At 51.3% G+C, this 71358-nt stretch overlaps 2 protein-coding genes across 4 annotated transcripts; both read right to left on the bottom strand.

Moving 5' to 3' along the window:
• Positions 1-31637: 31637 nt before the first annotated feature.
• Positions 31638-33587, bottom strand: LOC123160313 (L-gulonolactone oxidase 2). The gene has a single exon (XM_044578118.1). The coding sequence runs from the start codon at positions 33575-33577 to the stop codon at positions 31814-31816; it is 1764 nt and encodes a 587-aa protein (XP_044434053.1). The 5' UTR covers positions 33578-33587; the 3' UTR covers positions 31638-31813.
• Positions 33588-37192: 3605 nt separating this feature from the next.
• Positions 37193-46997, bottom strand: LOC123155993 (serine/threonine-protein kinase BLUS1). 3 transcript variants are annotated; one of them, XM_044574168.1, is made up of 21 exons: positions 46660-46994; positions 45560-46011; positions 44333-44587; positions 43029-43153; positions 42886-42930; positions 42708-42789; positions 42541-42609; positions 42292-42462; positions 42154-42219; positions 41578-41646; positions 41299-41436; positions 41140-41216; positions 40391-40660; positions 39402-39493; positions 39082-39164; positions 38204-38329; positions 38089-38131; positions 37957-37991; positions 37767-37828; positions 37646-37697; positions 37193-37498 (listed from the first exon to the last, which is right to left on the bottom strand). In XM_044574168.1, the coding sequence occupies exons 2-21, from the start codon at positions 45728-45730 to the stop codon at positions 37427-37429; spliced, it is 2103 nt and encodes a 700-aa protein (XP_044430103.1). In that variant the 5' UTR covers positions 45731-46011; positions 46660-46994; the 3' UTR covers positions 37193-37426. The 3 variants fall into 3 exon arrangements, with proteins under 3 accessions (XP_044430103.1, XP_044430102.1, XP_044430101.1); XM_044574167.1 differs by having other exon boundaries at positions 37767-37991; positions 46660-46997; XM_044574166.1 differs by having other exon boundaries at positions 37646-37828; positions 46660-46996.
• Positions 46998-71358: the final 24361 nt, after the last annotated feature.

Here is a 71358-nt window from a genome sequence, read left to right as displayed (position 1 = left end):
ATCCGGTGGTCGCACGTAAGTGCCTTGGAAGTTGTCGACGAATGCATCTGTCGGATGTTGGGTTCCGGCAGACCCTTGAGGTTCGAACTCTGGGATGCGCACGAAGATCTCTCCTCTACCAACTCACATCCCAAAGCCTCGCAAAGAATCTAGGCTAGAAAGATGAACACACAAGGGACACGAGGTTTATACTTGTTCAGGCCACCATTTTGGTGCAATACCCTACTCTAGTGTGTGATGTGATGGATTGCCTCAGGGGCTGATGATGAACAATACAAGGGAAGAACAGCCTCGCGAGGGGTGTTCTTGTGGTGGTGTGGATGAACTGAATCCAAGCTGCCCTATCCTTTGGTGGCTAGCCCTATATATAGAGAGGCCCTGGTCCTCTTCCCAAATACTAAGCGGGAAGGGCGCCAACAATTGGCCATTTTGAAGGGGAACATCTAGTACACTTATCCTGACTAAAGTTGGTCTTCGACTACCAAAGACTCTGACGATGACGCCGTCTTGGGCTCCACGGTGACCTCCATCCTGCCGCTCTGCTCGTCTTGGTCTTGTTGCACCAAAACGGTAGCCTTTTCCTGATGCCTTGGCCTGTGCTTGCTCCCTTTGCACCAAAGAGGAAACAAGGACACTATGCAGGCCTCCAGCTTCTTCTTGAAGGTCCTGGTTTTGAGGCCCTTCAGGTCCTCCGCGTTGGGTCGCTCGGCCTGACCGTTGCTCCGAGGGTGTGCTACTGAAGCGTAGCATATCTGCGTTCCAAGATTAGCACAGTACGTTTTAAAGAGATTGTTGGTGAACTGCAAACCATTGTCGGTGATGATGCGGTTAGGCACCCCGAATCGGTTCACGAGGCCCTTGATGAACTTGACTGCGGAGCCTGCTGGGATGGTGCGGACAGCTTCCACCTCAGCCCACTTGGTGAACTTGTGACGGCAACGTAGAGGTAGCGGTAGCCCCCTGGAGCCCGAGGAAACGGGCCCAAGATGTCCAGCCCCCAAACCACGAACGGCCATGAGAGGGGTATGGTCTGCAGGCCCTGAGCTGGCTGATGGATCTGCTTGGCGTGGAATTGGCAGGCTTCGCAAGCCTTCACCAGCTCGACGGTGTCATTGAGTGTTGTGGGCCAGTAGAACCCGCTGCGGAACGCCTTGCCAACGAGGGTTCGTGATGATGAGTGGTGCCCATAGTCTCCACCGTGTATGTCTGCCAACAGCTCCTTCCCATGTTCCCTGGAAATGCAACGTAGGGATACCTCCTTCGGTCGCTTCTGGTAAAGCTCTTCATCTTGAATGCAGTATGACGTGGCTTGTCGCGCTACGCGTTCTGCGTCTTCATCCTTTTCCGGCAAGTCCCTTGCGCCAAGTAGCTCTTGAGTTCCACGGTCCAACATACCTCCTGAGGCTCCAGTGCCAGGAGCAAGCATGCTCCTGAGGTTGGTCCACAGGCCGGAGCTCCCGAGGCAGTCGGCTGAGGGAGCTCCTCCTAGGGTTGAGCTGCTCCTGATGGTGGTGGCACTGCTGAGGGTTTAAAGAGCCTCTCTTCGAAGACTCCGGGTTCCTGAGGCAGCCACCTGGATGCCCTTTTCGCGATGTCGTCAGCTTCCTAATTGGTGCCGCGGGGCACATGCTGCAACTCGAAACCCCAAAACTGCTTCTCAATTTTGCGAACCTCTGTTAGATAAGCCTCCATGTGCTCATCCTTCGGCTCATACACCTTGTTGGAGAAGTTGACGAGGTGTTGTGAATCGCCTTTGATGACGAGGCGCTTTACCCCCAAGGCCACCGCAGCTTTCAGGCCCGCTATCAGCCTCTCGTATTCTGCTATATTGTTGGAAACCTTTTCTCCATGCTGGAAACAAAGTTGCACGGTGTAGTAGAGCCTGTCCTGAGTGGGGGATATGAGCACCGCACCATCCCCCACGCCATGTCGCGAGAAAGCTCCGTCAAAGTACATAACCCAACCGTCCGGTGCCTCACTTCCTGGAGAGAGCGACCGGTCCTCGCCTGCCTCAAGTCCTGGCGCCTCTGTCCATTCTACCACAAAATATGCAAGTGCAGCTCCCTTAACGATCCTAGTCGTGCTGAACTCCAACTGAAACACTTACAGTTCGATGTTCCATTCAGCGACCCTTCCCACTGAGTTGGGACTCCTGAGCACCCTTTCCAACGGGTATGCTGAGATGAACTTGATTGGATGACCCTGGAAGTAGTGTCGCAGCTTCTGTGAGGCCACTAACAGCGCGAGCAGGAGCTTCTGAGGCATGGGGTACAGCGCCCTTGCGTCCCTCAGCATTGTGCTGACGAAGTACACGGGATGCTCGACGAGGCCGGGCGCAGCGAGGGAGTCCGCACCCTTCGAGGAGTCAGGCGTCTCCTGAAGCGCAAGAGTCCCCAGCTCTTGACAAACTAATGGAGCCCCCTCAGCCGCGAGGATGCCTCCTTGCTGAGGCTGACTTGTATCTGCTGAGGGCGTGACCCTTGAGGGGACTTCCAGCCCTGGGGTTGCCGCAACTGGTGCGGTCTTGGTCCAGCGCTCCTCCCGGACGGCCACCAGAGCTGCGCTGGCGGAGTATGGTGTGGCGGCGAGATAAAGCACCAGGGGCTCCTGTGAGCGTGGCGCTACCATCACTTGAGGGCTGGTCAGGTATTTCTTGAGATCTTGAAACGCTTCGTCAGCCTCTTGAGTCCATTCGAACGGGCCCTTCCTCTTCATTAGCTTGAAGAAGGGAAAAGCGTGTTCCCCTAGCTTGGAGATGAAGCGACCTAGCGCAGTTACCCGCCCGGTAAGCTTCTGCATTTCCCTGAGGGTTTGCGGCGGACTCATGTCTTCAATTGCCTTGACCTTCTCCGGGTTAGCCTCGATCCCTCTGTGGGACACGAGGAAACCCAGAAGCTTGCCAGAGGGAATACTGAACACACACTTCTCTTGGTTGAGCCGCAAGTCCACTTCACGCTGGCTCGCGAAGGTTTCTTCCAGGTCCTGTATCAGGGTCTTCGCATCCCGAGACTTTACCACTATGTCATCGACATAAGCCTCAGTGTTCCTCCCGAGCTGTCGGCCTAATGCAATGTGCATCAGCCGTTGGAAGGTTGCGCCCGCGTTACGCAATCCGAACGGCATGCAAGTGTAGCAGTACACCCCAAACGGGGTCGGGAAAGCCGTCTTCTCCACATCTTCGACCGCCATCTTGATTTGGTGATAGCCTGAGAAGGCATCCAAGAAGCACAGCAGGTCGCACTCAGCAGTAGAGTCGGCGATCTAGTTGATCCGGGGGAGCGGGAAGGGATCCTGTGGGCAGGCCTTGTTGAGGTTGGAAAAATTGACGCACATACGCTCCTCCCCCCCCCTTCTTCGGCACAACGACAGGGTTCACCAGCCACTCCGGATAGCGAACCTCGCGAATGACTCCCACGGCCTCCAACTTGCGGGTTTCTCGGATGATGAAAGTTTGCTTCTCGGTGGACTGTCGCCTTGCCTTCTGCTTCACTAGGTCTACGCTGGGACAGACGTTCAGGTGATGCTCGATCACCTGCCTGGGGACTCCTGCCAGTTGTTTGGGTTCCTACGTGAACACCTCCTTGTTCACGCGCAGGAACTTCACCAGGGCCTCCTCTTGCTCGGGATCTAGATTGGCGCCTATGGTGAAGATGGCGCCGGAGGACCCATCCTCGTTGACTGGTACTTGCTTGGTCTCTGCTTTGTCTTGGGTGAATAGCTGCTTCTTCTTGGTGGGTGCAGCCCCCTTAGCCTTGAGGGGATCGGCATTGGCGGGCTGCACTGCTGCGGCTGCCTTGAAAGCAAGCTTGAGCGCCTGCAGGGCATCTTTTACATCTCCGGCTATGGTGAGGACACCACTGCCCCCGGGCATTTTCATTAGGTTGTAAGCCAGGTGGGTTGCTGCCATGAACTGGGCCAAAGCCGGGTAGCCGAGGATGGCGTTGTACGGGAGGCTGATGTGGGCGACGTCGAAGTCGACCAGCTCCGTGCGGAAGTTGGCTTGGGTCCCGAATGTCACCGGGAGGCGGATCTGCCCCAGAGAGCCGGTGGGGCTTCCCCCTACGCCCCAGAAGGGCTGGCTGCGTCGGAGTCGCTCTAGCGGCACGTGGAGGAGGCTGAAGGCCTCGATCGAGAGCACATTGAGGCCAGCTCCACCGTCGACGAGGGTCCTGGCGACGGCCACCTGGCAGATGGTAGGAGTACACAGCATCGGGAGTGCGCCCGAGCAGGCAGTGTTGGCGGGGTAATCATCCAAGCTGAAGGTCAAGTCGGCCTTGGGTGACGCCCAACCCGGAGGAGCTAGGTGGCGAGTCAGGGCAGCATCGACCTGGTGGACGAACAGCTTGATGTGGCGACTCGTGGGTGGGGCTTGCGAGCCACCAAGGAGTGCCGCGATGACCGAGAACGCCGGTGCTGCGTGATGGGCGAGGAAGAGGCCGCACAGCTCCTCCCATGAGTCCACTGAAGACGTTGGCAAGTGGAGCAACCACATGCGCGGGACGCCGGTGAGCGCCATGGGCAGCTAGTTGGCCATGACCCGGTCATCGCCCCTGGCCTTGAGGATGGCCTCCTCATATGCTAGTAGGAAAGCTAGCGGATCTGTTGCACCGTCGTAGTGCGGCGGCATCTCTGGCTTGAACTTGTTCGGCCACCGCACCTGTCGCAAGGCGGGGGTTAGAGCTTGGAGCCCCCAGGGCCCAGCGCCATCTCCTGTGGCCGGAGCGGGCGACGCGTTGCCTGCCATGAGGGCGAAGCGCAAGGTTGATGGAGAATGGGCCGTTGACAGGGAGAGCTCCGGCGCACCCCTACCTGGCGCGCCAAATGTCGGATTTCGGGTTCCGGTAGACCCTTGAGGTTCGAACACTGGGGTGTGCACGAAGATCTCTCCTCTACCAACTCAGGTCCCAAAGCCTTGCAAAGAATCTAGGCTAGAAAGATGAACACACAAGGGACATGAGGTTTATACTGGTTCATGCCACTATTGTGGTGTAATACCCTACTCTAGTGTGGTGTGGTGGATTTCCTCAGGGGCTGATAATGAACAATACAAGGGAAGAAGAGCCTCGCGAGGGGTGTTCTTCTGGTGGTGTGGATGAACTGAATCCAAGCTGCCCTATCCTTTGGTGGCTAGCCCTATATATAGAGAGGCCCTGGTCCTCTTCCCAAATACTGAGCGGGAAGGGCGCCAACAATTGGCCATCTTGAAGGGGAAAATCTAGTACACTTATCCTGACTGAAGTTGGTCTTCGACTGCCAAAGGCTCTAACGATGACACCATCTTGGGCTCCACGGTGACCTCCATCCTGCCACTCTGCTGGTCTTGGTCTTGTTGCACCGAAATGGTAGCCTTTGCTTGATGCCTTGGCCTGTGCTTGCTCCCTTTGCACCAAAGAGAAACAAGGACACTGCGCAGGCCGGCGCCCGCCTGGCCTCGATCGTCATGGCTTGCATCACGGGCACCTCGCGAGGTACCCTTGCCTTGATCTCTCCGCCTCCTCGCGAGCTTGCCTGGCGAGGCCGCTCCTGGAGAAGCTTCCTGTCGTCCGCCCCACGAGGCTTGGCCCCTCGCGAGGGTCTTGAGCTTGAGTCGATGAAGATGGGCCATACTGGGCCACTGCTCGAGCCACGCCGCAGGCCGTAGGCAAGCAAATCTAGGGACCCCCGTTCTAAGAATGCCGACAGTAGCCCCCGGGCCCAAGGCGCGCCCAGACTTGGCTTAGCAGTGAAGCGAAGGGGCAAGCGCGAAGCACCGCGGGCCCCAACAGCCTGCGGCCTTGGGCGCCGCGTGGCGGTTGATTGGACGTGGGCGTCTCTGCTTCCCCACGATGCCTCGGCAACCGTTCGACATGACAAGTCCCTGCATGCGAAGTGAGTCATGATTACCTGCGATCGTGGAGGCCGACGGTTTGCCTCCTTCGGCTATAAGTACGGAATGGCGCGAGCCCTTCCAGTTCGTCCCTCCTTGCTCCGCCTCTTCTTATTTGCTTCTCCCCCTTGGCTCGTCGCGTCCCATGGCGCCCACGAAGAGGTTTTTGGCCGCGGAGAAGGGGAAGGCCCGCCGGGAGGGGCCTGACTCCCCTCCAGCCAAGCGTGGACGGGGCCGCCCCCGCAAGCATCCCGTGACTCCTGCGAAGACTGCCCGAGGCCTCGGCGGAGGCCCTCGCTCGGTGTAGGCCACTTGATTGGCGGGGGGAGACGCGTCATGCCTGCGCGGCCTCTCCGCCCTCGATTTCATTCGGCGGAGGTGTTGCCAGAGTTCGTCGTTTGGTCGGAGGATCCGGCCGGTACTTGGCTTCAGCTCCCTCGCTTCTTCGCTGGCGAGCTGCTAGCTGGTGCCACGGGCGGGCTCTGGCTCCATGCGGACGGCTGCTGTAGCTGGGCCTCTTGGGTGGCGGTGGAGGTTTCCGTTGCCGGTAACATGGCACCGACTCATGGCTGGCAGACGTTTGCCCGCGCGCGTGGCCTAGGCCAGCGATGCACTTTCCACTTCAAGTTCGACGGCGACGCCAACCTCTTCGTGAGGGTGTTCGGAGGAGATGGCCGCGCTGCCGGGTGCTGCCCCGAAGGCGACGACGATGGCTGAATGCTCAGCCTTGGCAACAGCAGCAGCGAAGACGAGGGCGGGCATGCGCCTGGCAGCGCTCGCAGCTCGACAAGCTTCGATGACTCCCCTTCCGACGGCATCTCCTCCAGCAACGGCCATGACCAGCCACCGTGTCGTCACGCTCGCTTCGAGGGGGGAGGCGGATCGTCTCACCACCGCGCCCTGGTGAAGCGTGAGAAGGGGACTGCTTGAGCTCTGGAGGGTGATGCAGATCTTCTCCCTCGGGCTGGCGCTGGGCGAGCCGCGCCCATTTTGTTTTATCTACATAGAGAGAGAAGTATGGAGCCCTGCGGGGGCTTGCTAGACTGTTGCTTTTAATTATCATGTTGTTTCTATCATTTCTGTGCCGTGCTATGGCGTTGCGTGCTTATGCGTAGGAACAACTTAGCTTGGTGGGAGGGGTTTGTTGCGGCGCCAGCCTCGGGAGGCTCCGGCCAGAGGCCTTGTCATGGGTCTCGAGCCCTGCAAAAAGAAACTTGCTGTAGGGTTAGGCTTAAGCCCCCGGTTGCCGGGGTGGTCTGCTCGGGCCCAGCGTTCGCGTCGTGATGCCCATGGAGCATTGACCGGGAGGAGTGCTCCCGCTGCAAACTTAGGTCGAGGAACTTCACGAAATTAAACCGGGAGACGCTCGCGAGGGTGCCCATGCAGCCTCCCTCGTGAGGGTTGCGAAAGGAACGAAGGTTCGGACGAACGACAAAGACGGAAAACAGAGGTCGGGGGCCGCACAACACCGAAGGCAACTCCAACTAAAATTTCAAACAAAGAAGAACTAGGCAACTGCAAAAAGCAAATGAAAAGTCGCGTCCGGCACCTAATCTAGTCTTCGACGTCTTCTCACCAGCGCGGAGCTAAGTGCTGCCACTGGGCGTGGGCGGGAGCCCCGAGGCCCAGGGGCGGCACTCAGGAGACTCCGGGGCGTGTACAGCCCCAACTCATTATTATGTGAGACTGTCACGGGCGGCGAGCTTCACAGGCATTGGCCTTCTTCACAGGCACTGGGTCTTTTCTTGAGGGGGGCGCGATCTTCACAGCCATTGGCCTTCTTCACAGGCACCGGGCCTTTTCCCAAAGCGACAAGCTTCACAGGCATTGGCCTTCTTCATAGGCTCCGGGCCTTTTCCAAAGGCACTGGGCCTCGCTCAAGGGTAGAACCTCCAGAGGTGTTGAATGTTCCACGCGTTCGGGATGGGCACCCCCTCCTGGGTCTCCAAGCACGTGGAGCCGGGCCTGGAAACATGAACAACCTTGAACGGGCCCTCCCACATAGGAGAGAGCTTGTGCAGCCCCTCCCTGGAGAGGACCCATCTGAGCACAAGGTCTCCTACCTCAAGAGTCCTGGGGCGGATGTTGTGGCAGTGGTATCGTCGCAGCGCCTGTTGGTATCTTGCCGCCCGCAGCGAGGCCTACCGATGGCGTTCCTCCCCCAGCACGAGATCCATCCCCCGCATGGCGTCCTACTGCGCCTCGTTGAACGCCAGGACCCACGCGGAGCAATGCCTCACCTCAAGAGGGAGGGCGGCCTCAGCTCCATAGACGAGGAAGAATGGGGTTTCGCCAGTTGACTTGATCGCGGTCATGCGGATAGACCATAGCACAGACTGGAGCTTGTCGTACCAGCCCATGCCGCAGGCCTCTAGCTTCTTCTTGAAGGTCCTGGTTTTGAGGCCCTTCAGGACCTCCGCGTTGGCTCGCTCGTCCTGGCCCTTGCTCTGAGGGTGTGCTACTGAAGCGTAGCATATCTGCGTTCCAAGATTAGCACAGTACATTTTAAAGAAATTGCTGGTGAACTGCGAACCGTTGTCGGTGATGATGCGGTTAGGCACCCCAAATCGGCTCACGAGGCCCTTGATGAACTTGACTGCGGAACCTGCTGGGATGGTGCGGACATCTTCCACCTCAGCCCACTTGGTGAACTTGTCGACGGCAACATAGAGGTAGCGATAGCCCCCTGGCGCCCGAGGAAACGGGCCCAAGATGTCCAGCCCCCAAACCGCGAATGGCCATGAGAGGGGTATGGTTGGCAGGCCCTGAGCCAGCTGATGCATCTACTTGGCGTGGAATTGGCAGGCTTCGCAAGCCTTCACCAGCTCTACGGCGACGTTGAGTGTTGTGGGCCAGTAGAACCCGCTGCGGAACGCCTTGCCAACAAGGGTTCGTGATGATGAGTGTTGCCCACAGTCTCAACCGTGTATGTCTGCCAACAGCTCCTTCCCCTGTTCCCTGGAAATGCAGCGTAGGGATACGTCATTCGGTCGCTTCCAGTAAAGCTCTCCGTCTTGAATGCAGTATGCCGTGGCTTGCCGCACTACATGTTCTGCGTCTTCCTCCTTTTCTGGCAAAGTCCCTTGCGCCAAGTAGCTCTTGAGTTCCACGGTCCAACATCCCTCCTGAGGCTCCAGCGCCAGGAGCAAGCGTGCTCCTGAGGTCGGTCCACAGGCCGGAGCTCCCGAGGCAGGCGGCTGAGGGAGCTCCGCCCGAGGTTGAGCTGCTCCTGATGGTGGTGGCACCGCTGAGGGTTTAAAGAGCCTCTCTTTGAAGACTCCGGGCTCCTGAGGCAGCCGCCTGGATGCCCTTTTCGCGATGTCGTCAGCTTCCTGATTGGTGCCGCGGGGCACATGCTGCAACTCCAAACCCCAAAATTGCTTCTCATTTTTGCAAACCTCTGCTAGATAAGCCTCCATGTGCTCGTCCTTCGGCTCATACACCTTGTTGGAGAAGTTGACGAGGAGTTGTGAATCGCCTTTGATGACGAGGCGCTTTACCCCCAAGGCCACCGCAGCTTTCAGGCCCGCTATCAGCCCCTCGTATTCTGCTATATTCTTGGAAACCTTTTCTCCATGCTGGAAAGAGAGTTGCACGGTGTAGTAGAGCATGTCCTGAGTGGGGGATATGAGCACCACACCAGCCCCCCGCCATGTCGCGAGAAAGCTCCGTCGAAGTACATAACCCAGCCGTCCGGCGCCTCACTTCTTGGAGAGAGCGACCGGTCCTCGCCTGCCTCAAGTCCTGGCGCCTATGTCCATTCTGCCACAAAATCTGCAAGTGCAGCTCCCTTAACGACCCTAGTCGTGCTGAACTCCAACTGAAACGCTTACAGTTTGATGTTCCATTCAGCGACCCTTCCTACTGAGTTGGGACTCCTAAGCACCCTTTCCAATGGGTATGCTGAGACGACCTTGATTGGATGACCCTGGAAGTAGTGTTGCAGCTTCTGTGAGGCCACTAACGGTGTGCAGGAGCTTCTGAGGCATGGGGTACCGCGCCCTTGCATCCCTCAGCGCTGTGCTGACAAAGTACACGGGATACTCGACGAGGGCGGGCGCAGCAATGGAGTCAGCACCCTCCGGGGAGTCGGGCATCTCCTGAGGCACAAGAGTCCCAGCTCTTGACAAACTGATGGAGCCCCCTCAGCCACGAGGACGCCTCCTTGCTGAGGCTGACTTGTATCTGCTAAGGGTGTGACCCTTGAGGGGCCTTCCAGCCCTGGGGTTACCCCAACTGGTGCGGTCTTGGTCCGGCGCTCCTCCCGGAGGGCCACCAGAGCTGTGCTGGTGGAGTATGGTGTGGCGGCAAGATAAAGCACCAAGGCTCCTGTGAGCGCGGTACTACCATCACTAGAGGGCTGGTCAGGTATTTCTTTAGATCTTGAAATGCTTCGTCAGCCTCTTGAGTCGATTTGAACGGGCCCTTCCTCTTCATTAGCTTGAAGAAGGGCAAAGCGTGTTCCCCTAGCTTGGAGATGAAGCGCCATAGCGTAGTTACCTGCCTGGTAAGCTTCTGCATTTCCCTGAGGGTTTGCGGCGGACTCATGTCTTCAATTGCCTTGACCTTCTCCGGGTTAGCCTCGATCCCTTTGTGGGACATGAGGAAACCCAGAAGGTTGCCAGAGGGAACACCGAACACACACTTCTCTGGGTTGAGCCGCAAGTCCGCTTCACACAGGCTCGCGAAGGTTTCTTCCAGGTCCTGTATCAGGGTCTTCACCTCCCGACACTTTACCACTATGTCATCGACATAAGCCTCAGTGTTCCTCCCGACCTGCCGGCCGAATGTGATGTGCATCAGCCGCTGGAAGGTTGCGCCTGCGTTGCGCAATCCGAACGGCATGTAAGTGTACTAGTACACCCCACACGGGGTCAGGAAAGCTATCTTCTCCACATCTTCGACCGCCATCTTGATTTGGTGATAGCCTGAGAAGGCATCCAAGAAGCACAGCAGGTCGCACTCAGAAGTAGAGTCGACGATCTGGTCGATGCGGGGGAGCGGGAACGGATCCTGTGGGCAGGCCTTGTTGAGGTTGGTAAAATCGATGCACGTGCGCTCATTCCCCCCCTTCTTCGGCACAATGATAGGGTTCGCCAGCCACTCCGGATAGCAAACCTCGCGAATGACTCCCGCGGCCTCCAACTTGCAGGTTTCTTGGACGATGAAAGCTTGCTTCTCGGTGGACTGCCGCCTTGCCTTCTGCTTCACTGGGCGTACGTTGGGACAGACATTCAGTTGATGCTCGATCACCTGCCTGGGGACCCCTGCAAGTTGTTTGGGTTCCCACGTGAACACCTCCTTGTTCGCGCGGAGGAACTTCACCAGGGCCTCCTCTTGCTCGGGATCTAAATTGGCGCCTATGGTGAAGGTGGCGCCGGAGGACCCATCCTCGTTGACTGGTACTTGCTTGGTCTCTGCTTTGTCTTGGGTGAACAACTGCTTCTTCTTGGTGGGCGCAGCCCCCTTAGCCTTGAGGGGATCGGCATTGGCGGGTTGCGCTGCTGCGGCTGCCTTGAAAGCGAGCTTGAGCACCTGCAGGGCATCTTTTGCATCTCCGGCTATGGTGAGGACACCCCTGCTCCCGGGCATTTTCATCAGGTTGTAAGCCGGGTGGGTTGCTGCCATGAACTAGGCCAAAGCCGGGTAGCCGAGGATGGCATTGTACGGGAGGCCGATGTGGGCGACGTCGAAGTCGACCAGCTCCGTGCGGAAGTTGGCTTGGGTTCCGAATGTCACCGGGAGGCGGATCTGCCCAGAGAGCCAGTGGGGCTACCCCCTACACCCCAGAAGGGCTGGCTGGGTCGGAGTCGCTCCAGCGGCACGTGGAGGAGGCTGAAGGCCTCGATCGAGAGCACATTGAGGCTGGCCCCGCCATCGACGAGGGTCCTGGTGATGGCCACCTGGCAGATGGTAGGAGCACATAGCATCGGGAGTGCACCCGAGCAGGCAGTGTTGGCGGGGTGATCATCCAAGCTGAAGGTCAAGTCGGCCTTGGGTGACGCCCAACCCGGAGGAGCTGGGCGGCGAGTCAGGGCAGCGCCGACCTGGCGGATGAACGACTTGATGTGGCGACTCGTGGGTGGGGCTTGCGAGCCACCAAGGAGTGCCGCGACGACCGGGAACGCCAGTGTTGCGTGATGGGCGAGGAAGAGGCCGTGTAGCTCCTCCCAGGAGTCCACTCAAGACGCTGGCAAGTGGAGCAACCACATGCGCGGGACGCCGGTGAGCACCATGGGCAGCCAGTTGGCAATGACCTGGTCATCGCCCCCGGCCTTGCGGATGCCCTCCTCATATGCTAGCAGGAAAGCTAGCGGATCTGCCACGCCGTCGTAGCGCGGCGGCATCTCTGGCTTGAACTTGTTCGGCCACCACACCTGTCGCAAGGCGGGGGTCAGAGCTCGGAGCCCCCAGGGCCCAGCGTCGGCTCCTGTGGCCAGAGCGGGCAACGCGTTGCCTGCCATGAGGGCGAAGCGCAAGGTTGATGGAGAACGGGACGTTGACAGGGAGAGCTCCAGCGCACTCCTACGCTTGCACGCCAAATGTTGAATTTCGGGTTCTAGCAGACCCTTGAGGTTCGAACGCTGGGGTGCGCGTGAAGATCTCTCCTCTACCAACTCACGTCCCAAAGCCTCGCAAAGAATCTAGGCTAGAAAGATGAACACACAAGGGACACGAGGTTTATACTGGTTCGGGCCACCATTGTGGTGTAATGCCCTACTCCAGTGTGTGGTGTGGTGGATTGCCTCAGGGGCTGATGATGAACAATACAAGGGAAGAACAGCCTCGCGAGGGGTGTTCTTGTGGTGGTGTGAATGAACTGAATCCAAGGTGCCCTATCCTTTGGTGGCTAGCCCTATATATAGAGAGGCCCTAGTCCTCTTCCCAAATACTGAGCAGGAAGGGCGCAAACAATTGGCTGTTTTGAAGGGGAACATCTAGTACACTTATCCTGACTAAAGTTGGTCTTCTACTGCCAAAGACTCTGACGATGACGCCGTCTTGGGCTCTAGGTGACCTCCATCCTGCCGCTCTGCTGGTCTTGGTCTTGTTGCACCAAAACAGTAGCCTTTGCCTGATGCCTTGGCCTATGCTTACTCCCTTTGCACCAAAGAGGAAACAAGGACACTATGCAGGTCGGCACCCGCCTGGCGCCCACCTGGCCTCGATCGTCATGGCTTGCGTCACGGGCACCTCGTGAGGTACCCTTGCCTTGATCTCTCCGCCTCCTCGAGAGCTTGCCTGGCGAGGCCGCTCCTGGAGAAGCTTCCTGTCATCCGCCCTGTGAGGCTTGGCCCCTCATGAGGGTCTTGAGCTTGAGTCGATGAAGATGGGCCGTACTGGGCCGCTGCTCGAGCCACGCCGCCGGCCGCAGGAAGGCAAGTCTGGGGACCCCCGCTCCCAGAACACCGACAATGTCCTCAAGATTTTCCCAACTACCGATGGAGTTCGCCGGCAGGCTATTCAGCCAATGTCTGGCTGGTCCTTTGAGCTTATGGGGGAGATACTTGATGGCATGTAGATCATCACCGCGAGCCATGTGAATGTGGAGAAGGAAATCTTCGATCCATACCGCGGGGTCTGTTGTGCCATCGTATTATTTGATGTTGACGGGTTTAAACCCTTCTGGGAATTCATGATCCATTACTTCATCAGTGAAGCAGAGGGGGTGTGCGGCGCCTCTGTGCCGGGCTATGTCACGACGCAGTCCGACTAAGTCTGGTCAGTTATGTTCGGCCCGGACGGACTTATTATTAGTGTATCCGGCATGACGGTCATCGTCATGTGCTGTGGCGCGCCCCCGTGATCCGTAGATCGATCTTGGTTGTCCTGCGTTGTTTTCGAATATGTCTTGCAGGTCCTGCGTATTGCCCCGGGCCGTAGTGAACTGGCGTGGGGGTGCGGGCTGGTATTCGGTCTGATACGCTGTTTTATCCCGGCCATGAGGTGGCCGGTCAGCCTCGTCTTGTGCTGGTAGTGTAGGCTCTACAGCCTCCTCCTCTAGCTGAGGTAGCAACTTGTGCTTTGCGTAACCCTTGGTGGGGGGCTCGAGTCCGTATTCCTCGGCCGCCAGGACCTCGGTCCATCTGTCTGCGAGCAGATCTTGATCAGCTTGGAGCTATTGCTGCTTCTTTTTCAGGCTTCTTGCAGTGGCTGGAAGCCGGCGCTTAAAGTGCTCCTGCTCTATTGGATCTTCGGGTACGTCGAATTCATCATCGCCGAGGCTCACCTCGTCTTTGGAGGGAGGCATATAGTTGTCCTCCTCCACGTATCCGTCCGTCGCCTGTTCCTCGGGGCTGACCTGCCCGTGTTCCTGTTCGGCCTATTCAAAGGTAGGCTGATCAGGATTGTATTCCTCTTCGGCACCATCTGGGTTGTTTTCTTCTCCTGTGCCGGAATTGCTATGGTGGGGCTTAGAGCGGCGCCGATGACGCCCATGCTTTGGTTTCTTCCCTAAGGGGCTATCTTTTGTTGCCTCATCGCCATTGTTTTCTTTGGGGGTGTCCACCATATATATATATCATACGAAGAGGTGGTTGTCCAGCGCCCTGTGGGCAGTGGTTCCTGTTCTTCTCCCGCATCATCGTCTATACCGTCAATGTCTTCAGAGTCGAAGTCAAGCACGTCGGTCAAATTATCGATAGTGGCTATTAAGTGGGTGGTGGGTGGGTAACAAATTTCTTTGTCACCTGCTTCCCACTCGAGCCAGACATAGTTCAGCCAGGAATCTCCTGACAGAGAGAGAGACCTTAATGAATTTAGCACATCGCCAAAGGGGGAGTGCTGAAAGATATCCGCGGCGGTGAACTCCATTACTGGAGCCCAATCGGACTCGCTGGGCCCGGGAGCGCGCGGTTTGGAACCAACATCCGGACACAGGTCCGGGGGTCTAGTGACGCAGATTCCCTTAACGGCAGAGTCTATGTTCGGCTCTACCACCGAAGAGCATGCGGCCTCCATGGCCGGGTCCATCCACCCGTCCTCGGACAACACGATCTGTCCCGGATTTAGGTCCGGAGCAGCTGCAGGGGCGATATCCCGAATACTGTCCGACAGCAGATTTAAGTCATGCTCGTCGTGACTGTTCGGCGCTCCTGATATGGGCCCGAATCCATCGAAGATCAAGTCTCCGCGGATATCGGCCGTGTAATTCAAGTTGCCGAACCTGACCTGATGGCCAGGGGTGTAGCTGTCGACCTGCTCCAGATGGCCAAGCGAGTTGACCCACAGTGCGAAGCCGCCGAACACGAAGATATGTCCGGGGAGCAAAGTCTCGCCCTGGACTGCGTTGTTGAAGGTTGAGGGATCCATCGAGCCTTACAGCGACGACACAGAGGAACTCTCAATGAAAGCACCAATGTCGGTGTCAAAACCGGCGGATCTTGGGTAGGGGGTCCTGAACTGTGCATCTAAGGCTGATGGTAACAGGAGACTGGGGACACGATCTTTACCCAGGTTCGGGCCCTCTCGATGGAGGTAATACCCTACTTCCTGCTTGATTGATCTTGATGATATGAGTATTACAAGAGTTGATCTACCATGAGATCTTAGAGGCTAAACCCTAGAAGCTAGCCTATGGTATGATTGTTGTTGTCCTATGGACTAAACCCTCCAGTTTATATAGACACCGGAGGGGGCTAGGGTTACACAGAGTCGGTTACAGAGAAGGAGATCTAACATCCGAATCACCAAGCTTGTCTTCCACACAAAGGAGAGTCCCATCCGGACACGGGATGAAGTCTTCAATCTTGTATCTTTATAGTCCAACAGTCCGGCCAAAGTATATAGTCCGGTTGTCTGGATACCCCCTTATCCAGGACTCCCTCAGTGGGTATTCATGGACGTCGGCGTGCTCAGCCCCCTGCTCTCGCTTCCATCGGCACCTGTCGTTCCCAGCTCTGGCTGGGGCCACAAGAGGCTTGCTGACCCATGTCTTGCCTACGTCTGGCTCCGGTTGAAGAGGTTGAAGGATCTTGGCATGACTGCACCCATGGTGGTGAAGGAGTTCATCCGGCGTCGTGTTGCCCTGCTCCAGCGCCACTCTCGTCCAATGTGGACCTTGTTTGGCAGCAAGGACCGCATGAGGCTTCACGAGTCGGGGCTTCCTCTTGAGGCGCAACGAACTGTGCTTGAGATCCTGACGGGCGACCCATCACCAGACAACATGCCGGTGGAGGGTTGTCTCTTGTACTGCTTCTTGAACAAGGTGGATTTCGCGAGGCAGATGCCCCCTTTCGATGAGTGGGGCTACGTCCGGTCGGTCTTGAAGGGCCTCGCGAGAACCATGTCCCCATGGTTCCCTTGCCCGTCGTCAGCACGGCGACCTCCCCAGAAGTGGGCACAGGGGGGCGACCACCGTCGGCTGCTGATGACGCGGCTGCCAAGGAATCGGCATCGCTCAGGGCTCCCTAAAGGGCGTCCCATGGGCCTCCGGAGAGCTGTCGTAAGGAAGTGGCCAGAGGGGCGTCGCTGCCCGATACTCTTGAGGGCACAACCCCTGAGGCCCCGGCGGGTCACCACAAGGCGGAGGCCAAGGTCTCCACACATTTTGGCGCCCCTGGGGTCGCCTCCCCAGGGGCTACCCCAGCCGCGTCCAGAGCCAGTGACTGTATCCTGGGCTTCGACCGGCTCCGACTAAACTTCGATGTGCTCCAGAAGAGGAAAGGGTCTCCAAGCTGCAGCGGTGATGCCTTCCGGCCATTGAAAAAGAGGAAGTATATCGCCATAGACGAGTGAGTACCTCATCTTTGTAATTTCTTGAGTGTTGCTTTCCCTCCTAACCATGGCTCCTCAGGGTCCCTCCGGTTAAGACGGCGAGATCTCACGAGAAGCAACCTCCTCCTGCCTCGAGTCCCCTGCTGGCCTTAAGCGCCCCAAGCCCGCCTGTTGCGCTCGATGCGAGGTCGGTCGGAGAGGCAAGCGCGCCAGCCTGGTGCCTCGAACCCATGTTCTTGCCGTCTTTCCTCCGTGGCCTTGCTTGGGGTGCGGCAGGCATGCCAAGGGCTCCTCCTCGGGTTGTCAACCGCGGCTGGGTGGCCTCAGCCCTGGCCTCTCCTTCATGCGACGAGCCGCCTCCTCCCTGGGCCCCTGACAGGCATCTGGCAAGGCGCCAGCCCCCAGTTGGGAGGAGGCTCACCATCTTGGACCTCTTCAACGACCTCCAGCACGAGGGACGGGCCCGGCCATGCATTCGAGCTCACGCGCGAGCGGGGTGCCGTCCGCCACGAGCTCTTCCGGGAGGCGATGAGTGTGTTGAGCCGGCTTGGGGAAGAGCTCGCGGACATCCACGCCCGCCTTGACGCCGAGGGTCTCCGGCTAGTGGACGAATGGCATCAGCTGAAGGTGGCCATCAACTTCGGGCACCTCCAGCGCGAGCATGCCAACACGAAGGCCGAGGCATCCCTCGCAACCTCACGCGAGGCCAGCGCCCGGGCCTTGGAGGAGGCCAGGGAGGCAGACCACTGCCGCGAGGTCGCGGAGAAGCATAGGCAGGAGCTCCTGGCCTTGAATGCCTCCCTCGAGCAACAAGTGGAGGCGCGCAGAGCTGCCTTGGCGTTGATGAAGGGGGTGCCATCCGATGAGGAGGAGATCTTGAGACGCGAAGAAGTGCTGATGCTGGAGTCCATGGAGCGTAGCCTCGAGCTTGATCGGTTGGAGACGAGGCAGTGTCAGGTTGCCGAAGTGGAAGATGCCACCAGCGCACAGGAGGCCAGGATCCAGGGGAAGTTGACCGCAGGGTGGTCGAGGCTCATGCTGATCTTGCCAACAGGTGCGACCTGAAGCTGAAGCTCGTGCAAGCCGAAGCTAAGGGCAGGACCGCCACCCTGAGGTCAAGGTTGGCCGAGGCGGAGCAGCGCGAGAAGGCTGCAGCAGCTGCCTTGGTCTCTATGCAGGCTGAGCTGGCCTCTGCCCGCACTGACCTGCTCCCGCTTCAGCAGCGGGTTACCAACGCCGAGTCCTCCATGCAGCAGAGCAGGGAGGAGGCGCTCCACTGGCAGACATTACTGCGTGAGCATACCCCCATGCTTCGGGACCTCAGGACGAGGGCCAATCAGGCGCTTGGCGCCATCTGTGACGAACGCGCCCCTCATCCCCATGTCGAGGATTACGCCAGCCATCTTCGCCTCTTCACCGATGTCGTGACGCACCTGGAGAACCGGGCCGAGAGGGCTCGCGAGCTTGTCGACGAAAAGAGCCGAGGCCTCCTTGGGCGCGCGTTCTATCGCGTCTTCAGCTATCTCCTGAACATCAATCCTGACTTTAACTTTGACGCCGCCATCGCCCCGGTGCCTGAGGTCATCCAGGACAACCTAGCGCACTGGGTGGATGATAATGTGGATGATATGGTCAGGGCCTTTGGTTCTGATGATAACGCTGTGGTGGTCGTGGCAGATGAGGGCGGCGCAGTTGATGACGGTGAAGATAGCGCCAGCAACGGCGTCGGGAGCATGTCTGGGAGTGATTCAGAACAAGCGGCGAGCGACGTGTCCGCCTGAGCCCGCGCTCCTTTATTTTGAACCTGCATGCAAAAGCTTGGGCATGGCCCCTCGTGATGTAAGAGCATTTTGGGGAGGGGGAGCCCCTCATGTAAACGGACTACCATTTCACTTCTTAGGCTAGGCTTTGAAAACACGCTTTTGTAAGCTTACGAGCCCCTTGCGGGCTTGTTGCCGTAACTTACCTTAGTCCAGTCAGGCTTCAAACTAATTTGGCAGCTGCGGATGTGCATTTCTTCCGAGGGGAGTCCCTAGCAGTCTCATGAGGTTTTGGTCTCCTGAGGGGGCTGCTGGTCCACCCGAGAGGGCCTCGCGAGAAGCGAGCGCCAATCATGGCGGGGTACGCACGTGGTGCGTGCATGCCACAGCCAGCCCCCGCTCGCGAGGTGCTCGAAAGGGAGGAGGCAGCAGAGGCAAATCTCAAAACAAGGCACGAATCCAGAAACTCATGAAATCAACAAGAACGAGAAAGGATGCCCCACATGCTTGCCAACAAAAATACAATCTCGAGTTCAAATCCAAAAAGGCGGCAAAACAAGCTACAGAAAGAGGTGTTGAAAGCAAATGGTCGCGTCCGGCACCTAGCTAATCTTCTTGTCTTCCCACCAGCGCGGAGCTAAGTGCTTTCACAGGCCGTGAGCATAGTCATTGGGGGACAGTGTCGACGGCCAGCGTGGAGCATGGTGCTTCCACTAGGACGTGGGCGGGAGCCCCTGAGGCCTAAGGGCGGCTCTCCGGAGACTCCGGGGCGTGTACAGCCCCACTCATTATTATGTAAGGGTGTCACGGGCGGAGACCTTCACAGGCATTAGCCTTGCTTCATATCACCAGACGAGGGCCCCACCTTGCGCCGCCCTCGACCACCGTTGGGGCGTCCAGAAACCAGGACGATGCCAAGGGGCAAAGGGGACGCTAGCGGCGCCCTCGGCGACCACGAGTCCTCTGCCGGGGGGAAGGCTCGCCAGTGCCTCCCCGACAGAGGACCTACCTCCGGGGAATGCCTTGCTACATGTGATGCAGAGAGGGGCCTTGCTCCAGGCCCCTCCCACGCAGCCCCCGGCATGTTTCCCCTAGTGGAAGTGAGGCTGTCGGACCGGGGCCGTCGTCCACCGCTGCGACCTGATCCACCTGTGACCCATGGTTAGCGTAAGCCTGCTCCTGAGAGATTAGTGGTACCTTGCGGTCGTTGTCGTCGGAGGGCTCGGCGAGGCTTCTGGGTGGCCCCGGGAAGGCCTCAACTTCCAGCATCTCCTCTTCCCACCCCGGCTCGAGGAGAGCCAGGGTCATCCTTGTTGGGGAACGTAGTAATTTCAAAAAAAAATCCTACGCACACGCAAGATCATGGTGATGCATAGCAACGAGAGGGGAGAGTGTTGTCCACGTACCCTAGTAGACCGAAAGCGAAAGCGTTAGCACAACGCGGTTGATGTAGTCGTACGTCTTCACGATCCGGCCGATCCAAGTACCGAACATACGGCACCTCCGAGTTCAGCCAACGTTCAGCTCGATGACGTCCCGTGAACTCCGATCCAGCAGAGCTTCATGGGAGAGTTTCGTCAGCACGATGGCATGATGCCGGTGATGATGTTGCTACCGACGCAGGGCTTCACCTAAGAATCGCTACGATATGACCGAGGTGGAATATGGTGGAGGGGGCACCGCACACGGCTGGGAAAGATCAACAGATCAACTTGTGTGTCATGGGGTGCCCCTAGCCTCAGTATATAAAGGAGGAGAGGAGGGGAGGCGTCAGCCCTCTCTATGGCGCACCCTGGGGAGTCCTACTCCCACCGGGAGTAGGATTCCCCCCTTCCATGTAGTAGGAGTAAGAGTCAAGGAAAGGGAAAAGAGAAGAGAAGGAAGGAGGGGGCGCAACCCTTCCCCCTAGTCCAATTCGGACTAGGCCTTGGGGGGGTGCGGCCTGCCTCTCTCTCTTTCCCTTAAAGCCCAATAAGGCCCATATACTCCCCGGCGAATTCCCGTAACTCTCTCGTACTCCGATAAATACCCGAATCACTCGGAACCTTTCCAATGTCCGAATATAGTCGTCCAATATATCGATCTTTACGTCTCGACCATTTTATGACTCCTCGTCATGTCCCCAATATCATCCAGGACTCAGAACTATCTTCGGTACATCAAAACACATAACTCATAATATAAATCGTCACCGAACTTTAAGCGTGCGGACCCTACGGGTTCGAGAACTATGTAGACATGATGAGACACGTCTCCGGCCAATAACCAATAGCGGAACCTGGATGCTCATATTGACTCCTACATATTCTACGAAGATCTTTATCGGTCAAACCGCATAACAACATACGCTGTTCCCTTTGTCATCGGTATGTTACTTGTCCGAGATTCGATCGTTGGTATCTCAATACCAAGTTCAATATCGTTACCAACAAGTCTCTTTACTCGTTATGTAATGGATCATCCCGCAACTAACTCATTAGTCACATTGCTTGCAAGGCTTATAGTGATGTGCATTACCGAGAGGGCCCAGAGATACCTCTTCGACAATCGGAGTGACAAATCCTAATCTCGAAATGCGCCAACTCAACAAGTACCATCGGAGACACCTGTAGAGCACCTTTATAATCACCCAGTTACGTTGTGACGTTTGGTTGCACACAAAGTGTTCCTCCGGTAAACGGGAGTTGCATAATCTCATAGTCATAGGAACATGTATAAGTCATGAAGAAAGCAATAGTAACATACTAAATGATCAAGTGCTAAGCTAACGGAATGGGTCAAGTCAATCACATCATTCTCTAATGATGTGATCATGTTAATCAAATGACAACTCATGTCTATGGCTAGGAAACTTAACCATCTTTGATTCAACGAGCTAGTCAAGTAGAGGCATACTAGTGACACTTTGTTTGTCTATGTATTCACACATGTACTAAGTTTCCGGTTAATACAATTCTAGCATGAATAATAAACATTTATCATGAATTAAGGAAATAAATAATAATTTTATTATTGCCTCTAGGGCATATTTCCTTCAATCCTCCCGCGTGTACTCTCGGTCCACCATGCGGGGCACATAGGCCCCCGGAGCCGCCGCCCCGGGACCTCCGCCGAGACGCCCCGCGCTCCATGCTGCCAGGCCTGGCGCGCCGCCCTAAGGATGGTAGGATGGCATCCTACTAGGCCGTGGGTGGCAATGTCCATGACTGTGCCCGCCGCGAGAGGCACAGGTGTGGCTGGGTGTCCGGCACCACTGGCCGCGCCGATGCTGATGAACCCTCCTGGTGCGCCTAGGAGCACGCAGGCACGGCGAGGCCCACCATGCGATCTGGCCACAACTTGAGGTGTAGGCAGGGAGCAGAAAGGTGGCGTACCCCTAGTTGCGGCGTCCAACAGCTCAGCAACGCGCTCCAGCAATGCATCGCGGCCGCTCTCTGCCAGTCGGCACCGCAGCAGCTCTCGCGCCACTATGAGCGCGGCTCTCATGTTTGCTTGTTCCCGTCAGGTGTGCGGCGTTGTTGCCGCGGCGTAGCTCGAGGCCCTTGTGGCGGCCTGTGCGTGCCGCAGGGTAAGGGCAGAGGGTGCCGGACCGCGCCGCCCGCGCCCCGCGGTGTTCGGTGGTGTGCAGGCCGCTTGCAGCACGGAGTTGAGGTCTTCTTGGCAGACTGTGCCGCCCTGGCTGGCCAAGTTGCCCAGCGGTCGATGTTGGTCCTCGGATCATCGAACATCGGCATCGCGGGGAGTTGGCGAGTCGTCTGACGGAAGAGAGGCTTCATGCACCCCCTACCTGGTGCGCCAAATGTCAGATTACGGGTTCCGGCAAAACCCTTGAGGTTCGAACTCTGGGGTATGCACGAAGATCTCTCTCCCACTAGCTCACGCTCTCATCGCAATCCCAAAGCTCAGCTCGCCGAGCCCGAAGAACAAGGGACACAAGAGTTTATACTGGTTCGGGCCACTGATGTGGTGTAATACTCTACTCCAATGTGGTGTGGTGGATTGCCTAGTAGGCTGAGGATGAACAAGTACAAGGGATGAACAGCCTCCTGAAGAGAGGGGTTCTTGAGCTCGATGAGCTTGTGTGGTGGCCTTGGTGGAATGGATCCAGTCCAAGATGAGATACTTACGGTGGTGGCTAGTCCTATTTATAGAGGCCCGAGTCCTCTTCCCAAATGTTAGGCGGGAAGGGATCCCACAATGGCCAATTTGAAGGGGGACAGCTAGTACAAGCTATCCTGACAAAAGGTGGTCTTCGCCTGCCAAAGGCTTTGGTGGTGACACCGTCGTGGGCTTCGCGATGACCTCCATCCTGCCGTCCCGCCGGTCCTGGGCTCATTGCACCGATATGGAAACCTTTGCCTGATGCCTCTGGACTCCTCACCTGCGCCTGCTCCTTTAGCACCAAAGAGGAAACCAGTACTCTGCGCCCGCTGGCGCCCGCCTGGCCTTGGTCGTCATGGCTCATGTCACGGGAACCTCATGAGGTGACCCTCGCCTTGATCTCTCCGCTCCTCGCGAGCCAGCCTGGTGAGGCCGTCCCTGAGGAGGTCTTGTGTCGTCCGCCTCGCGAGGCTCGGCCCCTCGCGTGGGTCTTGAGCGTTTGTTGGTGAAGATGGGCCATACAGGGCCACTAGTGGAGCCACGCCGTGGGCCACAGGCAGGCAAGTCTGGGACCCCCATTCCCAGAACGCCGACAAGGTACTCAAAGAGAAGAACAACGTGATGTCTCATGAGCTGGAAAAGTGCCAGACTCTGCTAGCTGTTGTTACCGCCAAACTAGAGAAGTCCAAGGAGGCACCGCCTGGTAATGTTCCCCTCCATCCAGGAAAAGTATAATCATGTACTGGTAATGTTAACACTGTTGTGTTTCCGATGACAGGATCAGTAGATCAACTGAAAGAGGAACTGAAAGTCACGCAGGCGGGTAAACAACAGGCCGAAAGGCAACTGGCCGCAGGAGAACGTGTGTTGACACGGGTCAGGGATGATAAGAACAAGCTGCAGGATTCCAACACCCTGCTGAGCGAAGAGCTAAAAGATGTACGAGCCGAGCTGTCAGACACCGTAAAGGAAAATAGGAGGCTACCAGGTGGCATATTCAGTTTGCTTTTGAACTTACCTTCGTGTAATTCAGCAAAGAAATGAGCTGACAGATTTATGTCTGCAGGTATGCTGACTGGCCGTCCCGAAGAGGAAATGTCTGGATCTCAAGGCGATCTGCTGCAAGAGTTGTCCCAAGTGCACAAGCGAGCTCGGCAAGCAATGCGGAGTGTTGCCAAGGCTTTGTGGCCATCCACCTCCCCCCTAGGAAGTATGGAGGAGCTTGTGAAGCTACTCCAAGGCGCTCGGCAGCGCTTTCGATTATGGAAGATACCGGCCTGCCGAGAAGGTGCGCGAGAGGCCTGGGCCATGGTGAAAACACGGTACACCAAGCTTGATCCGAATCATATGGCCCAGGTCAGACCCTGGGGGTCAGATGGACAAGAAATTCCAGTGAGTTTGGTATATGACCAAGTAAAGATAGCCGCCAAGTTTTTCCAATAGGATTGTAAGCTAGACAGCCTGTTAGATGGCATAGAGGAAGAAGCTTTTGAGTCTAAGTGACTATGTACTTCAATTGACAAATTTGTCCCTAGCCGAATTGTAGAACGATTGTCATGGCAGACCTTTTCGCTTTGACCTCTGGACCCGAAGGTGCGGAGTGTTTCCCAATACCGGAGTGGCAATATAGACCGGAGTATGCGTGGAAACCAGGCGTAGGGGTCATAGTTACTTCAATAGACAAGTTGTATCTGGCTAGCTATGTTATATTACTTGTTGATTGTAAGAAACATCTTCCATGGAGAATAGTTCTGTTAAGGGTTCCTTTCCCTGGGTGAACATGCATTAGTATGCATGCCCGAACTGTGATTGAAAAATCGCAGTATACGTAACATCTGGGGGTTCATAGTGTAATGAGAGTAAAACATCTTTAGTCCACTGACCAAATATTCCCTTAAGAATGCTAGCTTTCGGCTTCACCCAGTCTGAGGTACAAGTCCGGATGATCCGGCTGTAACAATCGCAGAGGTGCTCCCTTTATGCCCTAGCCAACAAACGGGAACGTAGGGCATAAGCACAGGAGCCAGGCAACCCAGCTTGGCAAAAACTTAAGCCATAACGGTGCATATAATGGCGAAGAAAAGGTACATATGAGGAAAGGACACATATGTGGTGAGCTTGATGCTCGGAAAATAACAATAAGCTTATGTAAAAGAAGCCCCCAGGTATTATGGGCGTATACTTTTAAGGATGTGTATGTCATAGGTGTGCGGTTTGGCTGCACAAGAGCTAGAGAGCTAGAGAAAAAGTTAAAGGGAGAAAAAATGGAAACAAAGGGAGAAGAAGACGAACAAAGAGTACGGCTCTAGGCGTAGAATCTTCGGAGTCTGGCGGCATTCCATGGGTTCGGCTCTAGGCGATCGTCCGATGGATCACGCAAGCGGTACGCTCCTCCAGTGAGAACTTCGTCTATGATGAAGGGACCCTCCCACGTGGGCTTGAGTTTGTCCTTTTTATTTTCTAGCAAGCGTAGAACGAGTTTGCCAACATTATAAGTCTTGGCCCGCACTTCTCTGCTTTGGTATCTGCGAGCTTGCTGTTGATAGAATGCAGAACAGGCTTTTGCAACGTCGCGCTCCTCCTTCAGGGCATCTAGACTGTCCTGACGATCAAGCCCGGCCTCTCTCTCTTCATACATGCGCACTCGAGGTGAGTCATGAATGATGTCGCAGGGCAAAATGGCCTCTGCACCGTACACCGTGAAGAATGGTGTGTATCCGGTAGTGCGATTGGGTGTGGTCCGCAGCCCTGAGAGTACGGAGCCGACCTCCTCGACCCAGTGCTTGTCTGATTCTTTCAAAGACCGCACTCGTCTAGGCTTAATGCCGCTCATGATAAGACTGTTAGCTCATTTGACTTGACCGTTTGTTTGTGGGTGATAGACGGAGGCGTAATCAAGCTTAATGCCCAGGTTAGCACACCAGGTTTTCACTTCATCGGCTGTAAAATTGGAGCCGTTATCGGTGATGATGTTGTGTGGGACACCATAACAGTGCACGACACCGGATATAAAGTCTATCACTGGACCGGCTTCGGCCGTTTTGACTGGTTTGGCCTCTATCCACTTGGTGAATTTATCTACCATGACCAGCAGATATTTTTTCTTATGGCTTCCTCCTTTAAGGGGTCCGACCATATCAAGCCCCCAGACTGCGAAAGGCCAAGTAATGGGGATTGTTTGTAGAGCGGTAGGTGGCATATGGATTTGATTGGTGAAAAGTTGGCATCCGACACAACGTTGGACAAGGTCCTATGCATCTGCTTGGGCCATCGGCCAAAAGAAACTTGTACGGAAGGCTTTACTTACGAGGGCCTGAGCCACGGCATGGTGACCGCCAAGACCAGCATGGATTTTTGCCAGGAGCTGTCGTCCCTCTTCTTCGGAGATACATCTTTGAAGGACTCCGGTAGCGCTTTTCTTGTAGAGCTCTCCATCATGGACCTTGTAGGCTTTCGAGCACTGAACAATGCAGCGAGCCTCATTCTGATCCTCCGGGAGCTCTCGCCTATTAAGGTAGGCCAAGAAGGGTTCGGTCCATGGGGCAATTACTGCCATTATCAGATGGGCCGAGGGTGTTTTTTGGTGGCTGAGCCCCCAATGATATTGGTATTGTGTTCGAAATCTGTGGGTATAATCGGATCCGGACCGGTGTTGCTGCTCTCACCCTGCCACACCACGGATGGCTTGAAGAGCCTTTCCAGAAAGATGTTAGGCGGGACAGGGTCACGCTTGGCGCCCATGCGTGCAAGGACATCTGCCGCTTGATTACTTTCTCGAGCCACATGATGAAACTCGAGTCCCTCGAACCGAACTGATATTTTGAGTATGGCATTACGATAGGCCACCATCTTCAGATCTTTGGCGTTGAATTCTCCATTTATTTGGGATATTGCGAGATTTGAATCCCCGCGCACCTCTAGGCGTTGTATGCCCATGGAGGCAGCCATCCGAAGACCGTGCAGTAAGGCCTCGTATTCGGCTGCATTGTTGGAGTCTCTGTATAATATTTGGAGTACGTACTGGACTGTGTCTCCAGTGGGGGACGTTAAGACGACGCCCACTCCTAAGTTGGCCAACATTTTAGAGCCATCGAAGTGCATGACCCAATTGGAATATGTACCGTACTCTTTAGGAAGTTCGGCCTTTGTCCATTCGGCGACGAAGTCGGCCAATACTTGGGATTTAATGGCTCGGCATGGTTTGTATGTTATGTCGAATGGCAGGAGCTCAATGGCCCACTTGGCAATCCAACCCGTAGAACCGCGGTTGTTTATTATGTCATTGAGTGGTACTTCGGAAGCCATTGTGATCGAGCACTCTTGGAAGTAGTGTTGTAGCTTCCAGGATGCCATGAAGACGGCATATGCTATTTGTTGGTAATGAGGGTACCGGGATTTTCATGGTGTGAGGACAGTGGATACGTAGTATACCGGTTCCTGAAGTGGGAATTTGTATCCGTCCTCCTCTCGCTCAACGACGAGCACCGCGCTCACCACCTAGTGTGTTGCAGAGATGTATAATAACATTGGTTCACCGACGTTCGGCGTGGCCAGGATTGGGTTGCTCGCTAAAAGAGCCTTTATTTCTTCTAGTCCGGTCATTGTCGCATCCATCCACTCGAAGTGGTCGGTGCGTTGGAGAAGGCGATAAAGTGGCAATGCTTTTTCCCCTAGTCTGGAGATAAAGCGGCTTAAAGCTGCCACGCATCCGGCTAGTTTTTGGACCTGTTTAAGGTCTGTTGGTGTAGCCAATTGTGACAAAGCTCGGATTTTGGCTGGATTTGCCTCAATTCCTCTATTGGAAATGATGAAGCCCAGCAGTTTTCCAGCGGGAACGCCGAAAACACACTTTTCCGGATTGAGCTTGATGTCATATGTACGGAGGATGTCGAATGTGAGACGCAGGTCGTCTATTAAAGACTTGACGTGCCTAGTCTTGATGATGACGTCATCCACATATGCTTCAACTGTCTTGCCAATTTGTTTCTCCAGGCATGTTTGAATCATGCGTTGGTAGGTGGCACCGGCGTTTTTAAGCCCTAAGGGCATAGTGTTGAAGCAGAAAGGCCCGTATGGGGTAATGAATGTTGTTGCGGCTTGATTGGACTCCTTCATTTTGATTTGATGGCGTCCAGAGTATGCGTCGAGGAAACACAGTGAGTCGTGTCCTGCAGTAGCATCAATAATCTGATTGATGCGGGGGAGGGGGAAGGGATCCTTAGGGCAGGCCTTGTTGAGGTCTTTGAAATCGACGCACAGGCGCCAGGATTTATCCTTCTTTGGCACCATCACCAGGTTTGCTAGTCAGTTCGGGTGTTTTATTTCTCTGATGAATCCGGCCTCGATTAACTTGGCTAGCTCCTCCCTCATAGCTTGTCGTTTGGGTTTGGAAAAGCGCCGCAGTGTTTACTTGACTGGCTTATATCCCTTCAATATATTGAGGTTGTGTTCGGCCAACCTGTGTGGGATTCCTGGCATATCAGAAGGTTGCCAGGCGAATATGTCCCAGTTCTCGCGCAGGAATGCTCGTAGTGCGGCGTCAACCATTGGGTCCAGTTGTGCCCCGATGGAAGCTGTCTTCTTGGGGTCCGTCGGGTGGACTTAAAAATTTACTATTTCGTCTGCTGGTTTGAAGGAGGTGGATTTGGGCCGCTTATCAAGGATTACGTCATCCCTATCCATCGTGGAGCGTAGTGCGGTTAATTCTTCGGCCGCGAGGGCCTCGCACATTGCCTCAGGGCCAGGGATGCAGTTTTGTTTTCGGCGTGGAGGGCTATGTCTGGATCACTAGCGAGATTGATAATACTGTTGGGCCCGGGTATCTTGAGCTTAATATACCCGTAATGAGGTATACCTTGAAAGCGTGTGAATGCATCTCGCGCCAACAGGGCGAGATATCCACTGTTGAAAGGGGCCACTTGGAAGGTTATCTCTTCGGACCGATAGTTCTCGGGCGTGCCGAATACCACGTCGAGTGTAACTTTCCCCGCGCATCGCGCCTCCCGGCTGGGAATGGTTCCTTGGAAGGTCGTATTACTTTGCTCGATGCAGCTCCTGTCTATTTCCATTTTATTGAGTGTGTCCTCGTAGATGAGGTTTAGTCCGCTGCCGCCGTCCATGAGCACTTTAGTGAGCCGAAAGCCATCCATAATTGGATTGAGGACCAAGGCGGCTGGTGCCCGGACTGACCGGAATTTTGGTTCGTCACTGGCATTGAAAGTTATGGTCGTGTCGTTCCACGGGTTTATTGTTGCGACTTGGCAGACTTCGGCGAGGTCGCGGAGTGCCCTCTTGCGCCGATTGTTTGAAGTGAGAGTCTTGAAGACCGTCAATACTCTAAGGTCGTCGTCTTCCGGAGGGCGTTGCTCTGAGGTGTTTTTGGTGAGGATATCCTCGCCGCTCTTGGCCACTTCCGGAGTATCCAACATGCCCTAAGGCTGTGGGTTGGTACGGTATCCGGTGTCGTGTGTATTTTGCATGGCCTATCGAGCCATCCCTCAGAACGGTTCCGCGTCCCATAATGGGCTTAGTTTTCTTCACTATGGGGTCGGGTGCCCCGCGAGGGTGCATCCTTTTTGCTCGCCAGAGGAGTTGAGTGGAGACCGGTGGTTCCCAGTGAGCTGTCTGAGTTTTCCAGGCGCTTTCCATTGCGCAGCACTTCCGTACTATGGTTGCCAAGTCAGTGAATTGTAATACGCGACGGTGGTTGATGGCGTTGAGGATTCCTTCGTCCGTGCAATTATTGCAGAATACTGAAATCGCGTCCTCATCGCGGCAATCTTTAATCTTGTCTTTGACAAGGAGGAATCTGGCCCAAAAGTGATGGACTGTCTCCTGAGACTGTTGTTGTACGTACATGAGGTTGCATATATCCAAAGGGCCGGAATTGCTTGGCAAATATTGCTTGTGGTGGGTGGGTGGCTTTAAATCCGATCCCTGACCCAATTTGGAGTCCGGAGTTTGAAAAACTTTCAAGCTTATTCGTTCGGGCTTTGGGATGTTAAATGATTTTCCAGGCTCGACGCCCGATTCTAGGTTCGGAGGACTGGGAGTGTCATCCCGCACACAGGTATCCGGCTCTTCGAGCTCAGAAATCCGAACATAGCTCGTCCTCAACACAGGGGAAGAGTTGTTGTTTACCTCCTCTATGACCGCTATCTGATGGGTGATCAGCGGAGATTTGATTTCTCTCTGATCGGGTTTAAGCCCAATCTGGTCGTAGTCTGTAGCGACCCCCATGGCTGCGATGCGATCCAGGAGTTCATTTAAAGACGACAACTCCGCTGGATCCATCCGTTTGGAGTGCTGGGAGTCAACACGGAGACGATTTTCGATGACCTGAGAAGTCATCATCGGCTTGTCGGCCGAACGGGCGGTCATGGTAAAGCCGCCCAGCCGGAGGGTTTGGCCTGAGGCCAGGGCTCCTTCGGAGGTGATACTGTCCTTGATGACAAGGCGCGCCATCAATCATGTGTTCGACGTCACAGTGGAACTCTCAATGAAAGCACCAATGTCGGTGTCAAAATCGGCGGATCTCGGGTAGGGGGTCCTGAACTGTGCGTCTAAGGTCGATGGTAACAGGAGACGGGGGACACGATGTTTACCCAGGTTCAGGCCCTCTTGATGGAGGTAATACCCTACTTCCTACTTGATTGATGTTGATGAATATGAGGATTACAAGAGTTGATCTACCACGAGATCATAATGGTTAAACCCTAGATGTCTAGCATGTATGATCGTGATTGCCTCTAGGGACTAAACCCTCCGGTTTATATATACACTGGAGGAGCCTAGGGTTGTACAGAGTCGGTTTACATAGGAAGGAATCTTCATATCCGAATGCCAAGCTTGCCTTCCACGCAAAGGAGAGTCCCATCCGGACACGGGAGGCAGTCTTCTGTCTTGTATCTTCATGGCCCATCAGTTCAGCCCATGTCACACAGGCCGGACGCCCGAGGACCCCTTAATCCAGGACTCCCTCAGCCCCTCCAATCAGGAGAGATATACTCTATGCCCCTCGTGTGATCCGACCAGGATAAGCATGGCCATGCGACAAGGATTATGAGATAATCTGGTTTGTGGTCGGCATCACTGGAACGAGAAAGAGGTCGGGCTAGGACAAGGATGACAGACTCGCCTTGAGCCTGACAACATATATCGTGTGGCAAAAGGAATGGAAGTATGATGTACAGGTTCGCCTAACCAGCTTCATAGTCTGCTTGGTGTTCGACATGCCTTGCTAGGGGCCGCTACCAACCGTGCAGTTCGGAGGTGATCCGAACTGCGACCAAGCCGACTTGAACCTAAGGGGTCGCGCGCTTAAGGGAAGGAACCTACGAGATCGGATCCGGAGACACTGGTCGGATGTGATCCGAGCTGTATTCGGATTGTGGCCGAGTAGACTTATGGGCTTTAGGGTCCGTGCGAGGCCCAAGTGTTGAGCCCACGACAGACGCCTATATAAAGTGGTGTGCGGCACAGTCATGCGGTTGATCACTTCGGCGCTGTCACTAGGGTTTGCACGTGTTGCGAATAGACACCTCCACTTGCCGCCGGTTGTGTGATTGGACCTAGCAGTCCGCCACATGACGTTCCTCCTGCACGCGTGGATACCGTTAGAGGCGGTGCACTTGCGCCGCTCCGGCGAACCTGTACGTGGGAACCGACGACCGGCTGTTTGAGGGAGATCGGACGAGGAAGAGACGATCCACGCGGACGCGATGCCCCAACTCTTCGGCCGCTGCACGGCACTGCGCGTCTAGTGGTAACGAACTGTGATCCATCTCCCTAGCATGTTCCTGGTTGTTCTGCGTGTAGAAAAATTTAATTTGCAGTCGACGCACCCTACCATAGAACCCAACACACGTTAACCTAGTTGACATGACACTAGTTGCCATGAACATGTGCCCTGCTAGCCGACAGGAACCCACAAAGGATCTTATCCACTTGCTTCCGTACCCTCCAGTAAAGACCGAGGACCAAGATTTTTTTTGAAGGGCTAAACCAAGCTTTACTACTCAAAAACCACATGTTGTGAAATACAAAAAGGATCATGGAGAACGCCAAGCCAAACATGACCCGGACCGTTCTAACCAGGGTTAGCATGCGGCCTTGGATATCAAGAGGCCTTCAAAGTCAGGACCCGGTCGACAATCCGGTCAATCCTCATAAGCAAAATCAAATAACACAAGGCATGAAAAAATATAAACTTGTAAATTTATGTAGATGACCAAGGCAAAAATCAAAAGCCTTGCAAATACAAAGACAAGGATAAATGCAATAATACTACAGTATATGAAACGTTATTGCTCTAATAAGTGCACAAGTTCACGCTAGTGCGGTTTGTTGCGCAGAATCTTGAGAAGCGAGGTCACGGGTTAACACTTGTGGAGCAAACCCTCGCTTCGTCGTGCACCTTTCCTGGACGGCAGAAGTAGCCTTGCTCGGGCGCACAGTGCGAGTCGTCAGAGCAAACGCACAACCCTTCCACGCCGCAGCCCTCCTTGACGATGTTGGGGCTCCCGGTGATGCCGAGCACCTGGTCGCTCCACTCGCTGGAGAAGAGCCCGTCGGGGTCGTACCTGTCCTTCACCCTGAGGAATTCATCAGCCTTCGGGTACTTCGCGATGGCGCCGTCGAAGGCCAAGTTGCGGTTCTTCCCCCAGTGCGGGAGGCCGCCGTACTTGTGCAGCGCCATCTGCTCGATTTCGTCCACCACGTCGGCGTGCGCGCGCGGCATGCCGTCGGTGCGGCTCCGGTAGGAGACTATGTCGAAGTCGACGGAGTCCTCGGGCTTGCCTAGGTAAGCGGAGGACGCCTTGACGTAGCGGATGAGCACGCCGAACCTGGTGTCGATGCCGGCGCAGAACGTGTCCGGGCTGAGGTCCCGGAGCCGCTGCATCTCCGCCACGAACGCCGGCGCCTTGGAGAGCGCGATGCTGAAGTCGGTGTTCTGAGAGAAGGAGCCCCGGATGCGCGGGTCCCAGGGGCAGCTGGTGTTGAGGCCGTCCTCCGGGCTGTTTATGCATGTGCCCGACGCCTGGATGCGGTGCTGGTACCCCACGACCGGGTACCCGGTGAAGTTGAGGCCGTCGTTCTTGAAGCCGTAGGCCTGCCGCTCCAGCGAGTCCGCCTGCAGCCGCCCCGCCGCACACAGAGCGGTGTCGTTGGTGCTGCCCTCCTGCAGCCGCTCCTCGGCGGCTCTACCATTGACGAGCAGGCGCGTGGGAATGGAGCGGCCAAGGAGCGAGTCCCAGAGGCCGTCGCCCGGCGACGAGACGTCGACGCGGTCGTCCTCGCGGTAGAGGACCTTGCGCTGCTGCGGCAGCCACGCCATGTCGGCGAACTCGTGGAGACGGCCCCATACGGCCACCTGGTCCGCGAAGTCCGAGTCGTCGCGCGTCACGAACGTCACCGACCGCTTGAACAGCGGCTGCAGGGCCAGGGTGACCTGAGAGACCACGCCGAGAACCCCGAGACTGACCTTCGCGGCGTCCAGGTCCGGGTGGTCGGCGCCGAGCTCCCTCACCACGGCGTACCCCTTGCTGGCTGGCGCCGGCGTCACGATCCTCAGCCCGACCACGTACTCGTGCACGGCGCTGCCCTTACCCCACAGCGAGCTCCCGTGCGCGCCCGTCGACAGCAGGCCCCCGATCGTCAGGCCATACCAGTACGGCGAGTTCGGCAGCGACAGCCCCGCGGCGCCGGCCGCCTCGACCAGGTCACGGAGGACCATGCCGCTCTCCACCGTCATGAGCCCCTTCTTCGCGTCGATGCGCACCGTCCGGTTGAGCCGCTCCGTGCTTATGATGGCGCCGTCGAGGCCGCCGGGGCACATCAGCTTGGGGATGCTGTGCGAGTACCTGGTGGCCACCTTCATCTTGCGCTTCGCGGACGCCGCGGCCGCCACGGCTCCGACGAGCTCCTGCTCGGTGCGCGGGTAGGTGACGCTGCGCGCGCGGCAGACGATGCGGTCCGGGAAGGAACCGACCGAGTTGGTGACCGTGCAGTTGGACGTGCCGTCCGTGCAGACCACCGGCTCCGGAGGAGGGCTGCCGCCGGCGAGGTGGAGCAGGGTGGCTACAAGGAGAACCGCGAGCATGCTTCCCATCGCTCTTCCTTGTCCTCGCGACATCGTGTATGATTCTTACCTACTACTGCTTTGCTTGTAGCCATTGGACAAGGTAGGGCCTTAAATAGGTTGAGCACCATGCTATCACACACCCGTGTGATTTTGTGTGTTAAAAAATCCCTGCATAACATGAATTGGTCGTAGCCATTTTCATCATGCGTGAGCGAGAAACTAACACTTTTTTTTAAGGAAAAAGTGGAATAGATCTATTACTGCCGAGTATAAAAGTTCAGCGGACGTACTGCAAAGAAGTGGCTAGGTTTCGGTCCGCTGAGATTTAACCATGTCTCAGTCAAATGACATTACATGCAAAAGAGAAAAAGAAAAAACTAAAGAAAAAGATTACACATATCTCAATGCAAAATCTCACGGATATAGTCTCGACTGAGACTTAACGAAGTTTCGGTCGACTGAGACTTAGCAAGACTGATAAAAATAGATCAAGGTCTGGATCACTGAACAACCACTACGGCTGCCAAAAACAATATGTTGACGCGCCTCGCCGCTCCCGTTCCAAAGCCAGTCTGGCCTTGTTGATGACAGATTGACAGGCAGAAAGTCTTTGTGCACGTGACCCTAAGGACCAGCGCCCTGGAGCCGCGGTTTTGCCAGTTGAACCCTTGAATCGATCTGAAGTGGTTGACACCATATATCGTTGCCGCACACGTACGATGAGAAACCCTAACCTCGCCGGCCCGAGGAGATCACAGAAATCTACGCTCGAGCTCTGTCGACTCCGTCCTGTCACATGAATTTGAGGAGAATCAAAGCCTGAATAAACAGCTCGAAGATGAAGTGTCACCGCAGTAAGAACTAAAAAACCCTTAACCCAAACTACTAGCCGGAACTGAGGTGTCGGGATTCACCTCCCCGCTCTCTGTCGATTCCGTCCTGTCGCATGAATTTGAGGAGAATCAAAGCCTAAATGAACAGCTCGAAGATGAAGTGTCACCGCAGTAAGAACCAAAAAACCCTTAACCCAAACTACTAGCCGGAACTGAGGTGTCGGGATTTACCTCCCTGCTACCTAGTGGCAAGCGGAAAGAAGATGAATCCACAGGTTGACCGGTGGAACTCAGAGGGGAGAAAACTTTGCCCTAGCCGTACACGCGTGAGCGAAAAGAAAATATATCATCGCATGTGGACATGGATAATTTAGGTAGCGAGGCATCAATGCCATCAGTGTTGCATGTTCACGGGAGTAGCTCAAGCAAATTTAAGCTAGAGTATATTATTTACACCTAATTATGAAATGATACCACTATGGTGGGTAATTTGGCTCGAGTAACACCATTAACCTTGAGCGAAGAGCCGTTAAACCAGAGTCTTCATCACGCGAAAAGGGCATATTAAGTTACTCAAGTCTGAACTTCCGTCTCGAGGATATTCCATTCCGTCGTTAAAAAGGTCTTGAACAACTTCATCTGTCTCGGTGGTTGCAAGTCAACACCTTCGATGTCAAAGCGGGCGAAAAAAAGATAAGTCAACTTCGTGTTAGCGTCATTGTGCGGTCCTTCTAATATGCGTCTATTCATAAGTTGTATGATGAAATGTCTTCGAACCTCAACCCAATCATACTTCTTCCAAGGCGCACTCCATCCTCTTCCAAACTAAAAATTGCACTGCTAGCATCTTCTTTGTCCTCTCCGCCTCCTACCGACCAATTTTGATACACTATTGTTGCGGTTGTGTGATGGAGTTGTTTGTTAGTGACACGGGCATTTTGATATGCAAAATGAGTACGCGTTATTGGAGATGCCCCAGAGCTGCGACGGTTCAAGTGCTTGACAGTGTGGATTTTTATTTTTTTTTGACGCTAGTGTGATTGTTTTCTTTTAAGAGAAGTGTCTGCGGTTGACCGTTTCAAGCAAAAAATGAGGTAGCCTAGTATACGATAGATGGCTTGGGCACTAGGCAACACTCAGAAAAATTGCTCGTGGCTTCGGTTGAACTGTCACCCTACACGCCGTGCCGGCGGCCGGCCATGTTTGTTGTATGCAGGAAGGATGAGGGCACGCCAGTTGGGACTTGAGAGGCTTCTTTGATCCTTTCCATCAGGCTATACATGCACCCTACCGAGTGCCAGTAAGCTACCCAGCGGATGATCACATATGCCATCAGGCTGTACATGCATCCTGCCAGTACGCACTCACAGGATAATCACATATGCCAACGCCAGCCATATCGCGTTGAGGGAAAAAACATATCATTATATTCCTCGTCAAATGAGGTTGTAAGTTTTTTCATAACGGGAGGTTAACAACTCTAAGAGAGACTTCCCAAAACCGCATGCAGTGCGGACCCTGCGATGCGGCGTGGGCCCGATGTGGTGGCGCTACTCAGGGTCTCCTGGGCGGCGGTGATGCCGATCTTGGCAGCAATGCGGTCCGGTACGCCAGCGTGTGAGCATAGTGGACCTTGTAAGTGGTGGTGAACAGCGCCCCAACAACGTGCAGGCGTTGGGGCCAATCTAGTCGGCGTTGGCACACGCTTTCGACAACGCACTCCTCTCCCCTGATGGTCTATGGTGGTGTCGGTCCGAGGCAAACTTCCCTCCAACCCTAATCGGGTCTATGCGGGTCGAGGCCACGTGGATGGCCACCTCCCATGTTCGGACCGCCCCAATGAGTGTGGATCTACCGCCGTTGGGCCACAAATCCATCCATCACCCTTCGGGGATCTGCTTTGCCCATCAGGGCAGGATAGGCGAGGTGTCCTGATTTGCTTATGCCTAGGGTCCAGGCATGGGCCTAGGGCTGACTAGGGGCAAGGGTGGGGAAGGAGTGACCTTCCCGCTTGTTCCTTCGGTGTGCAATGGTCGCAGGGTTGGGTGGGTTGGATTTGGAGCCATGAATGTCAGGACGGCGGCCCCGGGTGAAAGTCCGGTTGGTTGGCTCTCCAACAGACATCATGACGATGGTGGTTGCTATGTGCCCTTGGTCGTGCGGACGACGACGGTGTAGGCATGTAGCAGCGGGTGACTCGTGCATGCTCTCTTCTTGTGGCAATGACGCCCAAACTCGGATCTGGAGGTTTGTACTCATCAGAGATGTCCTTGCCGCCTAGTGGCTGCCAATCGGAAGCACCACACTTTGGCGCCGACGCCAGCTGTGCCCAAGGGTGTCGCTCTTCTTTCAAGGACGTCGTTGTGGTTCTTCTCTATGTGCCATGTTCGGTGTGTCATGGAACTTCAGCGTCTTCATGCCCTTGATGTTGTCATAGGTGTGTCATTGAACTTCAGCGTCTTCAGGCCAGGCCTTCGATGTTGCCGTCCTTCGGCAGCGTAATCGACTAGATTTCCGCCAGTGTCATTTTTGCCTTGCCCTGTATCGTTCGGCCATGCGCTTTGATTTGTGCTTTAGCAAGCGTCTGTTTGGAGTATAACTTTATTTGTTAGTCAAATTGAAGACCTAGAAATCCATGCCGGACTTGCCAATCTTGCTGTAGCACCTAAAACCAAAGACGCCAAGGAATGCTCCAGCTCATTCGACAAGGGCAATCAGTATTATCATTTATTTACATGCTGCAAGGCAACGCTGTGACTTGTGAGTAATGCACACCAAGAGAAGAAACGTTCAACCATGCACACGCTAAAGAATGAGGAAGGGGACAAACAAGTTCACAAACGGTTGCTATCGAAACATTGTAGTTGACGGAAACTAATCCTCACCGATAACACAAAGCATGCTGTACAAATCAAAGATTATACTATAATGTGAACTCGCTAAAATACTTACAATTACAATTGATTCAACTACCTGATTTCGAAACATAATACAATTAATTTCACTAACCAGGTTCAAAATTGGGGAGCTGAATTATACAACGGGGACTAGGGGGGAATATAATATATCATTGCTTGGTACTACCCTCTCTTCGCAACCTTTCGTCTTTTTTCGACAACCCGTTGATCTGCTGCTCAAGCTGTCATGCAGACAACATAATCAATGTCTCAGACACATGATTTAAAATAAAAAAACATAACTTGCAAAAAGTAAAGATTCTCTTTGCTCAGATCATACAAACCATTAAAAAAATGCAAAGCTCCAAATATGGTTGCTGACAATTTACCTGATTATTTCTCAGCTTCAATCTCTGCACTTCCTCAGCGAGTTCTGTGACACTGCAAATTTTCACAAATTCAGTCAAGCGTCCTTGAATATGGAGGACCACTCTGAGAACGGTAGAATACCTTCGCTGTAGTTGGACAACATACGACTCCAATCCCTTCTCTCTGGCAAGCGATCCAGATGACTGAACATATATAAGCACTTGTTAAAACAATCATAAGAAAATATGTTTAGCAGTAATTGACCTTTAAAGTTCACATGTCTTGAGGTCAAATGTGAAATAACATATGGAACACACTCCATCAGACACACCTGAGACGAACCAACTGTACTTGCATCAGAAGCATCTGCCAGAAAACATTCCCCACATGAAACCAATGATATCAGTATGCCAGTCAAATTATCTGATTAAAGTTTAACATAAACAATTCTCATGATACGTACCAGATGTTTCCTCAATTGAAGAAATCAATCTACTTAGCACTTCCTGTAAATTCAACGAATTGTAAAAATGCTAACATTTTTTTTGTGTTTTGAAATAATAAATGCAATAAAATACCTTTTGCATAGAATTTTGCTGCATCAAGAATTGTAGTGTCGGAAGAATTGTGGATGAATTGGAAGCTGGCCGTGTTACTCCACTTGGTAAATTAGGCCTGCTGTTGCTGCTTGCTGATGAAGCTACCTACGAGGCAAGTAGAGTTAAAATTATTTGTGTCCAAATTAAAACCTGAAAAGGCAATATTAATAGGCACAGTTACACAAAACAAACAACTGGGTGTATTTTCTGGAAATGTCAACCATAATATCCCCCTTGCAGCAACCCCTGCCTAGCAAACCTATTGGGGAGAGTGGGACCATGGTTGAACTATATTTGAAGGAACAATGATAATAACATGTGAGTTATACATTGAATGCTCTGGGTTGCTTCAGAATAATATTCTTCAGGATTCTAATTATGTGCAAAGTGAAGCCAGCAAGTTTCATCCACCAAGGCATTGTGGTCGTCTGGAGGTATCAATAAACTGACCGTACAAGTTGTTTTCCATGCGAAGAACTTGAGGCTCTAGACTTGTCTACTAGTAGAGTTTTTATTCTTCGAGAAAACGAAAAGACTTTGCGTTTCATTTCATTGAAAAGATAAGTTTTTTGGTTACAACCTCCTAAGAGGCAAGAGCATAGAAAAAAAGGTTACAATCAATGAACATCCCAGGTTGCTGGCAGTATCAGTCTACTAGTAGAGTCATAAACATTGTAAATCAATCACTTCAGCTCTTAGTAACATAATGCACTTGTGCAGTTTAAATAATGCTACCAAGTAAATTCTACCAAGACAATCCAAGGGTTTCATTTTGACTCATAATTAAGACAAATATCAATACAATTAACTATTCACTATCCTAGTTCCAGTAACTTCTACGCCAAATAACCCAGTACCTTTTGACCAGGATTATCTGATGTGACCTGAAATCGCCCCCTTCGTTGGACAACATTTCCTTCCGACGCCTCATCAGGTGCAACTGTTCAAACATGACATGTGAAGTTAAATGGCAAGTAATAAATAGAAGAGATAATTAGATGGTGACCTCAAATAATTTCAAAATTATTAAAATAACGTGAAACTTTGGTTGTCAAATCATGCATACTAGACTCCGATTTTATGTGAATCTAATCACAAGAGAGATGTGCTGTAGAGCTCATGATCATCTTACTAGAGTACTAGAGAGAGGCAGATGTAGGGCTCATGATCATCTTACCAGACAGATGTGGGCGTGTGTCCTTCATTTGACGGAAAAACAAAGGGCCACTACGGTTTCTGCTGCTCGGATTTCTCTGATGAAATTCATTCCTTCATTTTACAAAATTTGAAGTGTTACCACAATGTAGAATAGCCACATGAGACAAAATACATGGAGAAGAGTAAAAAATGTGGGCCAGAATAGGAAGCTACTCCCTCCGTCCCATAATATAAGAACGTTTTTGACACTAGTGTAGCGTCAAAAACGTTCTTATATTATGGGACGGAGGGAGTATAATACAGAACAGACGGTGTCAATATCACCACATTGTTGCCAAAAGTTGAAAACAAATCAGTATTTCTTTGTGCTCGTATCCATTTTCTAGATTGGCTAGAGCAACAAATGGAGAATGTTCTACAAAATGAGTCAGAATGTTCTATGTAACGAGTCCACCAAACCAAATATCAGAATATTTTATTTTTAAGATCAAAGGGAAGTCCAAACAATATTTCGAGCTTGCAGACCCTATTTTCAAGTAACTGTAAAAGGATTAAAGGAGACTACAAGTCTATGCCTCACATGGACTTGAAAATTTGCCTCTCCCAAAAGAACAATGTCCTTACATTTCTTTTCTAGCACTCCCTCTGTCCGAAAATACTTGTCATCAAAATAGATAAAAAAAGACGTATCTAGAACTAAAATACGTCTAGATACATCCCTTTTTATCCATTTTGATGACAAGTATTTCCGGATGGAGGGAGTATTTCAGTAACCAAATGGCCTTAAGTCTCTCAACAACCAAGCAAATGTTTGATGTGAGCCAAGCAAAGTGAGGAATGCTAGAATAGTAGCAGCAGCGGAATAGCAAATTCTTCAAGGGCTACTAATGGAATCCACGGTAAAATTATTCCATTATTCTGTATTTGAGATGAAGAAATTGTAGTCCAAGGAAAATGGTGAGCTAGCATGCAGAAAGAGAAGAAAAAAAAAGGAAAAACATAGTTTACCTTCGTGAATCACTACCAACATTCTTGTAAGGCGAAAGAACATGCTCGGGAATAAGAGAACCACTTGAGAACTTGGGATATACACTATTTCCCAAATTTGAGGGTACGGAGACACTTCTTTCCAGATTTTCACCGTTACAGTTGTCACTTCTACTATGGTCCATTTCTGAGAACTGCTGCACAGGTGATATAGATTCCATGCTTGGTTGTGCCCGCAAATTTGTAGCAGTAGGGTCTGGATCATCATCACCGCCGACATCAAAGCAAGACCTGTGTCACTAGTCAGTGAAAATCCTTCACAGTTGACTAGTTTTTTAAGTGACAGCTCAAAAGATGCAAAACATTATCATCTGAATTACGTTTCAGAAGGATGGGGCAGTAGGATTAACTCATCTAGCCATGTACACTAGCTTCAGTCCCTATAAGTGATTCAATTTTTTGTAGAACCATGAACTCCATCATTACCAGATGTATTTCACACGGTACAAGAGACTGCCAAATTGATTGCACAATACTGTTGGTAAATACATATAATTTAGTTGGAGGTTTCAGCTCTAGCCTACCCCAACTTGTTTGGGACTAAAGGCTTTATTGTTCTTGTTGTTTAAAAGGCAGTAAATTCTCAGCTCTGGGATCACAAACATCACAAACAGATTATTGCAGATAAAACTATAGCATTGTTCATAACATCAAAAGATTATTCAATTTGATGGATATATGTAGTAGGCTGATCAAACTCCAGAACTTACTTTAGTGCCTCAAGGGGACGGGTTGGAAAGGAAGAGGCAAGATCTCCATCCAAATCTTCTACTTCTTGTATCTCATGCTGTTAGTCGGAAGAATTAGGCAACAATATAATAGTTTTGGGCTGCTTTACCAAGTCACAGCAATAATTATGACCATAGTACCTCATCATGCCTTGCAGAAGCCCCATGGTTGACCCTTTCCTGATAAATGTTTTCTGATTCATTATAAACGTCTTGTAGCCCATCCCTATCTTTGTTGTTGGCACCATCAAAATGGTATGTGCCATTTGAACTGTCTAACTGCCAATAAATAAATTTAAAGATTAGAGAACACAGGTTTCTCACGAACATTTTGTTGTGTCTGTGTGTGACAGTTTGCGGTAGGAGGCTGATTATTGCCCAATCTGCATCGGCTAGTAGAAGGGGAAAATGAGCTCTTACAAGGGCAGCTGCAGTTTTCAAGTCCTCCAGATTAAAATTCCAGCCACTGATGCCCCTTATGTATTCTTTCTGAAAGGCAAATACTTGTGTTAGTAAGAACTGAAAGAAAAAACTGTACTGATACTTCAAATCAAAATAAAGAAAGAACAAACAATTCGTGTACTCTAGCAGACTAATATAGACAAATGAGAACTATAACCATGTACTTGCTACTATGACAATTCCAAGTTCTAAACAACTGTAGTAAAATATTTCCAAAGTAAGCCCACAGAAAGAGATTGCCTATCAGTTAACAGAACAAGAGCTTCCTTAAAAAGCCAAGTAATTTAGATCCAAAAATAATTAGATAAAATCATAAAATAATGTAGGAGATCAGCAACGACTGCAAAAATAATTTCCTTTATTTGAAGGAGGCAAACCTCGAGTCAACCTCACATAACCCATTTAACAAATCTAAGAACCTGGTAGAAAACACAAATCTAAGACATATCTGATAAAACATAGTGGAAAAGATCAGCACTGATTTCCATATTCGGAAGGCGCAAGATTACATATAACCAAAGAGCAAGCTCTAACCTGTGATAACTGCTCCTTGCTCTCTGGACCAAGCTTGTTATTGAGAAGCAAGTCAGCCTCTTTTGCCTACAGAAGAGTAAAATATAGTTAGGCTGGTTACGACGATGGCATGCCACCCCGTTAAACACTGTTCTGCACCTTCAACGCCCTAAAACGGTCGCCCAGTGGAGTAAGTCCCTCAAGAATACTCTTTGCCAAAAAATCAGCTGATCGCGCTTGCTTAAAAAATGAATGTTTCAACAGCTTTTCTGAAGAGGGACGCTTCTGTGGATCCTTGACTAAACATGCAGCAACCAAGTCCCTAAAAGACTGCAAATAACATGCACATAATAATCAATATAAATATCAATTATCTACAAAAGGAGCGCTGTAAATAGAAAAAAAAACCTTTGAAAATCTTTTGTCCCTCTCGTAGTCCAGACCTGGTGGTGCATTTTGCAACGTCATAAGCAACACCTGCAATGGAATAAGTGTAGCATGCAATGTTATCATTCTGTAACGGAGTAACTTGAAGTAGGTTAATTAACGGAAAACAGATATGCTTAAATGTTGACCTTCATTGGAGGGTACTTCGAAAATGGAGCGTGACCATGTGCTAGTTCTAATGCTGTTATCCCGAAGGACCAGATGTCAGCTCTGTTTGTAAATTGTGATTGCAAAAAAAAGGAGAAACAACTTAATCAGTTAGGATACTTAAATAGTCAGATTTAGAGTTACTAGACATGGACTTACTTGTAATCATAGCCATGCAGTTGTTGCATGACTTCAGGAGCCATCCTGCAAGATGCATGGGGTCATGTATGCTTTAACATAAATAACATAAGCAGAGAACAATGTATATGAGACACTAAACCTAAATGTTCGCAAGACATTACCAGCAAGGGGTCCCAACAAATGTATTTCTAGCTCGTTGTCTATTCCCAGTGTCAAACATGCAGGCAGATACTCCAAAGTCTCCTAGCTTAACAGCTCCATTTGTATCTATTAGGATATTTCCAGCCTGAAATGGATTAGTAATTTCGAACATAATTTAGAACGTGCAAACAAAGAATGGTCTAAGTAAATATAGTAACTAAACATCAATGTTATCATTCCTATTTGCTAGCTGTTATTTAGAACATGCACAACGTTGATCACCCTAACCATATACTCGCATGGAGAGAGAAACGGATAAGAAAATCAACGAATGTCACATGGCAGCCAATAACGTGAAAACAGGGGTGTGCAAAACCAGTGCCAAAAGCTCATCTTGTTAGGCTTTTGGGGCTTTTGGGGGGGGGGGGGGGGGGGGGGGGCTAAGTAAGCAACCAGCCCAACCATGGCAAGTGGCAACACGGTTGTCGGTTGGATGCACATTTGTGCCTAGCCAATAGGTGCCAGACCAACAAATTTATTTTTGATCAGCCCAACATTTATAGCAAGCCCATATTCTGCACAGCCAATAATAATTGGTAATTGGTAAAGCAAATAAATGCCGGTACAAAATATTGGCTATCTGCATGCTTTTCCTTATTTGACAAATGTTACCTCGCCAACTACTGACTAGGCACAACAAGGATTTACGCATCCAACCATGCAACCACTTGTCACCCTGGGCAATGCTTGGGAATCCCAGCCAGGCGACAAATCATCACTTGGCTAGGTAACACGGTAAGAGACTAGTCGTTCTCTAGACAAACATCTTAATGACACTAGTTAGAAATCTCCTCTGCCCTTAATAGCATTAAAATTGTAGTGCCCTCACCATTCTTCTGATTCCTCTCATCATACTGTTCTACCAGCAATACATGATAAAGATGCATTTGTCTCCCTCTCGGAACAAAAATCTAATGTTGCAAGCCACAGTGAAGCAGCCGTAACCATCGACGCACCACCCTTTGAGGGGATGACATGCGGTCTGACCCAGCCCTCAAAGACAGGGTGCATAGCACAAGGCAAAGGCAACAACTGAATAGTTCAACATTCAATACAAGGCTACAAGAAATTCAACTAATAAGGTCGTTTGCAAGGGGAACAGTTCTGGATGATGAATGAAATATCTAAAATGGTATGTCTCTAAAGAAACATGTGGACTGTAATTAGTTTCTTAATAAACCAGATAAAGACAAATCAACTTAATTCTGTTATGCTAGATGCTTCAGAAGATAATTATGGATTCAAAGAACTCTGAAGTATATACCTTTACATCTCTGTGAATATGCCCTTGAGAGTGTAGGTAGACGAGAGCTTTGAGAACTTCCCACAAAAGTGTGGCAATGACTGCTTCCTCAAAACCATCTGGAAAATTAGTTTTTATAATGTGCAGGGCAGATCCAGCAGCCATGAAAGGCATGACAACCCAAAGCTGATGGTCATTTGCAAATGAACAGCATGCGCGAAGAAGATTTGGATGGTCAATCAAGCTCATGGTTTGTACTTCCCGCCTTATTCCATCCTGAAGAATGATAATTCCAAAAGGTGAGGAAGACAGGCAAACAAAAAACTAACAAAATACATATAATTAGGTTGAAATTAGCATGTTCATATTGAAGATAAGCAGTAAGCCTGTATAACTGTCTGAAAGAAGAGAACTTATGCATATGTCACTTATCAAACATAAGAAGTTACCAATTCACAAACAAAAAAGTGCAACCAAAGCATTACTAGAAACATAAATACAAGGCTACAAACAGGACGTAAGAAGTTACCAATTCACAATCAAAAAAGTGCAACCAAAGCATTACTAGAAACATACATACAAGGCTACAAACAGGATTATATTTATATCAAACATTGGAATGATGGATTTTTTTTCTTTAAATAAACATAGAAAATTTCCACTGCCAATAATGTAGTCCGCATTTCTACAGTAGACAGTTCAATGAAAGAAAAACCGATTTGTTGTTTGAAAGGTAACATTTGCTGAAAGAATAGCGTAGCTGGCAACCAGACAAGGAAGGTAACAGATGGCCCATTGATAGTCTCATGTGCACATTATTCTGGGCTCAAACTGATTAGACGGAAGCAGATACAAAGCTTGTTCAAAACATTCTAAAGAAAATATTGAAGCATCGTAATATTCTACATTGAAGTAAGCTAATATGTATTTTTGGTAAATTGTAACATACATACGCTACACTCACATTGGGATTCCAGGATCTCGATCAAAATCCTAATACACAACAGAATAAGGTCTATCCAGATGACCAAAGCATATCGTTGCTCATCAATACACAAGAGCCTTATAACACTTCAATATTTATTTTTCTAGGCCTTTGGATTATGGATTGTATCACATGCTCGACGTAAAGTAGTTGTTATCATAACAATAATCAATTTATCACAAAAAGGATGGACAGACAAGGGAATGTCATGAAATATATTTGAACTTATTTTTGTGGACCACAATAAATTGCAAACTACTCACCAGGTCACTACTACACTTCTCAAGGTCAAGAACTTTGATGGCAACAAAAGTATTGAGCGGGACACAAAGAGCCCTGTAAACTGTGGCACTAACTCCTTCTCCAACTTCCTCATATAACTTATATTCCTTGGGATCAGTTGGAAATCCCCTTTCACGTGGTGCACGCTCCATGGTCCAAACTTATAGAACGTCACAAGTAACAGCAACAATCTTACGGTTTACATAGAACTGGAGCACGGAAGGCGGTGTCAAGAACACCATATAGGTGTGCCCAAGAAGAACCATCAGCATGGTTACGTCTGCAGATGAATGCATGGACGTTGTATGATTCTTTATTTCATATTGTCAATCTCAAACGGCCTTTGGTCCAAGGGCAAATATAGGCTAAACGATAATGAAGCAGATACCACAACGCCACCCAAGCTGGCTCACACCAAGTGCACCATTATAAGCTGCAAAACAAAGAATAGGAAGTCTTCAACATTGTGAACACACGTATGGAGGATATAGGCTAACTGCAGAGTATAGATCAGCATAGCACAAACATAAAATGACCATTTTAGGAGATGCCCAAACCCAACAAATGTGACCAACAAGCAGCACGAGAAAGCACACTGAAACCAGGAAAGCAAAGTCCACAGCTCCATAGCCATAGAGTAAGCTCTAGTAGACACACAGGAATCATGAATTATACCATCCCTAGTGAAACGGGGAGTTCTTTCAGTCCAGCATTGGCAACCTGGAGTAAGCATGAAAAAATATACCCTAGCATCCAGAGTCTAACTCGAGACAGGTGCGCAAAGCTCAAGCGAAGCTTATCAAGCTCAGGCCCCTCAAATCGAACCAAAATCGCTAGCACGCGCTTAGTTCATCATGGTAGCGTAGCGACGCTGATTAGCTGGGGCCGCAAGGGCAACAGGCTTCAATCCGGCGAACCACTTGTCCGCTAGCAGCAACCGAATCACCACGCCATAAGCTACGATGACCAATCGACCGGTTTGGAGTAGCTAGTAGCTACCAACCCTAAAGATCGAGCTGCCGGGAAGCTTCGCCGCGACGGTACGAGACCGAACAGAGGGTAACCCGGGCAGCAGCGTTACCTGGAGAGCGCGCCGGCGGTGGTTCGAGGGGCGGATCGCCACCGGACGAAGGGGCTGCGGCGCCGAGACGGCGGTGGCAGATCTCGCGGGGGAGGAGCTCTCGCGAATCTAGGAGCCGTGCTCGTGGACGGACGCGCAGCAGGACGGATCTGGACGGCGGAGGAGGAGACGACTGTGGCGCAGCAGTAGGAGGAGGGCGGCGGCGATTGGGAGGAGCAGGGCAGGGAGCGTAACGGGCCGGGGGAAGACGAAGGGAAGGAGGAGAAGGTGGAGTAGTGGTCTTGCTGGAGATTTTCTGTGGCTGCTGCGTATTTTTGGCTGGGGTTTCCGGTGGAATAAAAACTGATTAATGGGCAGATGGATTTGGTTTGTTTTCGATGTGCATGTGGCATGTGGTCGGTAGCCAAAGATCCTGATTCCCTGTTTCTCGTGGTCGACGGCGCACGGCGGGTGCCTGTGCCGGAGGCGCAAAAGGGATACGGTTTCAAAAGGTTCTTTCCCTTCTACCCTTTTCGAGGATCAAAGAGTTTTTTTTTACATGGGATCAAAGAGTTCTTCTCCAAACGAACTAAGATCTCTTTTTCTACCCACAATCTAAGGGATTGTTTTTTATTTTCTTTTGAAGAATATCCAAGGGGTTGTTTGGATGCGTGGAACGTAGAGAATCCGTTCTATATAAAACAGACAAAGATTGCCTCATCTATCAATTAAGAAGAAGAGAATTGCCCAGTTAATTACGGAAAACCGGGCGAAAACCGGAACAACAAGGGCCAAGCCCACACCCAAAGACTGAAACACACAGGGCAAAGTCCACCCTAATCGACGATATGTCGACCTACGGCCAGACAACGCAGCTCCGACTCTGACGGAGAACTCAAAAGAACAAAACCAGGCACGGCTGGCGCCACGGAAGATCACCGAACGGACCACCTGCAGCCAGTCATCGTACACCACAGGGCCCTGCCACCGCAGCTTCGACTCCACAGCAACAAACAAACCGAGGCAATACCGTGAACACGCCGGAGAAGAGCCGACTACCGCAACCGTTGCCACGTTGTCGACATCGCTCCCACCATCATCGTTGCCACAGAAGTTTGGTCGCCACAGTGATTCTCTCGGGGCCGCCGCCCCGACATCCACCGCTCCGTCGCGCCCAGCGCAATCAACCGGCACCGCCTTCCGGGGCCGCCGCCCCGACATACCACCGCTCCCCCAGAGCAGCAACGCCGCACAACCCAGCTGCCCGCAGCCCACGCTGCTCAGGGCAACCGTTCGCAGACCACGAACGTCGCACCACATCCGGGGCCGCCGCCCCGACGTAAAGTCAGATCGCCCCCTCTGGAGCGCATCGACCGAGCCGACACCCCTACCGCCCAAGCGGGACAAGGATGCCACCCAACCAATGCCGAGATTGAGCCCCGCCACATAGAGCTGTCACTCACATTGTTCCCGAGATCGCCATCTCGGCGCACAATCAGAAACCACCCGGAGCCGCCGCTCCGACGTCCACTGTCCCCGACGACGAAGAGATCCGTGCAAACTGCAGTATGTTGACTCTCCAAGGCGATGCCTCAAAGAAGGAAACGACGTAGCCGCCGTCATCGCCCGCTTCGACCATCCAAAGCTAGGGATTTCTCCCGGAGAGTCGTGCAATGGAGCTCCACGGCAACGCCTTCAAGAAGGGAAACGGCGCCATGGCGCCGCCGTTGCCGGTGCTGGACTTTCGCCCGAAGCTCCTCCACACCTCCGAATCCAAGCAGATCCGAAGCACTGCACAGCACACAATCCCCATTGTCGACGTCCACCGGCTCCACCTCGTGGAGCAGCTGCCGCCGCACCTCTCAACCGCGCCGGAAGCCAACGCATCCACCGCTGCACCGCCCAAGGCCCGCTCCCACCAGCCACCACCGGCGCACAACCGCCCGACCATCACCCAAGCCGCAGCCCGCCCCGCAAGGAGGCCCGCTGGCGAGCTCGACCCGAGGCTGCCGCCCCGGCCTCCTCTTGCAGCCCCGGCGCGCGAGACCACCGCCGCGCCGCCCCACTCCTCGCACCGCCGGAGCCTCGGCAGCTCGCGCCGGAGCTGCGCCCGCGCGCCCGCCCTAACCCGCTCCGCCTTCGCGCCAGATGCGCCCCTGCGCGTCGCAGAAAGAAGCCCCATCGCCACCCTCCCTGGATCCAGACCGGGCTTCGCCGGCGGCCTCCTCAGGCGGCGGCGAGGTGAGGGGGTGGAGGGGGTGGGACGGTGACGGCGCCGGAGGGGATCCCCCCGTGTCGCCAGACAGAGGCGACGCGGGGGTAGGGTCAGTCGATGTTTCAGTGCTGCTGATTGGCCCCGGAAGCCCATAAAACAGACAAAATCACTTTTAGTTAATCTAACTAGTCCGTAAAAATACGCAAAACTAGATTCTTGAGAACCTGAAATTCTCGGTTTGTAGAAAAAACGACTATTGGTTGTTTTTCTAGAAACGTGATTCTTATATCTCCTTCCACTCTCTCTCATGTTGGTCCTTGTGGGCATGATCATCGGTGAAAAAAAAGAACCTGCAGACGTCCACGACGTGATGGCAGATGCGATGGGCTCATTGGTGTGCCACACATCGAGGTTTTCCTTCTCTAGACGTTGTGCCACGACTGTTGCTGCCTTCGCGCCATCCACCCAGTTCGTTACACCCGCTGAGGTCAGCTCCTTGGCTTCTGTATGTGTGTTCAAGTTTTTGCCCTCGATGGCTATCTACGTGGGCGTATACTCGGCCATCATTTTGTGAGTTCGACGGTCGGTGAATCGGCTCTCATGTATTTGGATACCGCGACAGAATGTCATGGTGGGATAAAATATAGTCTGTATAGGAACTGGACAAACACACTTTTCAACGCAATCTTCTATAAAATGATTATTAACAAAAAAAAGTAATAGTACTAATTTTTAAAAAATCAAGTAAAAACTCATTGTCCATAAATCAAGCGCTAATGTTTGCTATCAAACAACCGCTAATAGAGTAAGAGTGATTATTGTCGGTACTTTGTCGGCATATTTCTGATCCGAGGAAAGCTCTTTGGTTTACATCAGTTCAAAACTTACTTCGGGCGCCTTTCTTCGTTCTCCCTACATCGTATGCAACATTCTCGTTCAATGGGATTTTTACTGATTTATGCTCTTCTCTATTGTATTAGGGTCACCAAGCGTAGCATCACATCATTATCATTTGACGGTTATTGACTAGGACACAACATGCCACATCCATTGGTACAGAGGGTCGGGTAAAACACAATGGTGAGCAGCTCTATGACCCTGAAGCTTAGTGGTGTTATAGCCACAAATTCCAACAAAGTGTGGGGCTAAATTTAGTGTGAGCTATGAGTTCATTGAGTTGCTCCAATTGGCTATGACAATTATAATGTGAAGCATTTGCTTTACTCTTTACTCATCTCCCACTCATGCTCAAAAATTTGCGGAGTTGCATTCATTATGTACTAAAAAATAAACCGACAAGCTATGATGCATTCACATTGGACGACTAGCATGGTGTCAATGTGTTACCTTTCTCGATAGGCGAGAATGATGTGAATGTCCATGATGTTGGGGAACGTAGTGATAATTCAAAAAACATTCTATGTGTCACCAAGATCAATCTAGGAGATGCTAGCAACGAGAGAGAGGGAGTTGATCTTCATACCCTTGAAGATCGCTAAGCGGAAGCGTTACAAGAACGTGGTTGATGGAGTCATACTCGCGGCGATTAAAATCGCGGAAGATCCGATCCAAGCGCCGAACGAACGGCGCATCCACGTTCAACACACGTATAGCTCGGGGACGTCTCCTCCTTCTTGATCCAGCAAGGGGAGAGGAGAAGTTGAGGGAGAACTCCGGCAGCACGATGGCGTGGTGGTGGAGCTCGTGGTTCTCCGGCAGAGCTTCGCTAAGCACTACAAAGGAGGAGGAGGAGTTGGAGGGGGGAAGGGCTGCACCAGGGGAATAGTGCGGCTGCCCTCTCATCCCCTCACTATTTATAGGGGGAAGGGAAGAGGGGGTCGGCCCCCCTAGATGCATCTAGAGGGGGGCAAGGGGGGAGACTTGCCCCCCAAGCAGGTGGGAGGCGCCCCCACCCCTAGGGTTTCCAACCCTAGGTGCCTTGGGCCCTTGGGGGCGCACCAACCCACTAGGGGGCTGGTTCCCACCCATATTCAGCCCACTTGCCCCCCCCCCCGGGGGTAGGTGGCCCCACCCGGTGGACCCCCGAACACCTTTCGGTGGTCCCGATACAATACCAATAACCCCCAAAACTTTCTGGCAAAATTGGACTTCCCATATATAAATCTTTACCTCCGGACCATTTCGGAACTCCTCGTGACGTCCGGGATCTCATCCAGGACTCCGAACAACTTTCGGTAACCATAGGCAATTTCCCATTACAACTCTAGCATCACCGAACCTTAAGTGTGTAGACCCTATGGGTTCAGGAACCATGCATACATGACTGAGACATCTCTCCGGCCAATAACCAATAGCGGGATCTGGATACCTATATTGGTTCCCACATGTTCCATGATGATCTCATCAGATGAACCACGATGTTGGGGATTCAATCAATCTCGTATACAATTCCCTTTGTCCATTGGTATGTTACTTGCCCGAGATTCGATCGTCGGTATCCCTATACCTCGTTCAATCTCGTTATCGGCAAGTCTCTTTTACTCATTCCGTAACATATGATCCCGTGGCTAACTCCTTAGTCACATTGAGCTCATTGTGATGATGCATCACCGAGTGGGCCCAGAGATACCTCTTCGTCATACGGAGTGACAAATCCCAGTCTTGATTCGTGCCAACCCAACAGACACTTTTGGAGATACCTGTAGTGCACCTTTATAGTCACCCAGTTACGTTGTGACGTTTGATACACCCAAAGCATTCCTATAGTATCCGGGAGTTGCACAATCTCATGGTCTAAGGAAATGATACTTGACATGAGAAAAGCTCTAGCAAACAAACTACACGATCTTGTGCTATGCTTAGGAATGGGTCTTGTCCATCACATCATTCTCCTAATGATGTGATCTCGTTATCAACGACATCCAATGTCCATGGTCAGGAAACCACAACCATCTATTGATCAACGAGCTAGTCAACTAGAGGCTCACTAGGGACATGTTGCGGTCTATGTATTCACACATGTATTACGGTTTCCGGTTAATACAATTATAGCACGAACAATAGACAATTATCATGAATAAGGAAATATAATAATAACTATTTTATTATGCCTCTAGGGCATATTTCCAACAGTCCCCCACTTGCACTAGAGTCAATAATCTAGTTACGCTGCGATGAATCGAACACCCGTAGAGTTCTGGTGCTGATCATGTTTTGCTCATGGAAGAGGTTTAGTCAACGGATCTGCGACATTCAGATTCATATGCACTTTACAAATATCTATGTCTCCATCTTGAATATATTCACGAATGGAGTTGAAGAGATGCTTGATGTGCCTGGTGTTTTTGTGAAACCTGGGCTCTTTGGCAAGGGCAATAGCTCCAGTGTTGTCACAGAAGAGAGTCATCAGGCCCGACGCATTGGGACTCACTCCTAGGTCAGTGATAAACTCCTTCATCCAGACTGCTTCATGTGCTGCTTCCGAAGCAGCTATTTACTCCGCTTCCCATGTAGATCCCACCACAACGCTTTGCTTGCAACTGCACTAGCTCACTGCCCCACCATTCAAAATATACACGTATCCGGTTTGTGATTTGGAGTCATCTGGATTTGTTTCGAAGCTAGCATCGATGTAACCCTTTATGACGAGCTCTTCGGCACCTCTATAAACGAGAAACATATCCTTAGTCCTTTTCAGGTACTTCGAGATATTCTTGACCGTTGTCCAGTGTTCCATTCCGGGATCACTTTGGTACCTCCCTACCAAACTTATGGCAAGGTTCACATCAGGTCTGGTACACAGCATGGCATACATAATAGAGCCTATGGCTGAGGCATAGGGGATGACACTCATCTTTTCTCTATCTTCTGCCGAGGTCGGGCATTGAGCTGCGCTCAATCTCACACCTTGCAATATAGGCAAGAACCCCTTCTTGGACTGATCCATATTGAACTTCTTTAATATCTTGTCAAGGTATGTGCTTTGTGAAAGACCAATGAGGCGTCTCGATCTATCTCTATAGATCTTGATGCCTAATATGTAAGCAGCTTCTCCAAGGTCCTTCATTGAAAAACACTTATTCAAGTAGGCCTTTATGCTTTCCAAAAGTTTTGTATCATTTCCCAACAATACAATGTCATCCACATATAATATGAGAAATGCTAGAGAGCTCCCACTCACTTTCTTGTAAATACATGTGTCGGTGTCAAAACCGGCGGATCTCGGTAGGGGGTCACGAACTGTGCGTCTAGGCGGATGGTAACAGGAGACAAGGGACACGATGTTTTTACCCAGGTTCGGGCCCTCTCGATGGAGGTAAAATCCTATTCCTGCTTGATGAATATTGATGATATGGGTAGTACAAGAGTAGATCTACCACGAGATCAAAGTGGCTAAACCCCAGAAGCTAGCCTATGGTATGATTGTTGTTCGTCCTACGGACTAAAACTCTCCGGTTTATATAGACACAGGAGAGGGCTAGGGTTAGACAGAGTCGGTTACAATGGGAGGAGATCTTCATATCGTATCGCCAAGCTTGCCTTCCACGCCAAGGGAGTCCCATCCGGACATGGGACGGAGTCTTCAATCTTGTATCTTCATAGTCCGGGAGTCCGGCCAAAGGTCTTAGTCCGGCCATCCGGACACCCCCTAATCCAGGACTCCCTCAGTAGCCCCTGAACCAGGCTTCAATGACGACGAGTCCGGCGCACAAGTTGTCTTCGGCATTGCAAGGCGGGTTCCTCCTCCGAATACTTCATAGAAGATGTTGAACACCAGGGTAGTGTCCGGCTCTGCAATAAGTTCCACATTCCACCATAGAGAGAATAGTATTTGCGTTAATCGGATCTGCTGACGTATTCCGCGACGTGACATAATGCCACGACCAAGCTTTTATTCATTTTATTGTTCTGCCTCAGCGCGTTTAGCGAGGCGGTTTCCTTGGCACGTCTTGTCAAAGCAGAGATCGTGTCCCCTTATTCCAGGATTCTCATCAATACGGGCGTGGGTAACCCAACCGCGCCATTAACCGTGGCACTTGGGAGATAAGCCTTTCCATTCACGCCTTCTTCCTCCTCTGCTTATCCGTCCCTGCGCGCTCGAGCTCCAGTGCCCAAGCCCGCACTTCCCACCTCAACCTTCTCCAACCATGTCTGAAGCGGGAGGAAGATGGATGGCCTCCTCCGTTACGGAGGGGCAAATCAAAAAACTGAGGAAGGCCGGATACTTGTCTAACGACATCGCGCACCGGCTTCCAGATGTGGGGCAACTCATCCCCACCCCCAGGCCCCATGAGAGGGTTGTTTTTCTTTCCCATTTCCTCCGCGGACTGGGTTTTCCTCTTCACCCGTTCGCCCGGGGGCTCATGTTCTACTAAGTCCTGGACTTCCACGATCTGGCCCCGAACTTCATCCTCAATATCTCGGCATTCATCGTTGTGTGTGAGGCCTTCTTCCGCATCCAGCCCCACTTTGGCCTATGGCTAAAGATCTTCAGCGTCAAGCCGAAGGTTGTGAAAGGTCGACAAGCGGAATGCGGAGGTGCCATGGTGGGCAAGATAGCCAACGTCACCTGGCTCGAGGGTGCCTTCGTGGAAACCATCAAAGGGTGACAATCGGGGTGGTTTTATATCACCGAGCCGCGTGACCCTAAGTGGGTAGCGGCCCCCGAATTTCGATCCGGCTTCCCCACCCGGCTCACATCTTGGAAAGAGATGGGCCTGTCGTGGGGCAATCCGGAAGAGGTGACCGGACTCCAAACCTGCATCCGAGACCTGGTGACCAAGAAGGTCAAGCTTGTCAACGTGGTCCAGGACATGCTCTTCTGCCGGATCCTCCCGTGTCAACGACGGGACTTCAATTTGTGGGAGTTCGACCCGGCCCAGCACCAGACTCTATCCCGGCTCTTCACGAAGCACGAGGACGCCTGGAAGGTGCTTTTCAAGAGTTTCGAGGTCCCCCCTCCCGTCACCGAGGATCGCGGATTCTGCGCCATATCAAGCCTCCGAATTAAGCTTACATTTAGTCCCTTACGGGATACCCGAATTGTCAGGACCCCGACTCAATGCCACATCGATCTAGCATGTAACACCTCATATCACTTTGCGGCCTCACGCACGGTATTCCCACGGGTGTCGCCTTACCTTTGCCCGGGACCGTTTGCGCCTTTTGGCACACGTATATGACAGTGTCGCTAGCATCCATATGGTAAGGAGCCCGGGCTGACATGGCTAGTCGTAAACCCAAAGTGGCACAGACTTACAGGGACAGGCATCCATGACCCAGCATCGAACGTGTCGGTCATCAGCGAGTGAATCCAGGCTGTAGCACTGGGCTAGCAGGACTCCGGTGAACCGGGCTGTAGCGGGCTAACAGGACTCCGGTATTCATGGCGTGACATTTCCCCGAAGGGACAGACACAGGAACGAAGAAGGACACATGCCGGCCAGCCTAAGTGTTCCGGAGCAGTAGCAAGCTACTATGGCTCGGTGGAAACACTAGGAGACATTTCCCGGTAAGAGAGGCTACTAAAGATAAACAACTAGATGGTCAGATCCCACACATACCAAGCATTTCAATAACATACACACAATATGCTCGATATGTGCAAATACAACATGGCATCACAACATGACTCTACGACTCAAGTAATTTATTCAATAGGCTCCGAGGAGCGAGTTATTACAAACATGGGTCTCATGACCCAACATTCAGAGCATACAAATTCAAGCACAAGCACAAGCGGAAGCTATCATGTCTGAGTACAGACATCTATAAATGAAAAAGGCTGAGAAGCCTGACTATCTATCAGATCCTGCCGAGGCACAAGATCGTAGCTGAGGTAACAAGCTAAACGTCGAAGTCCATGCGGAACTACTAGCGAGACCGAAGTCTCTCTGCAAAAACATAAAATAGGCAAACGTGAGTACAAATGTACCCAGCAAGACTTACAACAGAACTAACTACATATGCATCATTATCAACAAAGGGGATGGTGGGGTTTAACTGCAGCAAGCCAGCTTTGACTCGGTGGCTATCCTAACTACGACTGCAAGTAACTCTTTTGAGGTGGCGCACACGAGTCCACATATTCACCATATCAATACACCACTATGGATCCACTCCCGTCTCCCTACGAGAACGCCATCCATAGCACTCACGCTTATCTTGCGTATTTTTAGGGTATCCACTTTCACTTGTCTATGAACTGATATAAGCAACCCAGAAGTCCTTTACCGCGGACACGGCTATTCGAATAGATGATGTTAACCCTGCAGGAGTGTACTTCTTCATACATGTTTCCACCACTTAGCGTCTGCACACGACATGTGCTCGGCAGACTTCAAGCGAAAGCCGACGTGGGTGTAGACCACGACCTACCTAAACACTCAAGTCTCTAGTCCAGGTTTATCGCCTATTCGGGTTCCATCCATGAGGAGATCCGGCCAGAGTTTCGCTCACAGCCCCAAACGATGTGAACAGGGTTCCGTGACACCAAACGGGCGCCCGGTATACCCAGCCATGTGCCTACCGCATCACAGCCCACCCCTCCGGTCAGCGCTGTCCACGGCCTCCAGCATACTACAAACACCAGAAACTACTTGCAACTCCTGGACAGAGGACGAGGGTGAATAAGAAGTCGAGCGGGGTCATATTTCAGGGCCCAATGTATGGTAGTAGCTGAATCATGGATCACAAACACAGAACTTAGTTCCTAAGGACGGCTTCAATGAGACAACCCACCATGTACTCCTACATGGCCTCTCACCGCTACCTTTACCAAATCGTGTTCACACACCTAGCTCACACACAGTAGGACATGTTCACACACCTCTGATTCATCCCCGATGAATCAGACCTGACTCAACTCTAAGCAGTAGCAGGCATGACAAACAAGCAAGAATGAGTAGGCACAACAGGGCTCAAACAACTCCTACTCATGCTAGTGGGTTTCATCTATTTACTGTGGCAATGACAGGTCATGCAAAGGATAAAGGGGTTCAGCTACCGCAGCAAGTAACAGATGAATCGATGTTGTCCTAATGCAGTAAAAGAGAGCAGGAGCGAGAGAGTAGGATTGTATCGGAATGAACAAGGGGGTTTTGCTTGCCTGGCACTTCTGAAGATAACATTGAGTCTTCATCAGTGTCAACGATCACAATGTCGGAACATCGTCTACCGGGAGGGAACAGATACCGGTAACAAAGAAGAAATACAATCAATGCAATGCACAATATGATGCATGCTCATGACATGGCAATATGAATGTGTTTTGAGCTAATGCAACTAGCAACAGATTAAATGAAGTTGGTTTGAATACAAGATTCAAATTCAAACTCCATATGTGATTATTCAAATGCCATTTAATTGATTTGTGCTAAACAACAGCTATAAGTTGTTCTAACATGCATGAAAATGGTACAGATGGATTCCTTGAATTTTTTTGATAATTTTTCATATATAATTTATTTAATTTGGAGTTACGGTTGAATTTCTATGATTTTTAGAAGTTTATACAATTTTCTGGAATTTCCTGAATTATAATAAATCCAGAAAATACTTATTGCGTCAGCATTGCATCACTATGACGTCAGCAGGTCAACAGATGCTGCTGCTGGTCAAACCTGACCAGTGGGGTCCACTGGTCAGTGACTGGGGCTGGTTAGTGCCGCTGACGGGTGGGCCCAGTCAACGACCACGTCAGCACGGTCAAACTGACGCGTGGGGCCACTGCAATTGGACTAAACTAAACAGAAAAATATACTAATCCTAATTAGGCGCAGGGGCCCACATGGCAGTGGCTCATAGGGTGATTAGCCCCTAACTAAGTGGCCACATCGGCCCGCCGGAGTTTGGCCGGCGGTGACCACAGAGCACGGCGGGGGCGCGCCGGACTTGCGCTAGGGGCATCGGATTCGCGCGCTGAGGGCACCGGGGCGTAGCCCGGACTCTCCCGCATCTGATGGGGTAGGTGGGAGGCTGCGGGGACGCCGGGGCTCGTCGGAACGGAGCTCGCGGCGGCGCCGGAGTTCGGGTGGTAACGGGTTAGCTGCTGCGACATGCAAACGGGAGGGGGCTTGCGCTAGGAATGCTCTACGGAACGCTGCGAACGCGTTAGGCTCGCCGGGGTGACCAAATGGTCACCGGAGCTACGTCGACGATGAGCTCGGGCGGCGGCGTGCTATGGGCATCTATGAAATGGCGGCTACGGCGAGCGGCAAGCCACGGGGTTAGGGGCAAAACGTACAGGAGCTCATGGTGGTTCGGATGAGGTAGATGACGAGCTCGGGGAGGCGGAGACGACGGCGAATCGGCGGTGAAGATCCTCGGCGGCCGGCGATGGGGAAGACGGCGTGGGCGGCGATGTAGGGTTACCGGAGGGCCGTGGATCGGTGGGGAGGAAGAGGGGGTCGAGGCGGAGCCTTTGGTCACTCTGGTGGGATGGAACGACGGTGGTGGCTACGACTGCGACGAGCGGCGGCGACGGCGGTTCTCGGTCGCGTGAGTGAGAGAGCCAGAGAAGGGAGAAGAAGGAACGGGAGAGAGTGAGAGCGGTCCAGGGGGGTGCGTGGCATCCTCAGGGCGACGGGGAGACAGGCAGAGAGGCAGGAGGTGGCCTGGGCGTGTGCCCGCGCGCTCCGGCCACGCGCCTGCGTCCTACTGTCCGAGGAGGAAGACGACAGGGATGGCTGCGGTGGTGGGCTGGGCTGCTACAGTAGAAGGCCAGGTAAGTGGGCTGCCAGGTGAGCGCCAGGTAGTCCTTCTCTCTCTTTCTATTTCTGTTTTTATTTATCTATTTTGTTCTGTGTTGTTTTAGTTTAGTAAAATACTAAACCATTTTATAAAATCCTGAAAATAGTTATGTGGCTAGAGTTAAAATATACCAAACCACATAAAATGTTCCAGTAATTATTGGACATATATTATTTATATATCAAATATATATCCAATGCAAATAGCTATTTATTTAATTCAAAGGCCCAAAATAATTAACTCTGAGATACCAAAAATATTGTTTTGAGTTTTACCTCTTTGCAATATTTTCAGAGACTAAGAGGAACATTTTCTTGGACTTCTTTGAGGAGATTTTAATGTTGATCATTTTTAGAAGGTTTCTAAGGCTTTGAAAATTCCTCAATTCAAATTTCATTTGAATTAAAACATGATGCTCACATGAGGTCTAGCCTAGTGCATAACAGGACCAGGGATGTGACAACTCACCCCCACTAAACAAAAATCTCGTCCCGAGATTCAAGCGTAGGGTAAGGTGAAGGGGGAACGCAAACTAGCACAATCTTCACGATCCAGTTGCACTTCAAATGAACGTTGATTCAATCACCATCTTTGACTCGAAGTCTTGCTCTGAGAACTCCAACTAACATGACAACGAGAGGAAAGGAAAGACCCTAAAAGAATGGTTCTTCTCGAAGGTCGAACAACTCAGGATTAATTCATGGAATGAGACATAGCAACATTTCTCGAGCTGAGAGGCGAAGCACACATCCATAGGAATGGAGTGAAGCAGATGACGAAGGTTCACTAGGTAGAGCACAATTCCACACCTAAGAGGGTGGTGAACGGTTGTCAACGTAGCGAGGAGTTGAGTTTCCATAATACCATAACGATGCGCCTTAGGGAAGGTGACTCATAGAAATATCCCCTTAAGTGGCAAAAAGAATTACCTTTGATTCAGAGATCATTGAAACTCTTTAAACCAGCCTAAGGCAATTCTCGAGCGATCGTTTGGAGGGGGGTCGGTAGAATGGCATACTCGGACTTGGATGATGTGGATTACCTTGTTGAAGACAACGTAATGGATGAACTTGCTTACCACCGGAAATGGAAGGGACCCATGGTAGAATGGCACGTTGGCGGTGCAAGCTGGGAACAAAATGCAAATGATGGGAATGATTCTGGTAACTGGGGAAGAACCCAACAATAGAGAGTGAATTCACTGTTTGAAAGGGTCATATCATTGTCGAGGAAAACTGAGAGGAATCCGAGTTGGTGCCGATGATAACACGTAGCGCTTGTGCGTGCTCTCAAGAACTTGAGCATTTCCACAATCATCAAGATTCTACCAATATCCGTGTCAAGGATCCTGGCAACACAACTTACTACCATGATGGCTAATGATGGATGATGCAGATGCAAAGGAAGATAACACCTTCTCAGATTTCACCTTAGCGAGGCCAAGGAAGCAAAATCTGGATGATTGACCGAGAGACATTTAGCACTCCGCTCCTAATGTTCTCCTTGATGTGCTAGCGTATCCCATTCATTGAAATGGTTTGGTATCTAGAACATCAAGTAACAGGTCGGACTTCGGGAAGACAAAAATCCATAAGGAACAACTAGGGAGTAAATCCCACGAGATCCCTATGGGGAGGTGGCCAACTGCTTCAATCAAGATACTATAATAACGGGTCTTCCGGCTGGGTGTGTTGGCCACGACATCCACCTTACCGGTTATCGAGGGACCAATATTATAGTTCTTGGGAAATGTTCCAACCATCATATCTGCCTGAGATTCAGATCTGGTTGGTGTCAGGATATTCCAGACTCATCGAATCTAGGAAGAAAAATGAAAGTTTGCAACACCATTCGACGAGATGACGTTGCGAGATTCTCGGGAAATGAACTACGATAGTAAGCTCCAAAACATGAGCTGGTTCTGCTACAAACATGTGAACACGTTGTCCCAGACAAGCATGACCACAAAGTAGTCTTATAATAAAACACTACCGAGTTCAGGAGGGGGAACCATCAACGAGGGTATCGAAGTTCTTTCATAAGTCCGGATTAGCTCTTATGAAGATACTCCTTCTCCTTGAACAAATCAGTCAGTGGCTTGGTGTGCTAGGATACACATATGGAATGAAGGTTGCAAGTCTCCAGACCACAGAATACTTCGCACGTGTGCATGACTGACTTGCGATGATTCCAGAGGAAGCAACATTGACTTTCTCGAGTCCACGGCGGCAACTTGCATCAAATGCACATGAACTAGAGGAAGTCACTTCTTACATCCGAACATATGCTTCATGAGCTAGCATGAACAAATGCTTACACAAGTTTCCAACACTAGCTTGATGTTCAACATGACTCATGGGAGAGACAAAATGCTGTTGATGGGCTCAACAACAACTCATCGGAATTTCCATATCACTGGACTCCCACCATCATGTGAACACGGTGATAGTATTGGTCAGACCCAAAAGATGTAATGGTATATGCTCGAGGGATCAACCACGAGTAAGACAACATTACGAGCATCGTTGGTACTGATTTGATTTGACGATAGCCCACACTCAAATCAAAGGATTGATAAGACAATAGGTCCAGCAACTGATCACAGGGACCAATCGATGAAGATATCTTCTTTCTTCAACACACACTACACAAGAATATCCCTTTGGAACGAACTAAGTCAGGCAAGCTTTTATCTTCCAACTCTCCAAGTTGTTGTCTAGCTTAACCAACTAGCTCAGGGATATCTAACACCGATCTTGGAGAGAGGGTGGTTCCCAAGAAACCAATTTGATCACGAGCTCAACATAGCGGTCAGGTGACAACCTGGTAATACTTCCGAGAAGATATCCGGAAAATCACGAACCACCGATATGTTACTAAGATCGAGGACAAGCCTGCTTTTCAGGGCAAGACGATATGATCAAATGAGCGAGGACTTGACAAAATCCTAACTCATCAATCGAAATGTGCACCAGGAAGATGGACAAGGTAGCACGATCAATCTTAGAATGATGATTCACTAACCAACATGCTAAGAATGAAATTATTGTCCTATAACTACCAAGCAACGGGGTTGCTAGCAGTATTGATTTCACACATCACGATTCACTTGTCGGCATTCCGGTTGCAATAACACAGGAACCGAGGAATGAACAATGATGGCAAGAAGTATCACTGTACCAAGAGTTCATAGGATGATGTGCAATTCCTATAACAATCCCGATATAAAGATGGTAATACTCCAAGGTAGAGCAGAGCAAAAGCAAGATTAGCAATTTGATCTGCGGAGTACGACTTCTTTGACCCAATCCTGGAAATGGAAGAGGTACTGGAGTTTGTTTCTCCTAGTCATTCCGGAATAGAATGGCTTGACGGACCACAAGAATAATAAGCATCGATAACACGAATGCACAATTACTCCTGACTATCAATCGATAGACAAGGGTCAGAATGCAACTAAAGAGAACAACTCAAAGGAACATATAATTTTCTGAGTTGTGGATGCATAGATTAGTATGTCGAACCAAGTTCAACATAATTCTTCCGGATAACCCATGCAGAAAGGTTGAGCTGGCAGAGTCACAACATGGCATGGAGAACTCATCGGGAGCACTCTTGTTGTCATCTTTTGATCCAATAATATCTGCCATAAAGGGGTTCATAGTATTTGGAAGAAGGAAATACCACGAACTTCGAGGACTATCGCAAAGTTACTAATATCCTAAAGGAACGAGCAAAACTATCAACATGAAGCAAGTAGGGTGAATCTCGGGTTCAAAACCCAGGAATAGAATACCTACTAACTAAATGGCATCACGGGATGCTTTCGATAATGACGGCCAGAATCATCACACTGGAAACACAGATCATGGCTAGACCACTAGATGATCCTCTAAGCACTTAGGGTCATAATAACAATTCCAACATATATGTCGAGGCAATAAATTACCTCAAAAGACCGGTTAGTGTGCTTATTCTGACCATAAGGGACATCGGGAACGGAAAGAAAGGATTTGCAAATGCATCCGACTATTTAGAAAACTGGAATGACTCGGACAGCATAACGGCTGTAAATGCTCAGAAAATATTTGAGACATTCACAAAAATGGTGGCATAACCACTCAGATGCACAATATCAGGGTTTCGAGATCAATACTTAACATACAGAGGTAGAAATTGAACTGAGGCTTAATCCAACAATCTTATAAGTCTACGGATTAGTAACACGTGATCCTGATAGATAGATGAGAAGGCCTAGTTCCTTAACCCCGCAGGAAAGATAAGATGACTCAGATCAGAAGGGCATAAAGTATAAGGAGTAAAAAGAGCCTTACGTTCCATCCCACAATCAATTCCCTTATATAACTAAAGAATTTCTAGACTCAACTTCGACCAGTTTGGCTTGGTAATCCTACAGGCAGTCAAGCTCTGATACCAATGCTGTCAGGACCACGACTCAATGCCACATCGATCTAGCATGTAACACCTCATATCACTTTGCGGCCTCACGCACGGTATTCCCACGGGTGTCGCCTTACCTTTGCCCGGGACCGTTTGCGCCTTTTGGCACACGTATATGACAGTGTCGCTAGCATCCATATGGTAAGGAGCCCGGGCTGACATGGCTAGTCGTAAACCCAAAGTGGCACAGACTTACAGGGACAGGCATCCATGACCCAGCATCGAACGTGTCGGTCATCAGTGAGTGAATCCAGGCTGTAGCACTGGGCTAGCAGGACTCCGGTGAACCGGGCTGTAGCGGGCTAACAGGACTCCGGTATTCATGGCGTGACATTTCCCCGAAGGGACAGACACAGGAACGAAGAAGGACACATGCCGGCCAGCCTAAGTGTTTCGGAGCAGTAGCAAGCTACTATGGCTCGGTGGAAACACTAGGAGACATTTCCCGGTAAGAGAGGCTACTAAAGATAAACAACTAGATGGTCAGATCCCACACATACCAAGCATTTCAATAACATACACACAATATGCTCGATATGTGCAAATACAACATGGCATCACAACATGACTCTACGACTCAAGTAATTTATTCAATAGGCTCCGAGGAGCGAGTTATTACAAACATGGGTCTCATGACCCAACATTCAGAGCATACAAATTCAAGCACAAGCACAAGCGGAAGCTATCATGTCTGAGTACAGACATCTATAAATGAAAAAGGCTGAGAAGCCTGACTATCTATCAGATCCTGCCGAGGCACAAGATCGTAGCTGAGGTAACAAGCTAAACGTCGAAGTCCATGCGGAACTACTAGCGAGACCGAAGTCTCTCTGCAAAAACATAAAATAGGCAAACGTGAGTACAAATGTACCCAACAAGACTTACAACAGAACTAACTACATATGCATCATTATCAACAAAGGGGATGGTGGGGTTTAACTACAGCAAGCCAGCTTTGACTCGGTGGCTATCCTAACTACAACTGCAAGTAACTCTTTTGAGGTGGCGCACACGAGTCCACATATTCACCATATCAATACACCACTATGGATCCGCTCCCGTCTCCCTACGAGAATGCCATCCATAGCACTCACGCTTATCTTGCGTATTTTTAGGGTATCCACTTTCACTTGTCTATGAACTGATATAAGCAACCCAGAAGTCCTTTACCGCGGACACGGCTATTCGAATAGATGATGTTAACCCTGCAGGGGTGTACTTCTTCATACATGTTTCCACCACTTAGCGTCTGCATACGACATGTGCTCGGCAGACTTCAAGCGAAAGCCGACGTGGGTGTAGACCACGACCTACCTAAACACTCAAGTCTCTAGTCCAGGTTTATCGCCTATTCGGGTTCCATCCATGAGGAGATCCGGCCGGAGTTTCGCTCACAACCCCAAACGATGTGAACAGGGTTCCGTGACACCAAACGGGCGCCCGGTATACCCGGCCACGTGCCTACCGCATCACAGCCCACCCCTCCGGTCAGCGCTGTCCACGGCCTCCAGCATACTACAAACACCAGAAACTACTTGCAACTCCTAGACAGAGGACGAGGGTGAATAAGAAGTCGAGCGGGGTCATATTTCAGGGCCCAATGTATGGTAGTAGCTGAATCATGGATCACAAACACAGAACTCAGTTCCTAAGGATGGCTTCAATGAGACAACCCACCATGTACTCCTACATGGCCTCTCACCGCTACCTTTACCAAATCGTGTTCACACACCTAGCTCACACACAGTAGGACATGTTCACACACCTCTGATTCATCCCCGATGAATCAGACCTGACTCAACTCTAAGCAGTAGCAGGCATGACAAACAAGCAAGAATGAGTAGGCACAACAGGGCTCAAACAACTCCTACTCATGCTAGTGGGTTTCATCTATTTACTGTGGCAATGACAGGTCATGCAAAGGATAAAGGGGTTCAGCTACCGCAGCAAGTAACAGATGAATCGATGTTGTCCTAATGCAGTAAAAGAGAGCAGGAGCGAGAGAGTAGGATTGTATCGGAATGAACAAGGGGGTTTTGCTTGCCTGGCACTTCTAAAGATAACATTGAGTCTTCATCAGTGTCAACGATCACAACGTCGGAACATCGTCTACCGGGAGGGAACAGATACCGGTAACAAAGAAGAAATACAATCAATGCAATGCACAATATGATGCATGCTCATGACATGGCAATATGAATGTGTTTTGAGCTAATGCAACTAGCAACAGATTAAATGAAGTTGGTTTGAATACAAGATTCAAATTCAAACTCCATATGTGATTATTCAAATGCCATTTAATTGATTTGTGCTAAACAGCAGCTATAAGTTGTTCTAACATGCATGAAAATGGTACAGATGGATTCCTTGAATTTTTCTGATAATTTTTCATATATAATTTATTTAATTTGGAGTTACGGTTGAATTTCTATGATTTTTAGAAGTTTATACAATTTTCTGGAATTTCCTGAATTATAATAAATCCAGAAAATACTTATTGCGTCAGCATTGCGTCACTATGACGTCAGCAGGTCAACAGACGCTGCTGCTGGTCAAACCTGACCAGTGGGGTCCACTGGTCAGTGACTGGGGCTGGTTAGTGCCGCTGACGGGTGGGCCCAGTCAACGGGCACGTCAGCACGGTCAAACTGACGCGTGGGGCCACTGCAATTGGACTAAACTAAACAGAAAAATATACTAATCCTAATTAGGCGCAGGGGCCCACATGGCAGTGGCTCATAGGGTGATTAGCCCCTAACTAAGTGGCCACATCGGCCCGCCGGAGTTTGGCCGGCGGTGACCACAGAGCACGGCGGGGGCGCGCCGGACTTGCGCTAGGGGCATCGAATTCGCGCGCTGAGGGCACCGGGGCGTAGCCCGGACTCTCCCGCATCTGATGGGGTAGGTGGGAGGCTGCGGGGACACCAGGGCTCATCGGAACGGAGCTCGCGGCGGCGCCGGAGTTCGGGTGGTAACGGGTTAGCTGCTGCGGCATGCAAACGGGAGGGGGCTTGCGCTAGGAATGCTCTACGGAACGCTGCGAACGGGTTAGGCTCGCCGGGGTGACCAAATGGTCACTGGAGCTACGTCGACGACGAGCTCGGGCGGCAGCGTGCTACGGGCATCTATGAAATGGCGGCTACGGCGAGCGGCAAGCCACGAGGTTAGGGGCAAAACGTACAGGAGCTCACGGTGGTTCGGATGAGGTAGATGACGAGCTTGGGGAGGCGGAGACGACGGCGAATCGGCGGTGAAGATCCTCGGCGGCCGGCGATGGGGAAGACGGCGTGGGCGGCGATGCAGGGTTATCGGAGGGCCGTGGATCGGTGGGGAGGAAGATGGGGTCGAGGCGGAGCCTTTGGTCACTCTGGTGGGGTGGAACGACGGTGGTGGCTACGACTGCGACGAGCGGCGGCGACGGCGGTTCTCGGTCGCGTGAGTGAGAGAGCCAGAGAAGGGAGAAGAAGGAATGGGAGAGAGTGAGAGCGGTCCAGGGGGGTGCGTGGCATCCTCAGGGCGACGGGTAGACAGGCAGAGAGGCAGGAGGTGGCCTGGGCGTGTGCCCGCGCGCTCCGGCCACGCGCCTGCGTCCTACTGTCCGAGGAGGAAGACGACAGGGATGGCTGCGGTGGTGGGCTGGGCTGCTACAGTAGAAGGCCAGGTAAGTGGGCTGCCAGGTGAGCGCCAGGTAGTCCTTCTCTCTCTTTCTATTTCTGTTTTTATTTATCTATTTTGTTCTGTGTTGTTTTAGTTTAGTAAAATACTAAACCATTTTATAAAATCCTGAAAATAGTTATGTGGCTAGAGTTAAAATATACCAAACCACATAAAATGTTCCAGTAATTATTGGACATATATTATTTATATATCAAATATATATCCAATGCAAATAGCTATTTATTTAATTCAAAGGCCCAAAATAATTAACTCTGAGATACCAAAAATATTGTTTTGAGTTTTACCTCTTTGCAATATTTTCAGAGACTAAGAGGAACATTTTCTTGGACTTCTTTGAGGAGATTTTAATGTTGATCATTTTTAGAAGGTTTCTGAGGCTTTGAAAATTCCTCAATTCAAATTTCATTTGAATTAAAACATGATGCTCACATGAGGTCTAGCCTAGTGCATAACAGGACCAGGGATGTGACACGAATTTCATAGTGTGACTTTATGTGGGATCTAAACTCCCGTTCCTTTGACAGGACTGGAAGAGGACATCCGGACAGTTTGACTGTCCGGCTCCTTTGCCCGAAGGCCCGGCAGACGCGCAATTAGCAAAGCTGCTGGTTCCGGCACCTCACGTGGTGCCGGAGAAGAAGGCCAAGGAGAAGGCCACGGGGACCCGAAAGAGTTCCCGGTGTCCGGGGGCGTCGGATTTGCCCGACAACCCCAACGCTCCCTCCGCCTCTGAAGATGAGGAGGAGGAGGAAGAAGAAGAAGAAGCCTCTCCCCCTCCAACATGGGAGGCACAAAAAGAAAGGCCGCCCCAACTAGGGAAGCCGGAGGGTCCAAGAAGGGGAAGACCCTTTTACCGGACTACGCCCCCGACACCGAAGACGGCGGGGGGGAATGGCCATCCAGGGTCAAGCCTCTGGCCAAATCGTAAGTGTCTAGCTCCCCGAATGACTTATTGCATTCCTTTATCATTCGATAGCTTCTAACACCGAATCTAATTATGTAGTCCGCCCCGAGCTCAGCTTGGCGATTCGTCGAGCGGCTCTCTGAATTCATCGGATGTGAATAGCGCTTTACTTCCGACGGCCTCCTCCCCTCTCCCCACAGACGATGCTGAGGTGGAGTCCCGTAGGGGACAAAACCAGGAGGAGGCGGTCCCGAAGGTGCCACAAGGCAACTGAAAGAACGAGGATGTCGCCTAGAGGGGGGGGGGTGAATAGGCACTTTAAAATAATTACGGTTTAGGTTGGAACAAATGCGGAATAAAGCTAGCGGTTAATTTGTCAAGCACAAAACCTACAACAACTAGGCTCACCTATGTGCACCAACAACTTATGCTAAGCAAGATAAGCAACTATGTGATAGCAAGATATATGACAAAGAACAATATGGCTATCACAAAGTAAAGTGCATAAGTAAAGGGGCTCGGGTAAGAGATAACCGAGGCACGCGGAGATGACGATGTATCCCGAAGTTCACACCCTTGTGGATGCTAATCTCCGTTTGGAGCGGTGTGGAGGCACAATGCTCCCCAAGAAGCCACTAGGGCCACCGTAATCTCCTCACGCCCTCGCACAATGCAAGATGCCGTGATTCCACTAAGGGACCCTTGAGGGCAGTCACCGAACCCGTACAAATGGCGACCCTTGGGGGCGGTCACCGAACCCGTACACTTTGGCAACCCTTGGGGGCGGTCACCGGTACCCGTCAAATTGCTCGGGGTGATCTCCACAACCTAATTGGAGACCCCGACGCTTGCCCGGAGCTTTACACCATAATGATTGAGCTCCGAACACCACCAACCGTCTAGGGCACCAAGGCACCCAAGAGGAACAAGCTCTAGGGTGCCCAAACACCCAAGAGTAATAAGCTTCTCAAACTTCACTTCCACGTATCACCATGGAGAACTCAAACCGATGCACCAAATGCAATGGCAAGGGCACACGGAGTGCCCAAGTCCTTCTCTCCCAAATCCCACCAAAGCAACTAATGCTAGGGAGGAAAATGAGAGGAAGAACGAAAGAAGAACACGAAGAACTCCAAGATCTAGATCCAAGGGGTCCCCCTCACTTAGAGGAGAAAGTGATTGGTGGAAACGTGGATCTAGATCTCCTCTCTCTTTTCCCTCAAGAACTAGCAAGAATCCATGGAGGGATTGAGAGTTAGCAAGCTCGAAGAAGGTCAACAATGGGGGAAGAACACGAGCTCAAAGGATAAGGTTCAATGGGGAAGAAGACCCCCTTTTATAGGAGGGGGAAAATCCAACCGTTACCCCACTGAACATCCCCGCACAAAGCGGTACTACCGCTAGGGAAGGGCGGTACTACCGCTCCAGGCGGTACTACCGCTCAACCCAGCGGTACTGCCGCGCTGCCAGGGCCATGACCCCAGGGCGGTACTACCGCTAGGGAAGAGCGGTACTACCGCTTAGGGCGGTACTACCGCTCCTACTGCCGCCCTTAGTGCCGCAAAACCCGGCACGAAAAACTTCGTTCGAGAATCGAGGCGGAAGTAGCCTAGACGCACAGCGGTACTACGGCCGAAAATCCCAAGCGGTACTACCGTTCGGAGAGCGGTACTACCGCTTGGAGCGGTACTACCGCTCTGAGAGCGGTACTACCGCTGGGGAGCTTCGGCGGTACTACCGCTGTGGTCGCGGTACTACCGCTGGGGCCAACCTTATGCCTCAACCACGAAAACAAAGAATACTCCAAGGAAACCAGAACTGCCATAACTTCTACAAATGAGCTCCGAATTGAGCAAACTCAAGCTTGTTGGTTATAGAAAGAAGAGGCAGGGGAGGTATGCTTAGCAAACAAAGGAGTGAAACCTCCAACCGAGAAGAACCGGCATACCCTCCAACATCGAAAACATCATGGAAGAAGCATGAGAACTCTGTTTTCGATGAACTCGAGCTTGTCATAAAAATGACCAAAATCTCCAAATCTCCCAAGGAGAAGAACCAAACAAGAACCAAAAAGATGATGCAAGGATGCAATGGTTTGAGCTCTTTATGAACGATACGATCAAGCAACTCGTCGAGAGCCCCCCTTGATAGTACGGCAATAGATCCTATAACCCGGTCTCCCACAACTACCATGAGACCGGAAAAATAGAAAACCTATTAAGGGCAAACCTTTGCCTTGCACATGGTCCACTTGAGCTAGATGATGACGATCTTGACTCCCTCAAGTTGGACCACCTTTCTTGATTGCATTGGCTCGAAGAGGACTAGTTGATTGCTCCCCCATACTCCACTATGGGTGAGCCACTCTTCTGCACATCTTCACAAGTCCATTGTCGCCACAATGGACGGCAAGCTTCAAGCATATGATTTCTTCGTGATGATTCAACTTAAGCTTCCACACCGCAACCTAACCCCACAAAGAACTCTCACGAAGACCATGGGTTAGTACACAAAGCGTAATTGACCATGCTTACCATACCATGGGATCGCTTGATCCCTCTCGGTACATCTTCTATGCTTTGTGTGTTGATCAACTTGATTCATTCTTTGACTTAGTCTTGATCAACCTTGAATCTTTCCAACTCTCTTCATTTGGATGATGTCTTGAAGGTAAACATGAATGATCACACAATCTTCTTCTTCAAGACATGCTTGCAATAAGCTCAACACTCATAAGACCAATCTTTGGATAATTCCTTAATAGCAACTTGGTCATCACAAACTCTCCTTGAAACCAACAAATGGACTCCAAGAAAAGCCTATGGACAAACCCTTCAAATATAACTCAAGGCAACCATTAGTCCATAGAGATTGTCATCAATTGCCAAAACCAAACATGGGGGCACCGCATGTTCTTTCAGCAACCTTCCGGACTCTGGGCCCAAAGGGGGTAAAGCCCCGGAGGGATCTAAGTCCGGCCCCGAGCCAGACACTGCTCCGGAACCATCAGCGATTCCGGAGTCCGACAGGCGGCGCCTTCATAAGAAGGGCAAGCCTACAACGCCGGTGACTTCCGTCCATCCGGAGGCGCCGGACAATTTGCTGGAGGCGCTTAACGGCGCCTCCATCGACGAGGAGCACCGCACTGTTATGAGTGCGGTGATTCAGAAGGTTCAGTCTGCCAAGAGCGGGCTTACGGAAGCCTGTTCAAGCCTGTTAACGGGCTTTGAGGTATGTGTTTGAAAACACACACACACACACATATATATATATATATATAAATGTTACCGCATAGACAGTAGCCCATGATGCTCAGTTCGGTGTTCGGAAAGAAATATCAAGCTAAGGATCTAAAAAGATGTACATAGGAGCCTAATAGAAATATGTCAATATGGGAATGCAGGCTGCGCTGCTGACCTCTGCCGCACTGACTGCGAAGGTCAATGCATTGAAGGAAATCCTCGAGCGGTCCGAGAGCAAGCTCGGCCATGCCAAGAAGCAGCTCAAGGATAAAGAGGGTACATAGTACCTCCTGTAAATGTATATAGAAATACTTGGTTGCAAAATAATAACAGGACCAACGTTATTGTTGCAGGAGCCACGAACGAGGTGGCGACCCTGAAAGAGGCGGTCTCCAAGGCCGAGAAGAGTGCGGCCTTGGAGCGCACCGAGCGAGAGAAGCAGGAGGCGCGGGTGGCGGAGGTGCCGCAAGAGCTCCAGGCTCTCGTGGAAAAACACGAGAGTTTGGAGC

The sequence above is a fragment of the Triticum aestivum genome, chromosome 7B (assembly GCF_018294505.1).
Source record: "Triticum aestivum cultivar Chinese Spring chromosome 7B, IWGSC CS RefSeq v2.1, whole genome shotgun sequence".
NCBI classification, from domain to species: Eukaryota; Viridiplantae; Streptophyta; class Magnoliopsida; order Poales; family Poaceae; genus Triticum; species Triticum aestivum.
Note: the sequence above shows the minus strand (reverse complement) of the source record. Positions and strands in the feature narration are given on the sequence as shown.

What these genes read in the sequence shown, in the direction of transcription:
- LOC123160313 (XM_044578118.1), bottom strand. Translation starts at nt 33,577, where the DNA reads ATGTCGCGAGGACAAGGAAGAGCGATGGGAAGCATGCTCGCGGTTCTC.
- LOC123155993 (XM_044574166.1), bottom strand. Translation starts at nt 45,730, where the DNA reads ATGGAGCGTGCACCACGTGAAAGGGGATTTCCAACTGATCCCAAGGAA. An exon ending in ACCGTTTTAGGGCGTTGAAG is followed by an intron (nt 42,220 to 42,291) that starts GTGCAGAACAGT and finishes ACTCTTCTGTAG; the next exon opens with GCAAAAGAGGCTGACTTGCT. An exon ending in TTCAATTGAGGAAACATCTG is followed by an intron (nt 37,992 to 38,088) that starts GTACGTATCATG and finishes GTTTTCTGGCAG; the next exon opens with ATGCTTCTGATGCAAGTACA.